A 72,089-nucleotide genomic window follows, 5' to 3' on the forward strand; every position below is an offset into this window, starting at 1 on the left:
AAAGACATAAGGAACAGGCTCCCATAGAGTCTCCAGAGGGAACACCACCATGTCCAGGCCTTCATTATAGCCCAGTGATAATGATTTTGGACGTTTGGCCTCCAGAACTGTGAGAGAATGCACTTCTGTTCTTTTTAATCACAAAATTTGTGGTAATTTGTTACAGCAACCATAGGAAATTAATGTAATTATTATGTCCATAGAAGCCACCTGTGTTTCCCTACTCACTTGCAAACCCTTTTCTTTATCCCCTGGAGGTAACTAGGACCTTGAATTTGGTGTTATTTATTTTTTAAAGTATATTTTATTCATTATGCTATTATAGTTGTCCCAATTTTTTTCCTCCCTTTATCCCCCTCCTCCTTGCACTGCTCCCCTCACTCTCCAGCATTGCCCACCCCCACACACAGTTCATGTCCATGAGTTGTACATATAAGTTCTTTGGCTATTACATTACCTGTACTATTTGTAACTTCCTTCCGTCTATTTTGTGCTTACCTATTCTTCTTCTTATTCCCTGTACCATTTCTCCCATCCCCACCTCCTCCTCCCCACTGATAACCCTCCATGTGATCCCCATTTCTGTGATTCTGTTCCTGTTCTAGTTGTTTGCTTAGTTTTTGTTTTTTTAGGTTCCATTGTTGATAGTTGTGTTTATTGTCACTTTACTGTTCATAGTTTTTGATTTTTTATTTCTTAGATAAGTTCTTTTAACATTTCATATAATAAGGGTTTGTTGATGGTGAACTCCTTTAACTTGACCTTATCTGGGAGTCACTATATCTGGCCTTCCATTCTAAATGATAACTTTGCTGAGTAGAGCAATCTTGGATGCAGGTCCTTGCCCTTCATGACTCCAAATACTTCTTTCCAGCCCCTTTTTGCCTGCAAGGTTTATTTAGAGAAATCAGCTGATAGTCTTATGGGAACTCCTTTGCAGGTAACTGTCTCCTTTCTCCTTGCTGCTTTTAAGATTCTCTCCTTGAATCTTTAATCTTGGGTAACTTAATTATGATATGTCTTGATGTGCACCTCCTTGGGTCCAAATTCTTTGGAACTCTCTGGGCTTCCTGGACTTCCTGGAGGTCTAGTTCCTTTGCCAGATTGGGGAAGTTTTCCTTCATTATTTGTTCAAATAAGTTTTCATGGCACTCTGATGATTCAGCTGTTGGAACACTTAAAGTTGTCCCAGACCCTAAGCCTCTCCTCATTATTTTACATTCTTGTTTCGTCATTCTGTTCCAGTTGGATGCTTATTTCTTCTTTTTGTTCCAAAGTGATTTGAGTCCCAATTTCCTTCCCTTCACTGTTGGTTCCCTGTATATTTTGCTTTATTTCATTTTGGGTAGCCTTCATTTCTTCCTTCATTTTGCAACTGAGTTCAATTAGTTCTGTGAGCATCTGATTACCAGTGCTTTGAACTCTGCATAAGATAGGCTGTCTATCTCCTTGTCACTTAGCTCTTTTTCTGGAGTTTTGATGTGTTCTTTCATTTGGGTCGTATTTCTTTGTCTTGATGCACCTATTACTTTGTAAGGGGCAGAGCCTTAGGCATTCTCCAGCACAGAGCAACTGTCTTTTATGCATTGTGGTGCTGTCTGTGGGGAAGGGGTCAGAGAAGGAACAACGTTGCTTGCTTGGCTCTTGTCCCACTTTTCTCCCATTTTCTGTCACTTTCCTCACTTCCCACTAGTGGATTGTGCCCTTTCACATGCTAATTTGCAGGTGGATGGGTTTGTGTACATTTTAGGACTCTGTGGGTCTCTCCAACAAATTCTCCCATGAGGCTGGGAGTTTCTCCTGCCAACACAACCCCCACAGATTTTTTTTACAGCTTGGGGTTTTGAATGTTTAGTTTCCTGATCTGAAACCTTGGCTTTTGCAGTCTATCTCACTCCTCCGTTGTTCCTCCTGGCTTGTCTGTGCGCAAATCTGGGATCACCTGTGAGGTCTGCCAGTTGTGCCTTGCCAGCCTGGTCCTCCAGGAGCTGCCTTGCAGCTCCTGCACCTCCAAGTGCAGTCCTCTCTGCCCAGCTGCCCATCTCCACCTCTCCTACTGACTGGGTGAATGTTTCTTTACCTGTTTGGTTATTGGACTTTCATGCAAATATTTTTCTGGCAGTTCTGGTTGTTCTTTGTTTTCAAATTGGTTGTTATCCTTTTTTTGGTTGTGCAGAGCAGTGAAGCATTTTTGCCTATGCCTTCATCTTCTTGTTATTTATTTTCTGAACATCATCATACTTTCATTAAATATATATTATTTTGAAATATGCCATTCTAGATATAGTGTCATATTGTATCCTTCTGCATATTGCTTTCATACTTGTGTATATTTTAATTTATATATATATATGTTGACACATATAGCTCTAGTTTATTTTCACTGTTACATAGTATTGTAGTGTATATGTGTGTGTACACAATTTTAAAATCATTTCTTCTGTTGATGGACATTTAGGTTGTTTATAGCATCTTGACCTTTTAGACAGAGATACAACAAACATTTTTGCACATTATCTCCTTGTGCTCATATGCAAGAGTGCTTCTAGGATCCTTACCAGAGAATAGAATTACTAGATTAAAGGAGTGTCATCCTCATCTCTGCCAGATTTTGTCAAATTTGTCTGTGAAAGTATTGAAGTACATTTTCTGGGTTGAATTTTGACAGATGGAAATTTCAATAAAAGTAATGATGTGTACCAAAGGTGCAGAGATGGAAGACACAGAGAGTGTTAAGTAGTTGTTAGTTCTCTTTGACAATGCAGTGGTTCTCAGTTGAGGCATGAAAGTGAATATGGCTTGCTTAGGGGAATTTTTTGCAATCTATGTGTTCTCTTGCCTGCTCTCTCATGTTTTGGTTGAGAATCAGTAGATTGCTGCCTGAGAAGGACAGAAGGAGAAGAGGCTGGAAAGCCAGGCTGGGAGGGACACTGAGAGGACTGAGATGGCAGGCAGGAGAGTACATGTCAATCAGGGGGCATCAAAAATGACTGAGCAATATCTGAGCACTTACCTTTCTGTAGGTATCCAGAGGCATCATTAGGACTTTAACACCCTTAGGTTAAGAGATATGGAACAAAGGTTTACATAATTGACCATGTGTATCAAAGCTCTGACAGCACTTGTCTCAAGTTTCCTTCTAACTTGCTCATGGACAGCCATTTTATAAGTCAATCAGCTATTATTCCCTGGGTCACCGGATCATTGAAATTGCTGAAGAGTTAGCTTAAGGTTGGCATTTTTATATTTTAATTATAATTATCAACCTATGAAAATTAAGGAGAATTAAATATAATACTTCCAATGCATTCATTTGAATATAACATACTGTATTAGTAAAATATGTGTATTGTATGGAAAAACATATATATCCAAGTAATGTATAGTATAAAAAAGACATATATATTGATTTAAAAACAGAGCGATGTATGTATGTGTGTACTTAATAAAGATTAGAAGGTGGCACAAAACAATGCAAAGTGTTTTTTTAAGTGTATGGCTTATTTTTCCTATAAATGTAGACATACTCTCTCCTTTTTAGGAAAAATTATACTTTATTAAATACAAAATTATAGAACTATAAGTGTTTGACCTGAAAGAGACCCTAGAGGTACCTCATCTATTTTGACTCTTTCAATGATGACATGCAGGTGAGGGGATAGGCCTGGAGGGGAAAAAATCTACTGCAGTAAGAAGCTAACTAGCCCAGGACTGGAAGAGTTCCAGATCCCATTTAAGTGCATTTTCCACTACAGTTCCTCTCTGCATTACCAACAGTTCACATTACCTTTTTCTGCTGGAAAACATTAGATAATGCCTTTTTTAAAAGATTTGGTTTATTTATTTTTAGAGAGGGGGAAAAGGAGGGAGAAAGAGAGAGAAAGAAACATGGTTGTGTGAGAGAAACATCGAACATTGATCAGTTGCCTCTTACATGCCCCATGTTGGGGACCTGACCAGCAACCCAGGCATGTGCCCTGACACAGACTCAAACTGGCAACCTTTTGGTCTGCAGGCAGGCACTCAATCCACTGAGCCGCACCAGCCAGGGATAGGTGTATTTTGATTTCATATTTGGTATTTATTTAAAATACTGATTTTAGCATTAAAGTTGAACACATTTAACAAGTATTAAATTCTTTTCTTTTGAAAAATTAGATTTATTGGGATAACATGGATTAAAACATTTTATTTTATTTTATGTTATATTTTAAAAATTATTTTATTGTTCTTCAATTATAGTTGTCTGCATTTACCCACCACCACTGCCCCCAACTTCAGCCATCCCCACCTTCCTCCTTGTTGCCACACCCCTTGGTTTTGTCCATGTGTCCTTTATAATTGTTCCTGAAAACCCTTCCCACCTTCCACGCATTATCCCTTCCCACCTCCCACTAATTACTGTCAGATTGTTCTTAATTTCAATGTCTTTGGTTATATTTTGCTTGTTTGTTTGTTTTGCTATTTCAGTTCCTGTTAAAGGTGAGATCATATGGTATTTGTCTCTTTCCACCTGGCTTATTTCGCTTAGCATAATGCTTTACAGTTCCATCCATGCCGTAGCAAAGGGTAGAAACTCCTTCTTTCTTTCTGCTGCATAGAACTCCATTGTGTAAATGTACCACAGTTTTTTGATCCATTCATTTACTGATGGGCACTTAGGTTGCTTCCAGCACTTGGCTCTTGTAAATTGTGCTGCAATGAACATTGGGGTGCATAGGTTCTTTTGGATTGGTGTTTTCAGGGTTCTTAGGGTACAATCCCAGCAGCAGAATTGCTGGGTCATAAGGCAGTTCCAGTTTTAGTTTTCCGAGGAAATTCCATACTGTTTTCCACAGTGGCTGTACCTGTCTGCATTCCCACCAATAGTGCACTAGGGTTCCCTTTTCTCCACATCTTCTCCAACACTTACTTGTTGATTTGTTTATGTTGGCCATTCTCACTGGTGTGAGGTGGTATCTCATTATGGTTTTAATTTGCATCGCCCTGATGGCTAGTGATGCTGAGCATCTTTTCATATGTCTCTGGGCCCTCTGTATGTTCTTGGAGAAATGTCTGGTCAAGGCTTTTGCCCATTTTTTTAATTGGGTTGTTTGTCTTCCTGGAGTTGAGTCATGTGAGTTCTTTGTATATTTTGAAGATCAAACCCTTGTCTGAGGTATCATCGGCAAATATGTTTTCCCATACAGTTGGCTCTCTTTTCATTTTAGTGCTATTTTCTTTAGCCATGCAGAAGCTTTTTAATTTGATGAGGTCCCATTTATTTATTCTTTCCTTTATGTCCCTTGCTTTATGGGACATATATGTGAAGATGTTACTGCGTGGGGTGTCTGAGGTTTTCCTGGTGATATTTTCCTCTATGATTTTTATGGTGTCACAACTTATATTTAAGTCTTTTATCCACCTTGAATTTATTTTTGTGTGTGGTGTAAGTTGGTGGTCGAGTTTCATTTTTTGCATGTAGCTGCCCAGATCTCCCAACACCATTTGCTGAAGATGATAATTTTACTCCATTTTATGATTCTTCCCCCTTTGTCAAATATTAATTAACCACAGAGTCTTGGGTTTATTTCTGGGCTCTCTGTTCTGTTCCATTGGTCTATGTGCCTGTTTTTATGCCAGTACCATGCTGTTTTGATTACAGTGTCCTTGTAATACAGTTTGATATCAGGTATTGGGATCCCTCCTACTTTGTTCTTCTTTCTCAAAATTGCTGCAGCTATTCAGGGTCATTTATAGTTCCATATGAATTTTTGAAGTGTTTGTTCTATATCTGTGAAATATGTCATGGGTACTTTAATAGGGATTGTGTTGAATCTATAAATTGCTTTGGGTAGTATAGACATTTTGATGATGTTAATTCTTCCAATCCATGAGCATGGTATATGCTTCCATTTGTTTCTGTCTTCCTTAATTTCTTTCCTCAGTGTTGTATAGTTTTCTGAGTACAGGTCTTTTACCTTTTTGGTTAGGTTTATTCCTAGGTACTTTATTTTTCTTGTTGCTATATCAAATGGGATTTTTCCCTGGTTTCTTTTTTTTTTTTTTACGTTTCATTGTTGGTGTACAAAAGCGCCTTTGATTTCTGAGTATTGACTTTGTATCTGGCTGTTTTGCCAATTTAATTTTTTTGGTCAAGTAGTTTTTTAGTGGAGGATATAGGATTTTCTCTGTACACTATCAAGCCATGTGCAAACAGTGACAGTTTTGTTTCCCCTTTCCAATTTGGATGCCTTTTATTTCTTTCTCTTATCTGGTTGCCATGGCTAGGACTTCCAGCACTATGTTGAAAAGGAGTTGTGAAGGTAGACATCCTTGTCTTGTACCTGACCTTACTGGAAAAGCTTTTAGTTTTTGCCCATAGAGTATGATGCTGGCTGTAAGTCTCTTGTATTTGGCCTCTATTATGTTGAGGAATGCTCCCTCTATTCCCATCTTTCTGAGTGTTTTAATCATAAGTGGGTGCTGTGCCTTATTAAATGCTTACCCTGCATCTATTGATATGATCATGTGATTTTTTCTTTCCTTTTGCTTATGTGATATATTACGTTTATTGATATGTGAATATTGTACCACCCTAGCATCCCTGGGATGAATTCCACTTCATCATGGTGTATGATCTTTTTTAACGTATTGCCAAATGCCGTTTGCCAATATTTTGTTGACGATTTTAGCATCTATGTTCATCAGTGATATTGGCCTCAAGTGTTCTTACTTTGTATGTCTTTATCTGGTTTTGTGATTAGGATGATGCTGGCTTCACAAAAAATGTTTGGGACTTTTCAGTTTTCTTGGATATTTTGGAATAATCTGTGAAGGATAAGGGTTTGCTCATCCTTAAATAGTTTGTAAAATTCTCCTGTGAATCCATCTGGTCCAGGGCTTTTGTGTGTCATGGGTTTTTTGATTACTGCTTCAATTTTGTCAGTTGTTATTGGTCTGTTCAGGCTTCTGCTTCTTCATTCAGTTTTGGAAGATTAGATTTTTCTAGAAATTTGTCCACTTCACCTAGGTTTTCAAATTTCTTGGCATATAGTTTTTTGTAGTAATTTCTTACAGTCCTTTGTATTTTTGTAGTATGAGTTGTAATCTCTCCTCTTTCACTTCTGATTGTGTTTATTTGGGTCCTCTCTCTTTTTTCCTTGATCATTCCTCTTAAAGGTTTGTCAGTTTGTTTATCTTTTCAAAGAACAAGCTCCTGGATTCATTGATGATAGAATTGTGCTTTTAGTCTCTCTGTCATTTAATTCTTCTCTGATCTTGGTTATTTCCTTCCTCCTATTTGCTCTGGGCTGTCTTTGTTGTTGATCCACAAATTCTTGTAGGTGTAACATAAGTTTGTTTATTTGAAATGTTTCTATCTTTTTTAGGTAGGCCTATATCACTATGAGCTTCCCTCTCAGAACTGGCTTCACTGTGTCTCATAGGTTTGGGTTATTATGAGTTCACTTTCATTTGTTTCCAGAAACTTTTTGATTTCTTCCCTAATTTCATTCTTGACCCATTCATTGTTTAATAGCATGCTATTCAGTCTCCATGAGTTGGAGTGTTTTTCAGTTTTTTCCTTGAGGTTAGTTTCTAGTTTCAGTCCCTTGTGGTGAGAGAAAATGTTTGATGTGATTTCAGTTTTCTTGAATTTGTTGAGGCTTGCTGTTCTATTGTGTGGTCTATGTTTGGAAATGTTCCATGTGCATTTGAAAAGAATGTGTATTTTGCTTCTTTTGGATGAAAGGCTCTAGATATATAAGTTAAGTCTATTTGATATAGGACATTGTTCAACACCACAATATCTTGGTTGATATTTTGTTAGGAACATCTGTCTATTTTTGACAGTGGGGTGTTAAAATTTCCTACTATAATCATGTTGCTGTCAACACCTTTCTTGAAGTCCTCCAAGATTTCTTTATGTACTTGGGTGCTCCTGTGTTGGGTGCATATATGTTTATAATGTTTCTGTCTTCTTGATGGATTATTCCCTTGAGTATTATGAAGTGACCTTCTGGGGCTCTTTTTATGGCCCTTTTTTTGAAGTCTATTTTGTCTGATATGAGTATTGCTACCCCAGCTTTTTCCTTTTTCTGTCTATTTCTTGGAATATTTGTTTCCAGCCTTTTGCTTTCAGTCTGTGTAGATCTTTTATTATGAGGTGGGTCTCTTGTAGGCAGCATATGTGTGGGTCATGCTTTCTTATCCATTCAGCTATTCTATGTCTTTGTATTGGAGCATTTAATCCATTTATGTTTAAGGTTATTATTGATAGGTACTTATTCATTGCCATTTTTTTGCGCCTGTGTTCCTCTCTCTCTCACTCTTTTCCCCCCTTTTAAAGCAGTCACTTTAGCATCTCTTGCAGAGCTTGTATGGAGGAGGTGTATTCTTTGAGGCTTCTTTTGTCTGGAAAGCTCCTTATTTGGCCTCCCATTTTAATTGAGAGCCTTGCTGGATAGAGTAGTCTTGGTTGTAGGTCTTTGTTTTTCATTACTTTGAATATTCCTTGCCATTCTCCTCCGGCTTGGAGCATTTCCTTTGAGAAGTCAACAGCTAGTCTTATTGGGGCTCCCTTGTATGATACTTCCTGTTTCTCCCTTGCTTCCTTTAAGATTCTCTCTTTGTCTTGGAATTTTGCCATTTAAATTATTTTGTGCCTTGCAGGGGGCCTCTTTGGGTTCTTCTTGATTGGGACTCTCTGTGTTTCCTGGATTTGTGTGACTTTTTCTCTCATCAAATTAGGGAAGTTTTCCATCATTACTTTTTCAAACAAGTTTTCTCTCCCTTGCCCCTCTTTTTCTCCCTCTGGTATGCCTATTACACGGATATTATTACGTTTCATGTTGTCCTGCAGTTCTCTTAACACGTCTTGGTTCTTTCTGGGTCTCTGTTCCTTTTCCTGCTCTTTCTGGGTGTTTTTCCTACCTTGTCCTCCAGCCTACTGATTCAATCCTCTGCTTCATGTAGCCTGCTTTTGATTTCTTCTACAGTGTTCTTCAGTTCAGAAACTGTGTTCTTCGTTTCCTCTTGGCCCTTGTAGATAGCTTCTATTTCTTTTTTCATGTTGATATAATTTGCAATGAGTTCATTGTAGTTTCCCTTTAGTTTTTGGTAATTCTCTGTGAGCTCATTGAGCTCTTTGTAACCTTTTCTTTGAACTCAATATCTGTTTGTTGACTTGCCTCTCTTTCATTTAGCATTCTTTCTGAGTCTTCCTCCTTTCCTCTCAGTTGGGGTTTGTGTCTTTGTCTTCCCTTCTTTTGTGAGACTCCTCTTGTTAGCCTCAGCTTCTTAAATTGATCCTGGCTCCCTGGGTTTATGGTGTGAACTTCTGTGGTAGTATTTCTGTGAGATTCAGTAGTGCAGTCTCCTCAATTTCCTGCACTTGCTGCTCTTGGGCTGTCATTTATGTTGGCTCTTTGGATGTCTTTGGGTTTTGATTGTTCTTGGGTCTTTCTTCAGTGGTTCCTTCCCTCCAGCTGGTTAACTGAGGGTCACCCTGCCCAGCATGTCTTGTATTCTGTTGTGCAGGTGCAGACAGGTAATATTGAAGCTGGTTCTTGTGTCTGTCCCAGGTTTTGAGGTTTCTTTCTCACTGTTGTTCAGTTGTTTGTTCTGGGTTATTTCTCCACTGTTTAGTTGTAATTCTAGATTGGTCCTGGGTGGGGATTAGTGCAGCTTTCATTCACTCCTTCATCTTCTTCCATTTTTATCTGTTGGTGCTTCCTTTGTTGGTGGGTTCTCTCTTCCAGCAGGTATACTGATGTTCACAGCTCCCACCTACTCTTTTATGTGATCATTTGGAGCGAGAAGGCAAAATGGATTAAGACAGTGGAAGTGTATTCTATGGGACTTAAAGGACCAACTTGTAGAGAAGAGATAGGAGATCCTTGGGATAAGTGTAGTATTAACTGCGATATTTCACTGAAATAGGCACTTTTTATACAGGGTAGAAAAAAGATAAGACTCTCGTTAGGAGAGGGGAAGGTTTGTGAGTTGGATCCAGAAAACAGTGAGCCTGTGGGAGGTTAAATTATAAGATATAATGAGAATAAAGGATAGAAATTAGGCATAGTGTGTGAGAAACTAGAAATAACCACAGCTGTAATAAAGTTCCCGAAGACAGTGAAGTGAGGTAAAACCTGGAAGGGGTGTCGAGTAGTTTTTACAATTGTATGGAACAACAATTATTTACAATAGTAATGGAGCAACACTCACATGACAGGGTCTATGTGATCTGAATAACAAGAATAGGAAGTAAAGGACCTAGAGTAGTGTGCTATTGGAACACAAGTTTAGTGAAAGAAGGAAAATTAAAAATATACTAAGAAAGAGAAAACAAGGAAAACCAATGGAATTAAACAAACAAAACAAAAAAAAACTAGACAGAAAGAAATTAAAATATACTAATAAAATGAAAGAAGTAAAAGTCATGAAAAAATAAAAATAATACAAATAAACAATAACTTGCAAGTTCTCTGGAATAGCGAAGTGAAATTTGTCTCAGTTTCTCATTTGTTGGGATAACCTCTCTTTGGGTGTGACTCTAGTCCTTTCACAACTCCAGGTCTTATTGTCTCACATGTAAGACAAAAAAAGAGAGAGAAAAAAATAGAAAGAAAGAAAAAAAAGGCTCCTGCTGGCTTTAAACCATCAAAATGAGTTTGCTGGACCTCCTGGCTGGTTGGGTTTTGCTTTTCTCCCTTCCTGTGGTTTTGTGCAGATGGGGTTGGGGTCTGAGTCTCACTCTTTGCAGTTGCCCAGTCTCCAGCCCAGTTCCTCCATTTGCTGTTGGGCCCCCAGAGCCCTTCTGCCCAAGCCTACACTTTCAGTCCAGCAGTCATGCTGTCCTTGAGGTGTTCCAATTAGGGACAACTCACAAACCATCTTCTCGCTCTTTGCTGTCCTAGATTCTAGGACCTCTCAAAGTCTCTTCAGGGTAGTTCAGCTCTCCCACTGAGTTAAGTTTTTCTGGGGACTGCTGACTCCCTTAGCTCTGCTGCTCTCCTCTGTGGAGGGAACCTCCACCTTCCTCTTAGCAAGCCAATCTGGCCTGGAGGGCAGGGTTAGGGGCATGGGCAAATGCCTCCGGGTCAGGTGTGCACAGGGCTTCCTCTGCTGCTGCAGAGTATGCACTGCTTGGGCTGCTGGCATGGGTGCATGGCCTCTGCTGCTGTGGTGGCGTGGGTTGAGTGTGTGCTGCTGGGGCTGTCCCAGGCATGGGCAGGCACCCTCCACCACTGTAGCTGGGGTGAAGGAAAGGGTGTGGCCAAGGCTGCAGACTCTGCAGGGGTGCAGCCAGTGGAGGCAGGGGCATCTGCTAGGGAATATGCCCTAAACAGCCACTGAGAGCCCCCCCCTTTTTTTTTAATTCCTCCTGTTCAAGCTTGTTGCTCCAAACAAGTGCCTGGCCCCTCACACAGCCCAACTTTCCAACCAGCCTGGAGACTATCTGGGTCAGGGTACATCATGGCCCAATTCTTCTCACTTCTCCAGGTGTCACCCAGCTCCCCAATTTCTCTGGTAATGACCCAGCTGATGTCCACAGTCTCAGCGGGAGTGCATTGCCCCTGCGTGTTTGCCATTTCTTCTTTATTACCCTCAATGACCTCAAGCATCCAGGTCAATCCTTGAGCCATTGACTTGGCTCTCTTCCAAGAATCCTGTGGCAGACCTGGCAGGTGCCAGGCCTGGGACTGCAACCACCCTTCAATGGTCCTCACACTGGTCCCAGGGACCTTATCATCCCAAAGCAATCTCCTTACCATCTGATTTTTCAATGTCTTCTACAATTTTGGCCTCCAACCTTTATGTATGCTGGGATACCATTGGCTATTCATTCTGTTCCTCAGAAGATTGGCTAGGCATTCCATCAGTGTGTAGAGGGAAGTAGACTCTGCTCCCACCTATCTTGCTGCTATCTTAAGTATTAAAATGTTCATATAATTTTTCATAATTTTTAAGGTGAGTGGTCTTTTTTGGAAATCATTTATAAAAGAATACAATGTTTAGACAACTATGAGGATAAAAATGTTCTATATTACTTGATATCTCCCTTCATATCTTCTAGAAGTGTATGGAGGACTTTGCTGGTAGTAAAGATGGCTTTAATAACACATGTTATATTTATAAATCAAGACATCATCTCAGCTGGATTAGGAGTGTGGTGGGGTGGTAGAATAATTCAGAAAGGCCTTGATGTCACAAAGCAAGCCTCAACAAATTAAAAAAAATTGAAATCATGTCAAGCATTTTCTCTGACCACAAGGGACTGAAACTAGAAACCAACCTCAAGGTAAAAACTCAAAAACACTCAAATTCATAGAGATTAAATACTATACTATTAAACAATGCATGGGTCAAGGATGAGATCAAGGAAGAAATCAAAAAGTTTCTGGAAACAAATAAAAATGAACTCAAAACAACCCAAAAATTATGGGACATGGTGAAGGAAGTCTTGAGAGGGAAGTTCATAGCAATACAGGCCCACCTAAAGAAAATAGAAACATTTCAAATAAACGATTTAACCCTATGCCTACAAGAACTGGAGGAATGACATCAAAGACAACCCAGAGTAAATAGAAGGGAGGAAATGGCCAAGATCAGAGAAGAATTAAATGACATAGAGACTAAAAGCACAATTCTATGATCAATGAATCCAGAAGCTGTTTCTTTGAAAAGGTAAACAAAATTGACAAACCTTTAAGGAGGCTGATCAAGGAAAAAAGAGAGAGGACCCAAGTAAACACAATCAGAAGTGAAAGAGGAGAGATTACAACTCATACCACAGAAATACAAAGGATTGTAAGAAATTACTACAAAGAACTATATGCCAAGAAATTTGAAAACCTAGGTGAAGTGGACAAATTTCTAGAAAAATCTAATCTTCCAAAACTGAATGAAGAAGCAGAAGCCTGAACAGACCAATAACAACTGACAAAATTGAAGCAGTAATCAAAAAACCCATGACACACAAAAGCCCTGGACCAGATGGATTCACAGGAGAGTTTTAAAAAACATTTAAGGATGAGTTAACCCCTATCCTTCAAGAACTATTCCAAAAAATCCAAGAAGGTGGAAGCTTCCAAGCTCTTTTATGAAGCCAGCATCATCCTAATCACAAAACCAGATAAAGACATACAAAGTAAGAACACTTGAGGCCAGTATTGCTGATGAACATAGATGTTAAATTCCTCAACAAAATATTGCAAAACCACATCCAGCAATAAGTTTAAAAGATCATATACCATGATCAAGTGGGATTAATCTCAGGGATGCAAGGATGGTATCATATTCACAAATCAATAAATGTAATACATCACATAAACAAAAGGAAAGACAGAAATTACATGATCATATCATATATGTGGAAAAAGGACTTAATATAGGATCCATTTATGATAAAAACTCTCAACAAAGTAGGAATAGAGGGAGTATTCCTCAACATAATAGAGGCCAAATACAAGAGACTTACAGCCAGCATCATACTCTATGGGCAAAAACTAAAAGCTTTTCCAGTAAGGTCAGGTACAAGACAAGGATGTCAACCTTCACAACTCCTTTTCAACATAGTGCTGGAAGTCCTAGCCATGGCAACCAGATAAGAGAAAGAAATAAAAGGCATCCAAATTGGAAAGGGGAAACAAAACTGTCACTGTTTGCACATGGCTTGATAGTGTACAGAGAAAATCCTATATCCTCCACTAAAAAACTACTTGACCAAAAAAATTAAATTGGCAAAACAGCCAGATACAAAGTCAATACTCAGAAATCAAAGGCGCTTTTGTACACCAACAATGAAACGTAAAAAAAAAAAAAGAAACCAGGGAAAAATCCCATTTGATATAGCAACAAGAAAAATAAAGTACCTAGGAATAAACCTAACCAAAAAGGTAAAAGACCTGTACTCAGAAAACTATACAACACTGAGGAAAGAAATTAAGGAAGACAGAAACAAATGGAAGCATATACCATGCTCATGGATTGGAAGAATTAACATCATCAAAATGTCTATACTACCCAAAGCAATTTATAGATTCAACACAATCCCTATTAAAGTACCCATGACATATTTCACAGATATAGAACAAACACTTCAAAAATTCATATGGAACTATAAATGACCCTGAATAGCTGCAGCAATTTTGAGAAAGAAGAACAAAGTAGGAGGGATCCCAATACCTGATATCAAACTGTATTACAAGGACACTGTAATCAAAACAGCATGGTACTGGCATAAAAACAGGCACATAGACCAATGGAACAGAACAGAGAGCCCAGAAATAAACCCAAGACTCTGTGGTTAATTAATATTTGACAAAGGGGGAAGAATCATAAAATGGAGTAAAATTATCATCTTCAGCAAATGGTGTTGGGAGATCTGGGCAGCTACATGCAAAAAATGAAACTCGACCACCAACTTACACCACACACAAAAATAAATTCAAGGTGGATAAAAGACTTAAATATAAGCCGTAACACCATAAAAGTCCTGGAGGAAAACATAGGCAGGAAAACCTCAGACATTCCACATAGCAATATTTTCACCAATATGGAGAAAGGGACGTAAAGAGACCTCAGCAAATTAAAAAGCTTCTGCATGGCTAAAGAAAACAGCATTAAATTAAAAAAGAACCAACTGTAGGGGAAAACATATTTGCCAGTGATACCTTGGACAAGGGTTTGATGTCCAAAATATATAAATAACTCACATGACTCCACTCCAGGAAGACAAGCAACCGAATTAAAAAATGGGTAAAGTTCTTGTACAGAGACAGCAAAATTAAGAACAAACCGATAGTAACCAGAGGGGAGGTGGGAGGTGATAATGGCGCGGGGGAGGGAAAGAGTTTAGGAACATATATAGAGGATATGTGGACAAAACCAAAGGGAGGTAGGAACAAGGGTAGGGTATGGGGATGTCTGGGGTGGAGGGGGAGTGGTGGGGAGTAAAATGGAGACAACTATACTCAAACAACAATAAAATAAATAAATAAATGAAATGTAGGACTTCAGCATCACCAAGTCCTTATTGTACGAAATGTTAAAGGGGCTTATCTAAGAAAAAAGATGAAAAATATTAACAGTAAAATGACAATAAACTCACAGCTAACAGCAACTGACCTAAAAAAACAAAAACAAAACAAACTAAGCAAACAACTAGAACAGGAACAGAATCACCGAAATGGAGATCACATGGAGGGTTATGAGGGGGAGGTGGAGGCGGGTAACGAGGCAAGGTACAGGGAATAAGAAGCGTAAATGTTACAAAATAAATGGGGAGGTTAAGAATAGTCTAAGAAGAGATTAAGAATAGTGTAGAAAATGTAATAGACAAAGAACTTATATCTGTGACCCATGGACATGAACTAAGGGGGCTGGAATGTGGGTGGGAAGTGGTTGCAGGGTGGAGTGGAATAAGGGGGAAAATGGGACAACTGTAAAAGCATAATCAATAATATATATTTAAAAAGACTATGATGAACATTTGTACCTACATTGTCTCTTTCATCTTGATTACATAAAATAATCTTTGTTTAATATTGTTATTATTAGTCTTAAACTCCTCATCTGAGGATATATCCATTGATTATTTTTTTAGAGAGAAAGGAAGGAAGGGAAAGAGAGAAACATTAATTGGTTGCTTCCGTATGTGTCTGGATTGGGGATCCAATCCACAACCTCAGTATGTGCTCTGATGGGAAATTTAATCTGCAGTTTTTTGGTGTATAGGACTATACTCCAATCAACTGAGCCATCTGGCCAGAGTGATAGTCTTTAAATTACATGGAGATTGAATTCTCTAAGCATCTTTGGTCTCTTTGTTTAAAAAGTGTGCTTGCTAGAGGCTTACATGTAGTTAGTTATGGGCAAAATAATAGGATGTGATAACTGGGATTTGCTTCAAAACACTCGAGAAAAAAACCTGGGGGTAGTGGATGATAGTTAAGGCAAGGCTGGTGAAATGTTGATGGCTGATGGAACTGCAGATGGGTACAGGGGGATTTATCAAGTACTACTGTCTTTATTTTGTGCGTTTCTTCCCACTTTTCTTCTTTTCCTCTCCCTTCTGGATTTTTTGTTGTTTCCCCGTGTGTCTTTTAGATATTTGTTGCCCCATGCTGCCCTCTAGATCCCCCCCTTTTATTCTTAGAATCAGTCATCCCTGATACCTGCTTTATAGTTTTCTTTATCAAAAACTCTAAGCCTATCCTTCTATCCACCCATTCAGAAATTATTCACATAAAAAATTTGAGCCTCTGTTTTGGGCAAGATACCAAAACAGGTGCAAAAGTTAGTCACTTTCATTGTTTTAGGTGTTACCAGACAGCTGTTAAGAATAATGCAATCATAACTTATTTTGTACCACAAGATAAGAGATAGATAACATCTTAATGCTCTTGGGAAGAACTGTATTTTAGAAGAGGAGCCAAGTGCTCTCTGGTGGGGTGAGCAGGGTGATAAAACACAAGGGCACAGTGGCAGGCAGAGCTGGAAAAAGAGGGTCTTCTTCAATACCTGCCTCCTCTGTGCCACCTTTTTGCCCAGTGTTTTTCAGCCTTTAAGAATTTCAAACTCAGAGCTACATTTTGAGATCGTATTTATTTAGTAAAATGAAAACTTACATATTAAGATCCTTGGAATTTTTGTAACCTTTAATATAAAGCATTAAAGAGTCTCAAGTGCTTAAGGAAATTAATATTTTATATTCATGTTGAAAAAGCACAAATCAAATCAAATGGCTTAAATTTCTATTCATTTCTTAAAGCATTAGTATATTGTAAATGTTATGTGAGCTAAATGAAATTGCAGTCTTTCTGATTTTGAAAGTCACAATATTAAAAAAAGAAAAAAACCTCAAGGTGGTTCTTGACTCCCTGAAGTTGGACACCTGGAGGTGTGACTGTACAATCTCACGGGTGCCTGTGTCTTGCAGGGTTTGAGACTTTCTTGGACCTCCCATGGCTTCTTCACAGGCCTCTACCTTTGCATTCTTTAGCTTGGATTCTATTTTATTTTAACTTGCCAGTCTCCCTCACTGGTCTGTGAACCTTCGTAGGAGGACAGGGGTTCTGTGCTTTTCAATGCCTGGAATGTAGCTGGGCCTTAGTTAAATATCAGTTGAATAAAAGACTCTCTCACCCTCCCCAAATTTTTCTTTAAAAAATTCTCATAGATCTCCCTGATAGATTCTCTTCATTCTTGTGCAGACTCCAAGATGGTCTCATTCTTCAGCCTGATTCTGAAGACCTCCTGATGACAAAGTAAATGCTTCAAGGAGACTGCCTGCCAGAAACTCAAAAACACTGAATGATTCCTCTGCAAAGGACTGCCTAATACAGAAGGGGACACCCACCAAGTCATTGAGAATATGCCTTTGCCACCAGCTTTCTCTTTCCAGAAACGGGGTGGTTAACCTTTAAATGTAAACTGTTTAGTGCTTAGTTTTTTCAACATAACTGATTAAATATTTCCTAATAATTAAAAACCCACAAATGATTCAATTCGAAATTTACTGTGAGCACAGCAAGTCAGCAAAAGTTTATTGTTAGGCATACCAGGTAACAGAGTAGTGTATGGCTAAGTGCTTGGGCCAACTTTCCTTGAGTTCTCCTCCACTGGCTTCTGCTGTCAAATTTCCCTTCTGTATTTGGAATGGTTTGTCTTGGTGGATTGGTTTGTTGTTACAAGAGGAGGGATAGAATTGGGAAAAGGCAAAGCAGAAGAGGGAACATGGGGTGAATGCAGCCTTCATTTTGGGCCTGTTACAGGAACTTGGGGCAGTTCACCTGATCTGTGATGGTCATTTTCTTGATGTCAATGTTATTAGAGGTCAGAATATCTTTTAGATAGGTCACTGTTTCTGGAGGAAGATAAGGGTTTCTTCCCAAGATCCAAACATGATCTACGTGGAAGAGCCAGATGATTGTGGTACAGGAGTACATGAGGGCATAGTTCTCGTAGTCGGTGGCCAGGACCCAATACGGAGCTGAAGGCATCACTGAGAACCAGACAGAGGAGGACAGTATTAAGAGGGACCAGAGCAAGAGCAACCTTCATCTTCAGAACCTAGAAGTCACATTCTGGGGTCCTGGTTCTTCTAGATCAGTGGTTCTTAATTCTGGCTTCATGTGGAAACTGTTTGGGTGCTTTGCAAAATATCAGTCCCACCCCACCAGTAATTCTAATACGCAGCCAGAATTCAGAGCTAACATTCTGGATCTTCCCTGATAGGATCTGGTAGCAGGTTGGTCTTGGGAAGCCCATAGTAACTGAGGGGTTTGGCTGGATCCCCTAGACTGCCAGGTTGCACTTAGCACTAGTGTATATGAAAGCATGACTTAGCTAAGCACTGTACAGAATGTAAGGTCAGGGGCCTCAGGCTTTGTAAGTCAATACCAGCCAGCTTCCTCTAGAACTTGACCAAGGGAGGAGGCAGGGGCTAATGTTAGTTTGTGTGTTTTTCTTCCTGCCTGCTCTTTGAAAATCTTCCTATTCTTAAAAATATGGTAAATCAGGTGGCAACAGGTTATAAGCTCTTCCTTACAAAAAGTCTTATAAGGATTCATTGATTGATACCTGTATAGCATTGAAAGCCCAAAATTAAAAGGGTCCATAAGAGGAGAGGTGGGGGATTTACCCTCTTTATCTAAATCCAGAAACTTCCTCTGTGAATTTGACTGCCACGGTCAAGCTTCAAGACAAGGGAAACTCCTAACATAGCTTGTTAAATTTAAGTGGAAGACCAACCCACATGGGAGAGAGATGTGTGCTGACCTCATAAGAACAAAAGACTTGGACACATGCAGTACTGGAAGATTTGCTTTCCCGGGTTTTAAGCATACCACCCCCTCCACTCAAAAATAATCTCACTGTTGCCCAGTCAAACCAGAGCTAAGCCACTGGACAAAGAAGGCAGTATGAGTGTGGTTAGAGTGTAGCTGGGGGTCAAGGACCCTTAGAATGTGGTGATGATCAGGATCCAGGAGGCTTAGTTTAGATGACCACCCACTAAAGCACCTCCTACCTCTGACTCTCTATCTGTTTGTAAATATAAAAACAGAAGGACACTTGGAGGATGTCTGAATGGAAGCCTGGACAAGGCTGCAGGAGTTAAACTCAGTATTGTTTTTAACTTACATTTCTATCACTGTTGGTGCTGCCTTCCTGACTCACTCATGAGAGCATATATTCACCATGTATCTGCTACCATTGAATTTCAACTGCTTTGTGTGTTCCCCACTGGACTGAGAGCTATTCATCCCTGAGTGATATGTCAGCAGCAGCACTGTGCCCCACTTTGCACACATATTCAGGCACACACATTCTGTCTTCCACCCTATAGGATGTAGCACTGAAGCATAAATTTACCTAGATATTTTCCTTTAGTAAAGAAAACATCTATGTCTATTAGAAAACTTTGACAGTCTCTTATTTTTCAGTCTCTTAATACTGTTAGAGAGTTAGAAGAACTCTCTAACATGGCCTTGGGGACCTGCCTCACCTCCACCCCATCTTGTTTCCCACTTCATAGACCTTTCAGGCCTTTTCTGATGCCATTCTTTCCACGTGGAACATCCTTTCCCATAATCTTCCATATACCCTGCAAAACCCAATGTGAACATCTGATCTCTTCAACCACAATAAATCTCTTCCTCCTCTGCTTCCCCAGCCACTCTTGCCTCTTTTAGTTCCTATTGAAAGCTTCCTTATGAAGGCTGTACACATACCTTTTGACCTTCACACCCATCCCCATCTCTCAATTGAGAGTTTGGATACCTAGGTTGTAGTCCCAACTCAGTCTCTAAGTAGTCCAGTGACCATGCCTATATCACCTAGCTTTTCTTTACCTCACTTTCTTACTTGTAGAAATCACAAGAGAAACTGACCTGTAGAAAGCCCTTTACAGCTTACAGAGCATGTGCTATCTAAGTTATTTTCACAACTGTAAGGGTAGATGTAGAGTTGCCCATGGTCATATGTGTGGGAGAGACTGTTCTCTCCTCTCAGCATTCCTATCTTGGTCTATAGAATAAGAACTTCTTCTCTGCCCTACTCTAGGCCCTTCACCTATGTCGGGGGGCTGGGGGATGAATGAATCTTCTTGCATCTGGTGACTTCCGTGTCTGCCCCAAGTCCTTTTGGCATTAGAAAACCTCACAGTTCTGAGCTGAATCCTCCAGTGTATCTATATCAGCAACAAAACTAATATATGATGCTTACTCTGTTGTCTATGGGTATTCCTCAGTTAGCCCAGAATTCAGAGGGCAAATGCCTGTGATTAAATATCTCTCAGGGATCCCAACAACTACATTCACTTTTGTCAGTCTTTTGTCTCCAAGCTTTTGTACATGTTAGCTGTTCTGCTAATAATTATTAATTTTTCAGGCTTTAGTTTCCATTAGGGAACAAGACTGCATTGGATCTCTTACTGCTTTGATCTGTGCTTCCTCTGTTCAAACACTCACTGTAGTTTTATAGTAAACTGCCTGGGACAAGGGTCAGCCCTGTCTTCCTCATCATTGCATCTCCAGCAACTTGCCCAGTACCTGGCATAGAGTAAGTGCTCAATAAATAATTATACATTGAGTCATTATGGATGACACCCAGGTGTGACACAAGTACTCTGGCCCAGGGCTCTAGTCCTCAGTGTGCCCATCTATTCCCTGAAGCCTTCTGAGGGAAGTGAGTACTTACACCAGAAATACTTCACTTCCAACTTGGCGGGCTCTGTGAGGTTAACCAGGGAGGCTTCACCTTCAATTTGATTCACACTTCCATCAGATCTGCAATGAGTTAAAAAATAACCTGAACTCACCAAAAGCCAACAATCAATGACAGGCAATAATTGTTGCACTAGGAACCATAGTGGCCAACATTATGATTTCTGGTTACAGAGGATCTCAAAGGAAGGTTAGACTCTCGTTTCATTCTGTCCCTTTTACTTTGTGACTGTCTCTAAGACCAAGCAGAGGAATACAGACTTGGGGCGATGAAACGCGGTGATTGCATCGATCTAGGACTTGACGCTATGTTAGGCCCTTGCACTTTGACACTGTCTTTTGGACTGTGTGAAATGCTCTGAGGCCCCTTCTAGTTCAGCAAGCTTCTGATTACATGTGGGAAGTTTTGATGTAGGCCAGGTAAAAGCAGTTGGTGAGCAAACATTGACCTTATTTCAGTGATTCTGAGGTATATTCAGGTCTCAGAGACATTAAATATGAAGAAATGTGCATCTTACAATTAATAGCATCCTATACTTAAAATTGGCAGTGTCATTTCTTTCTTAGTGGTACAAGATAAAATGGTATATATATAAAAGTCATGGTCTTAGGTTGTATGAAAAATTTTCGCTGTTTTGAAGGGAGCTGACCCCATTTCTGGATAACTCCTGGTAACCCCATGGATGCACGGCAGAGGAGAAAGGCTTGGGGATGGAGGCAGCACACAGGGTGGGTGCTCAGACATTAAGGGGTTCTTCCTAGGAAGACAGGAGAGGAGCTGCTTGTTCATCAGTCCTCGAGGGGACAAACTAAAATTGGAGCAACAGTATGTGTCAGAAAGTTAGCAGGTGATGGTTAGTGGTGATGCATGTCCTGGGAACCATCCTGTAAGAACCAGGTAAGGGAGGGTGGGACATGTAGTGTGATGGTCCTAGATGCACTCTCTGTTTGTCATTGAATAGGGCCAGAGAAAGCCCTGGCCTCTGACCTGGAACTCAGCTGTTGGGAAGATGGTCCATTTCTATCTGCACACAGTTGCTTAGCAACAAATCAATCTCTTCCCATCAGGCTTTTCCTCTTTTCACTATTATTTGTGTTCTGCTCCAGAACACTTTTTAAAATACCAGTCTCTGACCAGAAGCTCACTTATTCATGGGAAAATGCATGGGTATTTTCAAGGGTAGCAGCAGATTAAAAATATTAGGGAGTATTTATTAAATGATTACTATATGCCAAATACTGGTCTAAGTGCTTCACACATGTTGACTCGTTCTTGCTCACAAAGCCTTCTGTGGGAGGTACTATGATTATTGCCATTTTACTTAGGTGAAAAGGGAAGCCTAGAGATAACCTACAGATAACAGATAACCTAACATCAGGTCATTAGTAAGTGGCAGAAGCAGGATTTGAGGCTGGATTTCAGCCTTTCTCAAAAGCCTGAGCGCTTCAGCTCCCATCCCTGTGCCAGATGCTTTGTCCTTCAAATTTTGTGATACTGACTAGTGTTTTGCTCAGACTCCCTGCTGTGGCTTCCACTTACTCTGCAGTACTCCTAGAAGGAGAATCTACAACTAGCAAACCTTTCTTCATATCCCTTTGTACCTTATGATCCTAGAGGCAGAGCAATCTAACACTCAGGATTCTTGCCAACTCTGAAGGAGAGGTAGGGGATCGCATGGATGTTGGGATCTGTGTCATTGTCTGATTCTTGGTCTTCAAATGGGATAAAAGATTTGAAATAATGTCATTGCAGCTTCAAGGCCTGCAAAATTCCTGTGATATTCTGGGAGTCTACATCTCAATTCCTGTAGCCCTTCCTGGGCTCCGAAATGAGCTGAACTTCTCCCTAGAGGCCCTCAGAGTCCTTTGTTTCTTTGGTTCATGGAGGGCCAGAGAGTCAACGCATTGTGCTTTGGCTCACTGGAAAGCTCAGTGAATAATAGGGTGGCCTCAGAAAGTCCCTCTGAGCCTAAGTAATTTCCAGACTGGGTTGTACTTGTTTTCTTGGAGTTGAACACAATTTTCAGATTCCCTAAGGAACAGGAAGGACGGCCTTACATTCCCACCTTTTCTTTTATTTGTGTTTGGTTCTCTTCCCCTGGGTTGGAATCTCAGCTTCGTCACTTATAAGCTATTTGACACTTTGGCAAATTACTTTATTCTCTGTACCTCAGATTCTTTATACATAAAAATGGGGTTAGCGACAGCATTACTTCAGGATTGTTATGGTATTAAATCAATATACAGGGTGGAGAAAACTTGGGTTTACACTTGTGAGTATGTGAAACACAGAGTTTATTCTTGTGTTATTATTTATTAATTATTGCATTATTTTCCATACCAACAACTGTAAACCTGCTTTTGCCCACCCTATATACACACACACCCATACATATAGGTGCATACACATGTATATATACATATATACACAGAATGGTGCCTTGCCCATAGGAAATGATTAACAACTGTTAGTTATTGTTTTTATTGTTGTTCTTATTTTTGTTGATAGAGGATGGGTAGGAGTTTTTCTGAGGCTTTTTAAAGTTTATGGCTGCTTTTCAAAGTGTGAATTTGAGGATCAAACATCAATCTGTAAGAATCATTCAGTAATAGAAAAGTACAATTCTATAGGATATCCTGTTCACATAACCTAGAGTGCATCTATTTGTGTATTTGGTCCTTGCTTAATAAGAAAAGGAATTTTCTAAAAGCCAAAGCTGTCTGGAGATTGGATAAATTATCATGGATGATGATGAGTACCCAGTTTCCTGGAGGCTTCAAGCAAAGCTTGATGCCCTCTGTCAGTAGGTGATATAGAAAGGGCTTCTCTCTTGGTTTGGAGGTAAGACAAGATGGTCCCTGATGTCCTTTGCTAGTAGAGTCTTCATTTGCAGTGAGAACAGGAACCTGCAGTTTGGGTTACCCTTGAGTCCCTAGTGCCTCTCACAGGATCCAGTGCCCAATAGGTAGTTGGCAAGTGGTCATGGAAATGAGCAAATGACTTCTAAGTCCCACCATACTGCCTGCCAAAAGCTGTCCTCTCAAGGTCTGTTGTAAGCAGGCAGTCCAGACCTAGCAATGATCAAATCTTCCGTTAACTAGACTGCAAGGGCACCCAGTCACCTGAGGACAGCTCTCTGCAGGGTTGGCTCCAGGATGTGCAATGCCTTTGAAACCACAGCCACTCACCTCAGCTCCTGGTTTACCACTTTGATGTTTCCATTTTCCATTAGTGAGTAGTTGGCTTGGATGCACCTTCCCTTCTCAAAGCTCACTGGGATCTTCTCAATTTCATACCATCTTCCAAGATACTGCAGAGACAACAAGTAGAGCAAAGCCTTGAGCCTCTCTGGGGACCGACAAACTCTTCTCCTTTGTTATCTTTCAGAGCAGAGCCCTTTCCTGGGGAAACCAGGAAAAATGGGCTGCATTGTTTCCACTGGTAACTGAGCAAGATACTGATTTAAAGGAGGATAAGTGAATTAGATGTGTGGGCACTGGTTGAATGTCACATTCTGTCCCTAAAGTGCTCTTTATTTAGATACACTCTGTGTCCTCTTCAGCCAAAATCTACGTGAAATTTAAAGCTCTGTCAAAGGAAGAGATTCATTTAGATCGATGACCTTCAAACGTGAGCAAGAATTTTTAAAACATAAAATACCTTATTATTTATTCAGGGCCACAGACCTCTTTTCCTGTAGATTGTCAAATAAAAATATGAAAACAGACAACACAACAGTAGCTGTCTGACGTGAATGAATCAAAATGATACCTATTTTTGTCAGATCAGCAAGAAAATATTTTTTTTGGTGTGCCACAGAATTTTGGTTGTTAGTTTATGTGTGCCATGAGATTAAAAAAGTTGAAAATCGCTGGTCTGGTTGATGTAAGGTACCATCTCAAATGTTATATGATTCTTCAAGACACCTTTGAATTTTGTACCAAGTCAGATATATTCACTGTGGGATTCTAGAGGTGATTGAATTCACCTCATATCACTCCTCATATCACCCCATCTTTGTGAGTTGGCCATTAAAGGCCTTTGGAAAATGATCAGGATTTTTTTTTATCCTCGCCAGAGGAATTTTTTTTTTCATTTATTTTAGAGAGAGAAGAAGGGAGAGAGAAACATCCACATGAGAGAGAGGCATTGATTGGTTGCCTTCCCTATACACTCAGACCAAGATCATAAGCGTCTGCACCTTAGCAGATATGTAAACCCACAGCCTAGGTATGTGCCCTGACCAGAAATTGAACCTGCAACCTTTTGTTTATAGGATGATGCTCCAACCAATGGAGCCATACCAAACAAGGCAGATGATTAGGATTTAGATAACGTGTATCATTCTTCCACTGGAAACTTGCTCTCAGTTCATAACTCTGGTGTACACAGTCACCTTTAAAGTAAGTACACAACTGTGTGGGTGAGGGCAGACACCCTCATGTATTCATACATTGCTTTGCATAGAGATTAAATCAATTTACAACCTTCATGGAGGGTGACTTGGCAATATATAGCAAAACTGAATATGCATACACCCCTTGTCCCAGCCAATTTCACATCTAGGAATGTATCCTCTGATAATTAGAAATGATGTGTGTGTAAGATTATTTGTTGCAGTACAACTTGTACTAATAAAAGAGATGAAAGAGTTTCAGTGAGCATTAGTAGGGGGATGAGTAAATAAATGATATTTATACAGTGGAATGTTATACATCTTTTTTTAAAAGAGTAATGTGCAATTATCTCCAAGACAGAGTAAATAAAAAGACCAGTAGTATATATACTAAGCTACATTTTGTGTAACAATTGGGAAAGAGTTATTAGTTTTTTATTGCTCTTGTAATAAATTGCCATAAACTTAAAATAACACAAATTCACTTTCTCATAGTTCCATAGGTAAAAAGTCTGACACGGGTCTCCCTGGTGTAAAATTGAGATGTTGTCAAGGCTGTTTCTTCCAGAGGCTCTAGAAGAGAATCTGTTTTCTTGCTTTTTTCAGGTTCTAGAGTCTCAATTTCTATATTTACATAGGAAAATGCAATGTTTAAAAAGAATCCTAGGAAGAAAGAAGTATAACTATCTCTATTTGCAGATTACATAATTTTGTACACAAAAATCCTAATGAAACCATAAACTACAAAACTATTAGAACTAATAAAAGAGTTCATTAAAATTAAAGGATAGAAGATCAATATAGAGAAATCAAATACATTTTTACATTTACAATGTGCAATCTGCAACTAAAATTAAGAAAATTCCATTTACAAAAACATCAAAAGAATAATACTTAGAAGTAAGTTTAAGCAAAGAAACATAAAACTTGTACTCTGAAAACTACATTGTTGAAAAAAATGAAAGAAGAGCTAAATAAATGTAAAGATATCTTATGTTCATGAGTTGGAAGACTTAAATTTGTTAAGATAGCAATTGATAGACACACAGATTTAATGTACAGTGATCTCTATTAAAACTCCCAACAGATTTCTTTGCAGAAATTAACAAACTAACCCTAAAATTCATATGGAAATGCAAAGGACCCAAAATAGCCAAAGGAACAAAGTTGGAAGATGCATACAGTCCAATTTCAAAACCTAACTACACAACTACAGCAATCAAGGCTGTATTGTACTGGCATAAGGATAACTATACAGATGAACAGAATAGAATTGAGAGTCAAAGTAAACCCTTACATATATGGCCAATTGATTTTTGACAAGAATGCCAAGACTATTCAATGAGGAAAGAACAGTCTTCTCAACCAATAGTTCTGGGACAACTAAATATCCACATGTGAAAGAAAAAGTTGGCCCCTATATCACACTGTATATAAAACTTGACTTCAAATGGATCACAGACTTAGATCTAAAAATCTTGAGAAGAAAATATAGTAGTAAATCTCTCTAACCTGGATTACACAATGGCTTTTTAAATATGATGTCAAAAGCACAAGCAACAAAAGAAAAAAGTAGATAAGCTAGACTTCATTAATATTAAAAATTCATCTGTATCAATAAAATAAAAAGACAATCCATGGAATGAGAGAAAAAATTACAAATCATGTATTTGATAGGAATTTGTATCTAAAAGATATAAAACATATCTCAATAATTAAAAGATAAATAATAAAAGATAAAAGATAAATAACTCAATTGAGAAATGGGCAAAGGACTTAAATAGACACATCTCTAATAAGCACATGGAAAGATGCTCAACTCAAAACTACTATGAGATAACACTTCATATCCAGTAAAAGGCCTATACTCAGAAAGATGACAATAAAAAGTGTGGACAAAGATATGGAAAAGTTAGAATTATACATTTTTGGTGGGAATGTAAAATGGTGCAGGTCTTTTGGAAAAGAGTCTGACGGTTGCTCAAAAGGTTAAACACAGAGTTACCATATGACCTAACAATTCTATTCATAGGTAAATACCCAGGAAAACTGAGAATACCTGTCCACAAAAATAAACAAGCAAACAAAAAATCTTGGATATAAATGCTCATAGCAGCATCTTTCCTGAGAGTCAAAAAATGTAAACAGCACAAATGATGAACAGATGGATAAAATGTGGTATAAGCCATTCAGTAGAATATTTTTGGCAATGGAAAGAAATGAAGTACTGATACACACTACAACATGGATGAACCTTGAACACATTATGTTTGTAAAAGAAGTCAGTCACAAAAGATCTATTATATGATTCCATTTCTATGAAATTGTCCAGAAGAGGCACATTCATACATAGAGAAAGTAGATTATTGATTGCCTGGGGCAGAGAATGGTGCAGGGATACAGGGAATAACTGTTAATAGGTAAGGAGTTTTTGAGATGATGAAAATGTTCTAAAATTGATTATATTGACGGTTTCATAACTGTGGATATACTAAAAACCACTGACAGTAAAACCACTCTAAACAGGTAAATTGTATATAGTACATGGATTATGTCTCAGTTAAATGTCTTGCTTTATCTCTCAAAGAATTTTTGTAAATATAGATCAATTATAATTTTCAAAATATCTTGGGATTTTTACCCCAAAATTGAAATGTAACTCAAATTCCCTGGATTTTTTTCTGTAAAGCCTCATATACCTGAATAAAGAAATTAGCCCTTAATAATGAACGGAGAAAGCCAATGTAGACTTTGGTGTACTGTATCTCCCCCCCCCCCCCCCAGCCATTTTCAGGCTTTGAGCCGTCTTCCTTTATTCTGTACTTAATCCATGCCCTGAGAGGTCTCAGTACTCATTCATACTGAGGTGTGAGTGACTGATAACAATGTTAATGTTACTTACAACAAGTAAATTTTTTCTTAAAATAGAACCAAATTTCTACTAAGGAGAATATGTCTTTTTTTAATATTTTATTTTTAGAGAGGGAAGGGAGGGAGAAAGAGAGAGAGAAACATCAATGTGCGGTTGCTGGGGGTCATGGCTTGCAACCCCGTCATGTACCCTGTCTGGGAATCGAACCTGCAACACTTTGGTTCACAGCCCACACTCAATCCACTGAGCTACGCCAGCCAGGGCTGAGAATATGTCTTAACAGGGAGATTCTAGGCATGAGTTAGCAACAATGAGAGACTCTAAGCCATGTCATCCAGTAGCTGCTTCTTTCTGCTGCTCTATCCCCCTAGCCACATAGATATTCAGTAAGGCTGGGCCTAATTCGAGGAGGAAAAGCCATACATTGGGGAGCTGCTTATATTGATATATCATTAGTGTGGGTAACAAAAAAAAGTCCCTTGGGGAGTTCTGTCCTCTCCTGGGCCCTGTTTGGAGTAACACATGGGTGTTCTGTACTCTGGGAAGCCTGTTTTGAATCCCAGTCTGCATTCATTGGCTGTGCCACTGGGTAGGTTATAAGCTCTCCAACATTCAACTTCTTCATCTGTAGAATGGGGACAATGGCACTGCAGCAGCTCCTGTTGATGCCTGATCCCATGTCCTCTCCGCTCACCTTTGGGTTTACCATCTTGGACAATTCCCACACATACTGCTCCTCTGTCTTCTTCTCTGCCAGGCACCTTTGCCATGTGAACTCCCAGGGCCCACTTGCATCCCTCTGTGGGACACTCTGAGGTGCATTCCACACATTTCATCAGAGAATCCCCAGCAAGATTGAGCCCCATTGTTCACAGAGTTAACATCCTCCTGAATGTACCCTTTATTGCTTTTCTGTCCTCTCTGTCTCACTTTCCCTACATACTCACTGGTGCTTCCTGAGATCATTTTACAAAACTCCTGGCTCCTGGTCTCAGAGAATCTGCTTTGGTGAGAGCCACAAGTAAGGTAAGTACCTACCATAGCTTTGCTGTGTCCATCAAAGCAGAATCATAAAGCTGAGCCTTGTAGGGTGCTTGTTTATACAGGAGACAACAAAACAAGTGGGAAGTTAGCCTTTTACTAACACCACAACTTAAAGTTTACCACACCTTATTCACATCAAAATTCTCCTGCACAGGAGGGGTCGGGCACTTCCCAAGATGGAATGCTTGTCCCTCTGCTGCACCAAAGAGTCCAGCCAGTGCCGAAAACTGCAGCAGCAGCAGCGCCGTCACCATCTTGGGTCTGGTGGCTGGGATTGGAACCTGAAATTGAAGTAAACAAAGCAGCTGGCGTCTTCTCTGCTATCACAGAAAAAAGGTTTCTTGGCTGCCAGGTCCCCTCTGCGGGCAATCCTTCCCCTTGGCCCGTCTGAACCCCTCATCCTCCAGGGCCGCCTGAACTGTCAGCACTGCTGTGTGGTCCTGGCCCCCTGCGAACCTCTCTCTAGGTCCTTTGCCCCTGCATTAGAGTACATTCTGTGTGGAGCTGGAGTTTGTTGGATTTACTTTGCATCCTCTCCCCCTCACCTAACTGGTCATTTTTCAAGGGTGGACACTGTGTCTGATTCTTCCTGGACTTTCCCACAGAACCTTGTAGTGTCAGTCATGGTAGATACTTGAGTGAACAGAAACGATGTTGGGGCAGGTGGACAGGCAAAGGGAGAGATATTGAAGCTGTCAAGTTAACCATGAGAGAGAAAAAAATTAAAACAAACCACACATAACATTTAGTATCTTATGAGATTCATACAGAAATACCTCCCTGACCCTAGCTCCCACCCGCCTGCCCCAGTCTCACTGGGCTGTTTACCAACTCAGGAGGGGGTGCATTCCACACATTCCCCCCCCAGAATCCTGCTGCTCCTGACCTGACTGGGTTTTTAAATTTTGGCTTTACACATACGAAGTACTACAATGTCCAATTTATGCTTTAGTTTCCTGGTCTATTTATTAGGTGGAAATAGTAATCATACCCAGCTCATGAAGTTTTGTGGTAATTAAATGAGAAAATCAAGAAAGCATATTTAGAGCAGCATCTGACAGAGAAAATACTCAATAAATGCTGGTTACTGTTACTATGAAAAGCAGAAACAAATGATTGTTTCCTGAATTCATTTATTTATTTATTACATTTTATTGGGGATATATTTCATAGACCTGTATTTAACTTGAGAAGAACTGGTAGCTTGCATGCAACTTTGTAACAAGCATTTCTGCCCAAAGTGCCCTTCCAGCAGCGGAAGCTGCTCTGGGTAGGGGCGGTAGGCAGGGGTGGGGGGCTGCAGGGCTGTGGGCAGGGTCTCAGCTCCCAGTTGTTCCCTGCTTCTCTCACTGACTTGCTTTCAGTCTGCTCTCTTCCATGTGACTCCTTGCCTGTCGCTGTATGACAGCTACATCTAGCACTTTGTCTTTCTCCCTGTGAGGAGGAGGACTGAATCAATGTGAGCAAAATGTTCTCAGATCTGAGCATTTAAAAGGATGTGTCAAAATAAGAATAATTATAACCACTTTCTTATGAGTCTCCAAACCTTCAAATAACACTTAATGATCAATAACTTTTCTTCTGGAGGTTTTTTGGCTAGTTTTCAAAAGAAAAATTATACATGAGTAGAAGCTGACAGAGGCGGGTGGTGAGAGACGGGTGGTCACTGAGCCTCCCTTGAGCAAGTCTGCAGGGAAAGGGATAAAGCCACCTTTATCTCTCCTTCAGTCTCCGAGGTTCCATTTCCCATTAGCCCTACCACAATGTAAGAAACACCTTTCTTGATGGATTTGCAGAAACCCAGACTAAACCTACAAAAATTTGCATCCTTTTCCAAGAGACTCTCAGAACCACTGGAGCTCTACTCTTGACCCCCATTGGGGGACACATTCAACACCTTCCCCAAAAGATCTAACCTCAAAGGAGGGCCACACATTCTATACATTCTACAGGGTCTTCAAAACTGGACAGGACCTTAGAGGACATTTACCCAACCCTTCCCTCCAGGTGTACAGATGGGGAAGCTGGGGCTCAGAAGGGCAGAGAGATAGGACTCAGTCCCCATCTCCAGCTGTCCATTCTGCAGCTCCCCTGGGCCACACTTCCTACGCATACCTCCTTTAACCTGATGAGACTTGCTTCATTACATGACAGATACACCAAAAGTCAGTTCTATGTCTTACTCTGACAACTATCTTATTGATACAGGGTGCAACCAGGGGGTCCCCAAATAGGGATTTGTAATAGGGTCCAGAATGCAGTGTGTCCAGGAAATATTAAATATATATATATGTATAGGATGTCCTCACCCCAACAAGTCTGAACTGGGGGAAGGGACATATGGAGCAGGGCCATTGAGAGCTGTTTTGCATAGCGACAGTTTTGCAGCTAACCTCTGGCCTGGTCATTTAACATATCATTTAACTTTTAACTGGTTTCATGGATATGTTACATAGCTATGGCCATGCTTTGAGTCAGGGAGATGGGAGTGACTTCAACTCAGGATGTAACTGGGAAGCAACTCCCTCTGGTTACTGGGCCTGCATATCTCTCTGGACACTGAGAGAGAAAAGAAGGAAGTTTGGAACTCACACAACATTGGAGTAAGTTGGGGCCCACATGACTTTGGTGAAAGTTGGGACCACACAGCTTTGGTGAAAGGTGGAGGGACCACATGGCTTTGGCGAGAGTCAGGACCACACAGCTTTGGGTTGCGCCCTTTTGTCACATGGCTTAGGAAGCAGAAGAGACCTTGCTGGGAAGGAAAGGGGTGAAAGGACTCTTGCTGGTGCGCCATGAGAAGGTGCCTCGTGGTTTTGGATTAACTGAAGATCTCACCGTCATGGTGCTGGGAGCTGAGGGGCTTTTTGAGCCATAGACTTCTACTTCTTTTCCTGAGATATGGTACCCCGGACTGGGTAGAGGGAGAAGGAAGGACTGCGTGCATTTGTGGGTATTCTACAGGACTTTAGTATTTTAATGAGAACATTAAGTCATTACTCTAAGCCTGTATAACTTTTTAAATAAATAATTCTTTTCCTTTTTACCAATCTCTGGCATTGAAAGACATCTTTTCCTGGCAGTGGGCAAGGCGAACATAGTATGGGGAGGGGACACCTGTAGCACAAGGGGGGGTTCCATTCAGTAATAGCATATCCTTCACCAGTCGGCGCCCCCCGCCCCCCCAGTTCTGTTCTGTAACTTTATTACAAAATGTTCTATTGTGGGTTGATACTTTTTTTTAAAGTTCTGTAGGAGGATTTCAGAGCAAGGCTAATTTGCCTTGATTGTATCTGTTCTAAAGATGCCTGTTTAGTGCAGTAATTTTCTTCCAATAAGTAAAACTTTTTTTTTTGTGAAAGGGTTGTTAGCATCCATAATTTTTTATGGTTGCCCCTTCCATTCTAATTCACCCAACACTAACTGATTGCCACTGAGGGTAAATCTATTGTTAACATGTACCTATGAACTTGGGAATGTAAGATATTTTTTCATTTTCTAATTAATATCAGTGAGAAGATTGGACTAATGATGAAAGTTTAAATACTTTTTAAAATAAATGTAATTTTAAAATTATTTTAACTGAATAGTAAATAACTTCAAACTAATTCTACTAAGGTACATCTACTGGGTCAGCACTGACTCTGAGACTCACTGCCCATACTCATTGACCTTCCCCACCCAGAAGCCCTGGCCTCAGTATTTTTCATGTTCCAGGCATCGAATTTCCATAACATCCTGTCTGGAAGGGTCCTGCCCTGACCTCTTTGTACTCAGTGAGGTTAATTTGCCCAGGTTACTTCCTTATGCCAACAGATATCCTAAGACTCTGCACTCCTAACATTTGCGTGTTAGCGCAGACCTAGTCTCTGATCTCAAGAAGCTGCAGAACATAAAGGATTAGATTTTTAGATTTCACATAATAAAATACAATACATTTCCACAAGTAAATGGATCTTGAAAACCCATTTAGCTATTGAACCTAACAAGAAAATATATTATCTTCTGAAGAACATATTTTTGTGCCATGTTTTTAAAAAAGTATTTTATTTATTTATTTTTTAGAGAGAGGGGAAGAAAGGGAGAGAAACATTGATTGGTTGTCTCTCACATGCCCCCAATCAGAGACCTGAGCTGCACAGGGTCCCTGACCAGGAATCTAACCGGTGACCTTTAGATTTGTAGGACAACACCCATCCACTGAGCCATACCAGTCAGAGCTGTGTACCATATTGTTAAGTGCATTTTATATCAACAGAATGAATTCCAGTTCATTTTTCAGTATTTTACTGTAATGCACATTTGGATAACAAGTGTCTGAGAATTCATCTAGTACAGTATTAGTGTATGAAAAGTCCTCTCATTGATTCATATAATATGGAGAGAGTGCATTGTGCAGGCAGAAGATTTTGAGGGGAGTCAACATTGGGTTGGCACCCAGCTCTGGCATCTGGTGGAGGTCTTGCCTTATGCCAATTGTATAAATTATCTACTCCTCAGTTTCCTCATATGAAAAATGGCACTAATAATATCTACATATTTTTATGTGCATAATGCACACTTTTTTGTCCAAATTTTTGAGGGAAAAATACGAATGTGCTTTATACATTGGTATAATGATTACATACCATGGGTATAATAATGGGCACAATAATCCCATGTATAATGTGCACAAAAATGTGGGTATGCATTATACATGGCAAAATGCAGTACCTTGTAAGTTTTTCAGAGGAAAAATGAAGCCAAGTTTGCAAAGCTACTGGCACCAACTCTCAGTCGTGTTAGTTAATTGGCCTTCTTGGTGCAGTGGGCAGTGCATTGGTCTCATAATCATGTTAGTTATAATTGTTAGCTGAAAAGGAGCAATTGAAAGTCAAGACTGTCTCTATTTTAAGCAATATTTATCCTAAATAAAAATTAAAAGTATAGTACATACCTTTTTATCGAGATGAAGGCAATTTCCACGTGCAAAATCATCCAATTTGAGATGCCTTGTGTTGGTAACTGGCTTCTCCCAAGTTGTTTTATAAGCTCCACCGGGTCATTGCTATTTAATTTTAATGCATGTCAAACCCCCTAGAGTTCAGAAAGGCTGGACTAAAAGCTTAGCTCTGTGTAAACACAAAGATGTAATGTTTTGTTCTTTTCCCTCCCCCAATTTCCTTCACAGCTGCTCCCTGAAGAAGACACAATGAGATATTGTTTGTGTGTATATGAAAGACAAAGTACATTTCTTTTCCTTTTTATTGAATTGATTGGGGTGACACTGGTTAACAAAATTCTATAGAGACAAACTGCATGTCATTCAAAACATCTTTTTTTGCTATGTAGATTTTCTAATTTAATTTTCTCAATCAGATTGCACTTTTAAGTTCCAGTAAGTTGCAATATATTTTCAAACATCTGGTATTTATTTTTCATTTTTGTGTAAATGAAAAATCAACAATCCTATTTCCTGAAATGGAGCATGAATTCCACCCCATGTGGTCCCTGGCCTGGAATGTGGCTCAGGCAACAGAATGAAGGTTAGGAATTGGAGTCAACTTTCTATGTGATTTTGGGCATGCCACTCGCTTCATTGAGCCTCAATCTCCCCACTGTGAGATACAGACAGTCATTTCTGTCTCTATCAGTGCTGGGAGTATAGAGTAGATATCAGTTTTGCAACAGGGCTAAAAGCTGAGAATGCAGCTCTTCTCTCTGTACCTTTGATCACCCTCCCAGATAAATATTCTAGACAATCTGTTACTTCGATTGGGGTTATGAGGTAAGGGTGAAGATTTTAGTCCAAGGGCACTTCTGGTTGGGCCTAATCTCTCTCTGTGGAATGAACAGCTTAGACTCTTATGAGGTGGATTCTATGTTTCTGTGATAGGTGGAAGGTATTTTTAGAGGCATATATATGACAGTACCTTTGTAGTAGACTTGTAACAGGGTGTAGAGCAGGGGTCTCCTGAAAATAGCAGAGCGTATCCCCCATGACCCTTGATTGGAGGAAAGGGGAAATAAATGATACAATGTTAAAGATACTCTGCATAACAATGGCAAGTTAATAGCTGTGCCTTTCCTGATGGGAACAGGACTGCTGCCAGGTGAAAGGTGTACCTGACTTGACTTTAAGAGCATATAGTTGTCACAGGTGGGCACAGGTAACCAGGTTCTTAGTGATCGGGACAAAGAATTGAACCGAACACCCAGAGTTCATAGAAGAGAACATGGGAGCAGGCCAACTCCAAGCAGAGGTTGACCTCATGGGCAGGAGGGACTCTATTCTTATAGGGAGGATCCTTCTTGGCTAGTTTTGGTGGGCTTTTACTGAGTATATACAAGTAGTTGCATTACTTTAAAGCTACCACGCATGTGGATTCCCATGATCCTCCCTGATTGGCCACCAGGGAAGAGGGTCCCACAATGCTACGGAATTGATCCCCGTTTCTCCTGGGGTCCCCCTGTACTAGGTTCACCTTTCCCTAAGCCAGAGAATTAGAGCTCTCCATACTAGAGATTGGTGAAAAAGAAAAGAGTTATTTATTCAGGTTATACAGACTTAAGAGTAATGACTTAATGTCTTTGTTAAAATCCCCAAGTCCCTTAAAACACCCACAAACACACACAGTCCTTCCTTCCCCACTTTGCCCAGTCTGGGGTACCATATCTCAGGAAAAGAAATAGAAGTCTGTGGCTTAGGCAGCTCTCGGTTTTTCCTAGTAATCTGTGCTCAGCTGGCAGGCCTTCCTTAGTTCCCAGCACCATTGGTTGTGTTGCCAGGATCTCCAGCTAAAGCCTCATGGTGATTCTTCTCATGGCTGCGGGGGTGGGGGGGTGATCCCCCTTTCTGGGAGAGCAATGGCAGCAGCAGCAGCACTGAGAGGGCTAGCGAGGAGGACATCATGTCCTGGCCAGAGCAGGTGGTTGTAAGGTTGGCCGAGCCCATGCAGTGAGAGTGCGGGCGCAGCGTGCGGAGGCCTGGCAGTGGCTGCGGCGGCCGGGCAGTGACCCAGTGCTCCCCAGTCACTTACTGGTGGCTCCTTCTCACGGCCACGGCTGCAGAGCCGGCTGGAGCTCAGAGCCGGGCGGTAGAGGAGCCGTAGGCGGCTGCATCACGGACGGTGTCTGCACAGCTGCGGGAGTCCCCACTCTGCTAAAGCCGCATGGTTCTTTTTTTCAATGCCTGCTGCACCTGAGTTTAAATCCCGTGCCAATCTTCCTCTGCAGCCCCATTTCCGACTTCTCCCACACTCGGCCTCACATGCCAGAACTCTCAAAGCCTTCTAGCTTTAGTGGACTGCCATTGTGGGTCTGGGCAGGTGCGGCCCCACGTCATGGAGCCAGTCTTCTCTGAGCTCCCACACAGGTGCTGTAACTCAGGGGACCTGCCCCCCAGTTACATCTTGGTGGGGAAGTTACTTCCATTCCCCTGGCTCAGAGCTGGTCACAGCTATTTAACATATCTATGCAACCAGTTAAAGGTTATAGATATGCTAAATGACCATGCCAGAGGGTAGCTGCAAGGCTATTGCTATGCGAAACAGCTCTCAATGGCCCTGCTTCATTTGTCCCTTCCCCCAACCCACACCTGGGGGGTGGGGGTGAGGACATTCTCTATATTTTTTTAATATTTCCTGGACATCTTGAGTTCTGAACCCCATTACAGATCCTTCTTTTGGGGACCCTTTGGCTGCACCCTCCTACATAGTGACTCATGACACAGCCGGGGAGGTGGACACTCACCCCTGATGCCCCTGTTTCGCTGGGAACTCTTATCCTGACTAAAGACAGCAGTGGAAAGAAGGTAAACAAGACAAGGGGAACCTGGCAACAATAGCAGACACTAACATATTATAGGAGGAGCCAGACTTGAGGTCACATAGGAAGTTACAGGCTAAGCTTCTAAATGAGGGTGGGCTGAAGGAGAATGGAGCCCACCATGAGGTCAGGCATCTAAGGGGGAAGCCACCCAGTTTGGAATAAGAACATGCCATAAGATCTAGAGTTAGAAAGAGGAGGCCTGCTGGGCAGCCTGCCTGAAGATGGCGGAAGAGCTGATGGAGCTGCGTGGGGACCTGACAAGTCAAGCATGGATTCTTGAGGGATGCTAGGGGCTGAACTGTGACCAGTAACACTCAGTTGCAGATTTCTGCTTTTCTGAAAGAGGGGCCTTCGAGTGGCATATTCTGAAACCAGCCTGGGTTGGTAAAGAGAGGCAGGATTATGTGTTTTTTGGGTGCTTTAAAAGGAGTAGAATTTAACGGCAGAAATCTGCCATTATGTAACTGGAAAAGACACTGGCATTTGGCCTATCTGTCACTACCAAATCCAATAAGCAATGACAGTGATTGAATCTTTTATGGGCGCTTTATTCAGATGACCGGCGATCTGAGAAGATGGTGGGTTCATACCCTAACAAACCATCTTCCCTTCTCTTTCCTGGCCAGATCTTTTATAAGCGGGGTGGGGGAGGACAAGCAGGGTGCGATGAAGGCTTTGAGATTCAGAAGCTGCAACATTTCTGTCTTGGGCAGTTAGCTGTTTCTAAGGGGGAGGGGTGGTCGCCTGCTCTTCCTGGAACAAAGGTTCAGATGTCCCAAGGAGGTAATCCTCTGTCAGTGCCCCAGGAGGTTGGCTGCTTTTCTCAGGAGCTAGGATGGGCCTTATCTATAGTTTCTGAAACAAAAGCTTAACGTACACATTACTTGCTAGACATACAGCTTTTTACCTTAAGCTAATATTTTCCAAGTTTTGAGTCCCCTATCAATTATTCTAAAATTGTATAACCTTTAAATAAACAACTCCTTTTCTTTTTAACCAAACTCTTATAATCAGAGTCATTCTGATAGGGGACTCAAAACTTGGAAAATTTTAGCTTAAGGTAAAAAGCTGTAAATCTAGCAAGTAACGTGTATGTTAAGCTTTTGTTTCAGAAACTATAGATAAGCAGCGGACCTCCTGGGGCACTGGCTAGATTTAACCGCCTGGGGACGAGTTGGAGGCATCAGGGCCTTTTGTGTGACCACCTCCCCCCGCCTTGGGAACAACTAACTGCTGAGAACAGGAAGGCTGCAGCTTCACTCACCTAATCCTCCCTGAATTTCAAAGCCCTCACCACACCTTGCTTGTCTTCCCCCACCCCCTTATAAAAGATCTGGCCAGGAAAGAGAAGGCAAGATGGTTTGTTAGGGGATGAACCCGCTATCTTCTCGGATCGCCGGCCATCTGAATAAAACGCCCATAAAAGATTCAATCGCTGTCATTGCTTGTTGGATTTGGTAGTGACAGGCAGCCCGAACGCTGGTGTCTTCCAGTTACATATTTTGGTGGCTCCATGCCAGGACAGACTTTGGGACTCTCCGGTAAGTCTGGGTATTTGGCGGGGAGTCCCACTGGTTGCTTGGACTGAGGGGCCCTGGGGCTTGGAGTCAGAGAATCCCAAGCAGCTGCCAAGTGATTTCACTTGGGGATTCTCACCCCTTGCTCCCAGTACCTCTCGTGGTGCATCACACTGGATTGAATCGTGCTTTCTGGTTCAGGTTGAAATCCCGGGTCACAACTTAGGTCATCTACTCTGTTTGGGTACCGTCTGTTTGGAGCTCCGTCTGGTCCGAAAGTGTCACAAGTGTGCACAGGTAACCAGGTTCTTAGTGATCGAGGACAAAGAATTGAACTGAGCACACAAAGTTTATAGCATAAAGAAAAAGGGAAGATTTATTAAGCGATAGTACACTCCATAGAACATGGGAGTGGGCCAACTCTGAGCAGAGATAGAACATGTGGGCTGGGGGGATTCTATTCTTATAGAGCCGAAGCTCCCTGGCTAGTCTTTGGTGGGCTTTTCCTGCACAGGTACAAGTTGGATTTCAAAGCTCCTGCGCATGTGTAGTTTCCCATGGTTTTCTTGATTGGCTACTGGAGAAGGGAGTCCCACAGTGTTAATTCATTGATATTATAATGAATCAGGGGTAGTGTGCAGGCACATTCCATGATTCAGAGTTATCCCAGAAAACAGGAACAACCAGTCTTAGGGGGTCTTTGTCATGTATGGATGTTTTTACCTCAGCCCTGCGGGGTCTCTGGAGTTTCCTTCCTATCTCCTGCCTCAAAAGGGCATGTTCTGGTCCGAAAGGACTTCTGTTTGGATCTCCGTCTGGTCCCAAAGGGCATCTGTTCTGGTCTGAAAGGACTTCTGTTTGGAGCTCTGTGGAGTTCCGTCTGGTAGAATGGGAGAAAAGCCTCCATTCCTCGAAACAGCCTTTTGGGCCAGTTCTAATTCGTCAACTGAAGAGCGTATATCGAAAGTGTATGTTGTTTTGTTGTAGTACTGTTCTGTTTGTGTCCTGTATAACTTAGACTCAGGAGAGCACTGGTCACTGAATAGGTCTTTAAATTATTGTATTATACTGTAACTAGAGTTGTTTTGTCAAAAATCAGGGAAGTGGGATAAATTGCTTTATCTAGAAGTTTTTGGGTTTACATGATAAAGATGCCCTGGGGAAAATAAGTTAATGGCTCAGAGAAAAGAGAATTTACATATGAAAGATAGAAGGTCAGAGGAGAGGGGCCTGGAAGATCTAGATATTATGACCGCCGCAAGCTGGAACTCTGGGAATGCAGCCCCAGGGAATCCACTCCTATGAGTGAAATGGGAAAAGTGTGCCTGAACTGGCATCGCTGTCTTGAATCGGTCAAAGGACCAGATTCAGTGGAGGAAAAGCCCCTACCAGGGCAGGGCAATATCCTTTTTGGAGACTTTCAGTGGGATTTAGGCCAGAAGGCCAGTCTGCTAGATGTTATCTGGCACATACTCTGTTTTCTACATTGGATCTGTTAAACTGGAAAAGCTCGAACCCTTCTTATGGATATAACCCTGCTAAAATGATTGATTTGGATGCGTCAGTTTTTGCCACTTATCATCTGAATTGGGCAGACATAGGAGCCTTATTGAATTCTTTGCTTCAGTAAGGGGGATGAGCAGAGGCTGGTGTTGGATAAGGCAAATGAAGAGGCCCAGAGGTTACACCAAGAAAATCCAGATGGGGCTCTGGGCCTTCCCAAGGCAGTACCTGTAACTGAGCCCAACTGGGACCCTAAAGGGGATGGCCTTTCTCTCTTAGAGCATTATAAGAGATGCCTCCTTGAGGGAATGAGGACAGGAATCTCTGAGCAGAAAAGTCTGAGTATGGTGCAGGCCGTGTGACAAAAGTCCACAGAGGACCCCTCCCAACACCAGGAAACAGTTAAGGAGATTCCTGGGGATGGCAAGTCACTGCTACATTTGAATTCCAAGCTTTGGGCTCACTGCTAATCCACTGTATGAGGCTCTGAAGGGACCGGAACATAGACCTTTAGAATGGACAAAGGAGTGCACTCAGGCTTTTGAGTCCCTGAAAGTGCACCTGGCTTCAGCACTAGCCTTGGGGCTTTCAAACCTACTGAAGCCCTTTCAATGATGTGTGTGAGAAACAGGGCGTTGCCCTAGAATTCTTCACCCAAATGCTTAGTGACATTTGCAGTCCATCACATAATTGTTAAGGAAATTAAATCACACTGTCCAGGGGTGGCCAGCCTGCTTGAGAGTGGCAGCCACCTTCGAGCTCTTGGAGGAAGCTGAGAAAGTTTGCTTTGGGGCAGCCTATGCCAGTTATGTGTCCCAGCAAGTGTTGAGCCTGCTGGAGCAAAAGGGAAATTTGTGGCTGACTGCTGAAAGAATGGGCAGGGACCAAGCCCCTTCTTCTCGACAATCCCAATGTCTCCCTCAAAACTGTAAATAAAGTAATTCCTGCCTTTCTTCTCCCAGACCCTGACTCGGCTGCACTAATACACGACTGTGCTGAAATAACTGATGAAGTGTATTCTAGCAGAATTGATTTACAGGACCATCCTTTAGAAGAGGCAGACTGGACTCTCTGTACAGATGGAAGCAGTTATATGGACAAAGAAAGCAGAGAGGCTGGATATGCAGTTGTGACTCTTCAAGGAGTAGTGGAGGCCAAGGCCCTGCCACCAGGAACCTCTGCCCAGAAGGCTGAGCTGATCAAATTGACGAGGGCACTGGAATTGTCACAGGAAAAAAAGAGTAAATGTGTACACTGACTCAAGGTATTCCTTTTTGATTTTGCATGCACATGGTTTGATCTGGAAAGAAAGAGGACACTAAAGTGGCTAGAGAAAGTAATCTGGCTGAACAGTCAATAAAAGAGGCTGCTAAAGGAATATTTATAATGCCATTGGTACTCGTTCTGGACTTATCAAAATTTGACCCTGAATATTCTACTGCAGGCTTAGAAAAAGTTAAGGGATGGGGCTTTAATGAAGAAGGTCATGATAGCCAATAGAAAAAGAATAAGAAAGGAGCTATACTGTTTTCCTTAATATTTAGTAGAGTCAGTCATAAAACATTTGCATGAGGCCACACACTGTGGAAAAGACTCATTAACCACCTATGTCAAACTGTGGCTCACAGGTCCTGAAATTTCCAAAGCAATAAGAAAAGTAACTGCTAGATGTGTTGTATGCCAGAAGAACAACCCCAAAACACAATCCCACCAAAAGAAAGAAGGAAAGCAATATCAAGGACACTGCCCCTTTGAGGACTGGCAAATAGACTTTACCTAGATGCCAAGGTTCTGAGGGTGGAAATATTTGTTAACCTTTGTGGACACCTTTTCAGGATGGGTAGAAGCCTATCCCATTAGAACAGAGAAATCTTTAGAAGCAGTTAAAGCAATATTGAAGGAAATAATCCCTAGCTTTGGTCTCCCTAACAGCATTCAGAGCGATAACAGACCTGCTTTTGTTTCAGAAACCAGACAGAAGGTTAGTAAAATCCTAGGAATTAAGTGGAGACTCCACACGGCATGGCTTCTGGGAAAATAGAGAAAATGAACCACACCTTGAAGAAAAACATAGCCAAACTGTGTCAAGAAGCTCATCTTCATTGGGATCAAGCTTTACCTATTGCCCTGCTTAGGATAAGGGTGGCTCCTCAAAGTGAGATTCAGTTGAGTCCCTATGAAATTGTATATGGGTGGCCATTTCAGGCTACTATAATAGGGGTGGGAGATATGTATATAAATCAAGAGATGAAAGTAAAAAAATATGTACAACATTTAAATCATACTTTAGCTGTGATGAATGACCTTGCCTGTGTTAGAGACTTTTCTCCCACAGGTTTGCTGCATTCCTTTGAGCCTGAAGACAAAGTGCTATATAAGATTTGGATGATGGCATTTCCAAAAACCAACTAGGAGGAAAGTGAACTGGACCTTGGGACATATTCCTCACCACCCCACCATGATGAAACTGGTGGAAATAAAACCTTGGCCTCATCACACCAGAATAAAGAAAGCGTTGGAAGAAGATCTGAAAGTCATGTTTGAGAAACAATGACTTATGTTCTTTTCTTTACCTCCTGTTTAAAGCCTTGTTATAGACAACTTATTCCATTCAAACAAGGTGAAAATATTTGGGTATATTTAGCAAAATTGTTCTGAATATTTCTAACTTTTACTTTGCAGGAGGAACTTGTTGAAAAAAGTTACACTTCAGTGTTATAAGTGTCTGTTCTCCTTTGGAAAGCCTTAGAAACTATACTATGTTTGATGATATTGAAAAGAGAATGACCTACTCTTTATAATTGGGGACCGGTGGTAAATGCAAAAGACAGGGAAATGTTTTAATTGAAAGTCGCTAATGTAGCCCCAGCTAGAGAATGTGTAATTTTTGTCAACTGCACTAAAAACTCTTGTGCTCTCAGCAGGTGTAAAAATGAATTGTACCACTACCACTGATGTATCTTATGCTTATATCCATGTTAAGCTGCCAACAGGATGGTTCCTGATTTGTGGAATGACAGTCTATTCTTATGTTTGAGCAAACAGCTCTGGGAAACCGTGCTCTCTGGGAAGACTGACAGTGTTTATGCCTCAGAAGCCCACTTAACCTGGTTTTGACAAGATGTCTCCCTTACACCTGATTGCACCAGTGACTTACACCTTTTAGCCCTGCTGAATATGTGTCCTTAATTATGTTTGTAATGTCAACTGTGGTGACTTATTTAATGTAGAAATGAGCAGATTAGCCTGCACTGTGGCAAAAGCTTTGAATGCCACCTTGTAAGCCATCAGTGCCATTAGTCAAGAACTAAGACAAGTGACAAAAGCAGTACTGGATAATTGTGCAGCTATAGACTGCCTTCTTGTAAGCATAATCATGGATGTGAAAAATTTAAAAGGACTGCTGTTTTAATAGAAATAGTTCACAGCTCATAGAACAAAAGTAAAGCAAATAAATAATGTAATGTCTAATGTGAAACAGAGAGAAAGATTCTTTAGTATTGACTTGTCTAAACTAACCTCCTGGCTGCCTAGTATACCTGGTCTTTGAGAGGCATTTATTGTTTTTATCCTTGTCATTTTCTTCAGTATCATAGCTTGTTGCTTACTAAGTGCCTCCTTATATAGGTCTGCAATTAGGTACATTCCTAACCACCCCCACACCAGACAGTCCAATGCTAAGTTCTGATCTCATAGAAATGAGATAGTTTAACACTAACGCCGGGAATGATAGGGGACTCAAAACTTGGAAAATTTTAGCTTAAGGTAAAAAGCTGTAAGTCTAGCAAGTAATGTGTATGTTAAGCTTTTGTTTCAGAAACAACAGATAAGGCGCATCCTGGCTCCTGAGAAAATCAGCCAACCTCCTGGGGCACTGGCTAGAGATTACCGCCTGGGGACAAGTTGGAGGCATCAGGGCCTTTTGTGTGACCACCCCCCCACCTTGGGAACAGCTAACTGCTGAGAATAGGAAGGCTGCAGTTTTGCTCACCTAATCCTCCCTGAATTTCAAAGTCCTCACCACACCTTGCTTGTCTTCCCCCACCCCCTTATAAAAGATCTGGCCAGGAAAGAGAAGGCAACGTGGTTTACTAGGGTATGAACCGGCCATCTTTCTGGATCGCCGGCCATCTGAATAAAGTGCCCATAAAAGATTCAATCACTGTCATTGCTTATTGGATTTGGTAGTGACAAGCAGCCGGAATGCCGGTGTCTTTTCCGGATACAATTCTTCTTGATGGTGGGCAATCGAACCCCATAGCTGTTGCAGAATAGCACTGGCGGGGTTCTGTAACAGACTTAGAGCCCAAATAAATTTTATGCTCAAATTTGTTAGCAATAGAGAAAAATTTACATCAGCAGGACTTATAAGCATTAAAACAGCAGCAACAAGAGTGAATCCTTAACATACCAAACTTTGAGGGCTCTTTTTTGGGGATTTTTTTTTTATGTTTGAGGAAAAGAAGTGATTCTTATTCCTGTTCAGAGCACTTACTCTAGTCCCCCTGTAACACTTTCCCCTCAGAACTCTGACTGCTCCCTACCCCTATAATCCTGCCCAAATGTCACTTTTTTAAAAAGACCTTCTGATGTTTCAAAAATAGTACTCTTATTACTATTGTAACAGGGTGCAGCCAAGAGGAGGGACCCCAAATAGGGATTTGGAATGGGGCCCAGAACTCAAGGTGTCCAGGAAATATTAGGATGTCCTTGGGGGAAGGGACAAATGGAGCAGCGCCATTGAGAGCTGTTTTGCAAAGCAACAGCTTTGCAGCTAACCTCTAGCCCGATCATTTAACATATCTATAACCTTTAACTGGTTGCATAGATATGTTAAACAGCTGTGACCAGGCTCTGAGTGGAGGGGAATGGAAATGACTTCCCCACCAAGACGTAACTGGGGGTCAGGTTCCGTGGAGTTATAGCGCCTGCGTGGGAGCTTGAAGATGATTGGCTCCATGAAATGGGGCCACGCCTGCCCAGACTCACAATGACAGCCCAGAAAAGCTGGAAAGCAAGGGAGTGCTTGCAAGTGTAGCCAACTGTGGGAGGAGTCGGAAATGGGGATGCAGGGGAAGACTGGCTGGGGGATTTAAACCCAGACGCGGCAGCCATTGGGAGAGAACCACGTGGCTTTGCTAGTGTGTGGACCTCTGCAACTTTAGAAGGGGGGAACAACCACCTGGCTTTAGCAGAGATCCCAGCAACAGAGCTGGTGGTGCCAGGAACCAGGGGAGGCCTACCAACCGAGATGGGTTACTGGAAAGAACCGGGGGCTGCCTGAGCTTCGGACTTTTATTTCTTTTCCTGAGGTATGGTACCCCAGACTGGGTAAAGGGGGGAAGGAAGGACTGTGTGTGCTTGTGGGTGTTTTAAGGGACTTTGGGATTTTGATGAAGACATTAAGTCACTACTTTAAGTTTGTATAGCATTAAGTAAACATTTCCTTTCCTTTTCACGAATCTCTGGCATTGAGAGATACGTTTCTTAATAAGGTGCAGACATAACGAGCCTGGGGGTTCCTTTTGGTAATAGTATACTGCCCTCGGCCCTACCGTGGCCCCTTGTGTTCTGTAACACTATCACTTAACCTGCTTCATTATATCTTTGGTATACTTTACCTAAAATTACATGTATTTTCCCATAAGGAAATTTTTGTATTTCCCCGCTTATTGTCTTTTTCCCACTAGAATATAAGCTCCATGAGTGTGGAGAATTTGTCTCATTGACTTATTGCTGTAACCCACATAAGTGCTCAATAAAAATTTGTAAAATGAATGGAAGGAAATTGACTATTCAAAGAATTTACTGAGCATTCTAATATATGCAAAGGAATGAAAGGTAATATTTAAGAGATTTCTATTTGAATTGTTTTCCTGGTAAAGAGCTAGTATGTAAGTTTCTCTGTCTTCTTTACCTGCATCACATTTGTCACCAAGAATCGCCTGTCATTAAAGAAAATACATACTTAGCCTCTTGTCAACAGAATAAAAAGAATATTTTCTTTTTTAAAATGTATTTTATTGATTATGCTATTACAGTTGTCCCATTTCCCACCTTCATTCCCCTCCACTCAGCACACCCTCTCCCACCCACATTCCCCCCTTTAGTTCATGTCCATGTATCATAAGTTCTTGAGCTTCTAGATTTCCCATACTATTCTTACCCTCCGCCTGTCTATTTTCTCCCTACCGTCTATGCTACTATTCTCTGTACCTCCCCCACCTCACTCCCCTGTTGCTAACCCTCCATGTGTTCTCCATTTCTGTGGGTCTGTTCCTGTTCTAGTTGTTTGCTTAGTTTGTTTTTGTTTTTGTTTTAGGCGTGGTTGTTAATAATTGTGTTTGCTGTCATTTTACTACACTTTTTTAAATCTTTTTCTTAGATAAGTCCCTTTAACATTTCATATAATAAGGGCTTGGTGATGATGATCTCCTTTAACATGACCTTATCTGAGAAGCACTTTATCTGCCCTTCCATTCTAAATGAAAGCTTTGCTGGATAGAGCAATCTGGGATGTAGGCCCTTGCCTTTCATGACTTGGAATACTTTTTTCCAGCCCCTTCCTGCCTGTAAAGTCTCTTTTGAGAAATCAGCTGACAGTCAGATGGGAACTCCTTTGTAGGTAACTGCCTCCTTTTCTCTTGCTGCTTCTAGGATTCTCTCCTTCATTTTTACCTTGGCTAATGTAATTATGATGTGCCTTGGTGTGTTTCTCCTTGGGCCCAACTTCTTTGGGACTCTGAGCTTCCTAGACTTCCTGGAAGTCTATTTCCTTTGCAGAATGGGGAAGTTCTCTTTTATTATTTGTTCATATAACTGTCCCACTTGTTGCTCTTTCTCTTCTCCTTCTGATACCCCTATAATTTAGATGTTGGAACGTTTAAAGATGTCCTGGAGGTTCCTAAGCTTCTCCTCATTTTTTTTTTTTGAATTCTTATTTCTTGATCCTTTTCTGTTTGGTTGTTTCTTTCTTCCTTCTGGTCCACTCCATTGATTTGAGCCCCAGTTTCCTTCCCATCACTATTGGTTCCCTGTGCATTTTCCTTTATTTCACTTAGCACAACTTTCATTTTTTCATCTAATTTGCAGCCAAATTCAACTAATTCTGTGAGCATACTGATTATGACTGTTTTGAACTGTGCATCTGATAGGCTGGCTATTTCTTGTTTGCTTAGTTGTATTTTCTCTGGAGCTTTGATCTGTTCTTCAGTTTGGGCCATTTTTTTATCTTGATGTGCCAATTTTGTTCAAGTGAGGGGCGGAACCTTAGGTGTTCACCAGGGCGGGGCAACCCAGTTGCTGGGTTGTGATGCTGTATGTGGGGGAGGGGTCTGAGAGGGAACAATGGCACTTGCTCTGCACCCTGCTGGATTTTAGTTACTTCTGCCACTTCCCCCAAGCAAACTGGGCCCTTCTGGTGCTGATTCCCATGTGGGTGGATTTGTGTATGTTCTAGGACCCTATGGGTCTCTCCAACAAATTCTCCTATGAGGCTGGGAGTTTCTCCCAGCACCTCAACTCCCACAGGTGTTTTCAACTGCTGTTTTGAGTCTGTATTTTCCTGTGGTGGGACTCTGGGTTGCACAGTCTGTCTCAGTCCCCAGTTTTTCTTGGTTTATCTGTGCACGAATGTGGGACAGCCTGGTCCGCTAGCCACCTTGTGCACTGCACCCCTCCACAATCCACTGCTTCACTGGGGCCACCTGCTGCTGCCATGCATGCCCAGAGTCTGCCAGCCACCGCTTTGCCATGACCCGTCTCTGCCTGGCTGCCCGACTCTGCCCCTCCTACCAGTCTGGATGAATGTGTGTACTTTAACTCCTTACAGTCTTCAGACTTCCATATAGTTCAGTTTTCTGTCAGTACTGGTTGTTTTTGTTTCTAAAGTGTCCTTATTTTGATTGTGCGAGGAGATACAGTGTGTCTAGCTATGCCTCCATCTTGGCTGGAAGTCCCTAGCAAACTTCTTAACAGACAAAGTAGACCAGTTGCTCATTCCTTCCTTCCTTAAAAAAGACCACCTGAAAGCAGAGGAGATGAATGGGACCATTTAGTTTACAATATAATTCTATCATTGGTCAAATTCCAGGAGCTGGGACATCTGCTGCCAATTACCAGTGTCTCAGTCAATTCATTGTGGTTCAGCTTCTCCAGCTGTTTGCTGAGAAACAACTATCCAGTTTTGCAATCCTGTATAAAATGAGGTCAGTTCTTATGAATACATATGAGGAGAGAACACCCCCCCAAAACAGAATTTATTTACAAAGAAATTGTGTATTTATTCTTACAAGTTTAAATTTCAGTCACCTTCAAAGTACTTTCCATTTTATGCAATGCACCTATTGAGACATTTTTTCCACTGCTCAAACAGTTTCTGAACTTATCTATTTTGGTGCCTTTTTTTTCTATTTCCACATTTTTTTTTGTTTCACCTCTTCCACATCGTCAAACTGTTTCCCTTTGAAGGACATTTTTCATCCAGGGAAACAAAGAAATAAAAAATGTCACTGGGGGAGAGATCAGGTGGTTAGGGAGCGTGGAGCAGGAGAGTCATGCCATTTTTGGTCAAAACTGCTGAATACTCATCACAGTGTGGACAGGTTTGCTCTTAAATCACCTATCATGAAATGGGCAAAGGCATTGAAAGAGTCTTCAAAAAAATTCACTGAAGCTGAACACAGCCTCTCACAACAATGCCAGCTAGTACCCTGATACAGATGTGTTCCTAGAATACTCACCTAATGGGGAAAGCTTCTACTTTCCCCATTAGGGGTCCGCCTACAAGGGGCTCGCCTTCCAGAAGAGAATGCTGGTTATTGGGGGGTCTCCCCCTTATATGGCATCAGGGCCTTGTCCATATCTTCTAACAGACAAAATTCAGGATTTTTCCATGTGTAAACAGAAGATTTTTGTTTCGGTTTTCTTAGTTTTCTAAATAATAAACAAATTGGTAGAAAGAGTCCAGGTTCAGGAATAGTATGATGGGGTTCTTGCTCTGGTTCTCTCACTTCTTAGCTGAGAGTTTCCCAGGCTTTTCAGTGAGGAATTCAGGTATAAGATAGAATCCAGGAAACTCCATGGGATGTTGACAGAATTGTATTACAGTATAACTGAATTCCTTTGTTACCCTAGGTCTTTTATTTTATGCCTTTATGGACATTTTTGCCAACCTGCTGAAGGAAAGTAGAGAAAAATATAGCACAAAAGGGTAGGGTTCACAGCACAAAAAAAGGTAGGAAGCTGACAGAGGATCTCTGGAGTCCTTGCTTGAATTGACATAATTCTATTATTAACATAACTTCTGGGAACTACATTGTAACAAAGTCCAACTGAATGTGGAGGAGTGAAGGGAAGCTTCCAAATGCTGGTCAGAGAGGTTAATAAATAAAAGGTGATGGAGCAGCACATATAGGTTGGGCCCAAGGCAGTTGAGGCAGAGATGTGCACTGCACTATCGACACATTGATGTGCATTTAGGGACCACCCTGAAATGGCAGGAGCAGCCTGAAGTCTGAAATGTCTTGGCTGCCTCAAGGGAGAAGAGAAAGTGGCAGCAGGAGGAGAACCACAACCTGGCTCTGGCCTGTCCTTCTACCTTCTGTGTTATTTCCACTCCTGTGACACAGTTTCTGATGATAAAGCCTAATGTTCAATAAATTCTGGTTATAAGAGTTATCAGTGACTGATTAGCCAGCTATTGGATACTGGGCCCTTGTTAATGTTGGGCACTCTGTGAATGTTCTCCTTTAAGTCAAGAGCAACCATGTAAGATAACTACAATTATAGCCATTTCATAGAGGAGAGAACAGGTTCACAGAGGATACATATGCCCAACATGGGGCAGCAAGTGGCTAAACTGGGGTTAATACCCACTGCTACATTTACCTTCTTGTGAATGGGAGCTATTGGCCAGTCTGTCAGTCTAATGCACAGTAGTCCTTTCTCTTTCAGACTAGAACATGATTTCTATGTCTTCATCCAGTTATTTATGAAAATTACCAAGTTTGATTTATTGGTTCATTATTTACTTTGTGAAAACTACTGTTGTTGTACTGTGTCCAGAGTTTTGCGTTAGCCCTGGAAGCCTGCTGTAAGGTTTCTGAAATTAGTGTTTACAAGTAGGTCCTCATCAGAGCGATGAAGAGAGTAGTACTGGACTGGAGAACCACAGTACACTCCATTAAGAATGGCAAGCGATTTTTCATGGGCTACATCTGCTGGAAGGGCAAGCCGGTGGCCAGTGGAGTGAGTGTGGGGGACAGGAGGTGATTGAGAACCACAGATTTCATTGATTTCCAGATTTTGGTGGGGGCTGTATAGTAGATCTATTACAGACTCAAGGATAGAGCAGTGTATTCCTTGATCTTGCACACTTTGCAGAGAATCAAAGAGCCGATGTTTCATAATTATTGATAGAGTGAGCTATTACAGTACTTTTTGGCTTTTCCAAACATTTTGGAAAAGAAACATTTTGTTTGGAAAACACAAATGTTTGGAAAAGAAATGTTTTCCAAACATTTTCCCAAGCATTTTGGTGACTTCCTTAGAGTAATGGCATTTAACTCTAGTTACATATACCTGGGGTACTTTTAAGACTGATTCTTGGGCCCTGCCTCCAATGATTCTGACTTTGTAGATCCGTGTGATGCCTGGGCATCAGTAATTATTAAAAGCTCTGCTGATGGTTTCACTGTACAGCCAGGGTGAGAACTACAACACCATGATCTTCAAACTAGAATGAATTTAAATAATAGCTCCTAACTATTGAACACTACACATGAGGTCCTGTATAGGTGCTCTGGACATCTCACTTGCTGTTCCCTTACCCGGAAGACCTCCCTGCCCTCTTCACACAACCAATTCATTCTTGTCCTTCAGGAAGTCTTCTCTGAACCCCTGGCTGGGCTCTCTGAGCCTCCTCTGTGCTCCTAGAGATGCTTGTACTAACACAAGTAACACACGACACAGCAACCCTATCTTTGGTTTGTCTGTCTTCCCTACAAGGTTGTCTATGAGAAGGGATGTGGCCTTATTATTGTTTCTGATGCTGCAGCTTCCAGAGGAGTTCCTGATGCAAGACAGGAGCTTGGTCAATGTTTGTTGAATAAATGAGAGGATGAAAATATTTGAGGGAGAAAGAATCATAAAAGAGGCCAGACCTGCATCTAATCCTTCTCTGTTTGCTGAGGGACCTGAAGAAATCCCAGGAGAGCTCAATATGAATGTCTTTGGGGAGGTGTGAGGCTGAATGTGAACCTGATATTTGGAAACACATGCATTCAATTTCTAAGATCTTTCACATGTTGTCACAATGTATATCATGACACAACAAGTTTTGAAATCTCAAGCTTTGTGCAGCCATCACCTGGCCCATAATGTCTACTCAGGTTGAGTCAGGCTGCTTTTTCTTCCCTCACAGAGATGTGGGTTCTGTCTCAAAGGAACAAAGAAAACATTCTGACTGTGAGAGAAGGGTTTTCCTGGTTTTCCTGATGTAGCCCCGGAGAAAAGACACTTTTATTTCTATTTGTTCAGTGAGGGCCACCAGAGGCAGGGTGTTTCCATGGCTTTCAGTCATAGGATTCTAATAAAGACAGCAGCGCAGAGCCTCCTTGGGGTGGGCACTTTGAAGTTTTCAGATAGGATAGTCATATCTTTAATGAAAATGGAGAGGGACAGGTGGAGGAGAAAAGTTGCTTTTCTTAAGAATCTACCCAATGGCCCTCAAGTACTATTTCAGGGACTCTGTATGTTAGTTAATTCATCTACTTCTTACAGCACCCATGTGAACTAGATATTGTCTCCATATTATTTTCATCTTTGAGTCACATTTCTTCAACATCTACATACTTTCAGCCTCAAAATTCTGTCCATCCATCCTCCTAAATTTCTATTTCATCCCTTCTCTTTCCCCAGTGACAATACTTTAGCTCAGGCCACCATCTATTTTGTCATGAGAAGGTTCAAGTGTCAAACCATACCATATGTTACAACCTTACTGGGAGTTGCATTTGAACCTTGGTCTTGGATTAAAGGACTTTCTCTGTTGAGACAATTATTCTGAAATTTACTATGATTCCCATAGTAAATTTCAAATTAATTAAGTCTGATTAATCCCCTTAGATTTCCTTCTGTTTTCCTTACCTCTGAGCTTAAATCTTTGACCAGGCCTCATAAACCAATCATTTATTAATTTAACAATTGTTTACTGAGTACTTCCTAAGGACCAGGCATTTTGCTAGGCACCAAGAAAGATTTGATATATAAGATAAAATCCTTGCTTTTATGGTGTTTGCTATTTTAGATCTTTTCCCCTCTGAATAGCTAAAGATCACTTGCCTTCAGCCTTTCTCACCTAGAGCAGTGGCCTTTACAGCAAAAGTTGGACCTGGCAATTAACAAGGCAAACTCCCCAAAATGTAGGAACTCTGCATCCTATCATGAAGGATCCAGAGCGACACCATTCTGCCCACCCAACATTGGTTTGCAACTGGTCTTTTATCTCTCCATTCCCAAACTACCTCCATGTAAGAGAAGGACAAAGGTTAGGGGCCCTCAGAATCTCAGGTGTCTAGTTCAGCCATGCAGTTAGCACTCTGGATACTCTGAGCACAGGAGGACCCTGGTATTCAGGGCAAAAAGTCTAGTGACCTGAGGTGGGCCAGGAATTCTTTTATCTTTGGTATCATGAACTCTCAAGTCAACACAACTTACATATATTTTGCCTTCAATGATTAAATGTCTGTTTTCCTGGTATATTCTGTGTCTTTGAACTGAGACTCTTTAATGTAGTAAAAATAACAAAAATTTAGGAAAATAAACTTTTAAAAGAAAAATATGTGAGAGAAAGATTTGGCACATTAAAATTGCTTCAAATAGAGAAATTTTAATCATGAATAGAAGGCCTGTGTTTTTACTATAACGGCCAAGGAGGGGCTTATCTGAAGACAGACTCCTGGGCCTAATGAGGTTTCTATCTCACAACCTTAACAGATGAATGCACAACTGCTTTCTTTCTCTGTCTTTACTGTTTGGCCTGAGATTATCTTCATGTTCTTATAGTAATGACCCCAGGTTGAGAACTTGCAGCTCACAGTAGCAAGTCACTTCCTCTTCCCAGATCAAAGTTTCATCCTTTTACTTGCCACTTTAAGTTCCATGACTGATTTGGTACCTCATATGAAAAAAAGACAGAACCTAAGGAATGTCAAGGGAGTCAGATATGGAAGTTAAGGGAGAGTCATATTAGCTTCAGAACCATTAAAACCCTTGGATTGTTACACAACTCTGTACATAGCTTTATTTTTTATTGTATTTTAAAATATATTTTATTGATTATGCTATTATTTTTATTTTAAATTATTTTATTGTTCAATTACAGTTGTCTGCATTTACCCCCCCACCACGCCCTCCCCACCCCAGACAAACCCACCTTCCTCCCCTGCTTCCACCCCCACCTTGGCTTTGTCCATGTGTCCTTTATAGTTGTTCCTGAAAACGCTTCCCTCCTTTATCTCCTCCAACCTCCCCTCGGGTTACTGTCAGATTGTTCTTAATTTCAATGTGTCTAGTTATATTTTGCTTGATATTTTCTTTTTTTGATTAGGTTCTTGTTAAAGGTGAGATCGTATGATAATTTGTCCCTCACCGCCTGGTTTATTTTACTTAGCATAGTGCTCTCCAGTTCCATCCATGCTGTAGCAAAGGGTAGGAGCTCATTATTTCTGCTGAGTAGTATTCCATTGTGTAAATGTACCATAGTTTTTTGATCCATTCATTTACTGATGGGCACTTAGGTTGCTTCCAGCACTTGGGTCTTGTAAATTGTGCTGCTATGAACATTGGGGTGCATAGGTTCATTTGGATTGGTGTTTCAGGGTTCTTAGGGTATAATCCCAGCAGTGGAATTGCTGGATCAAAGGACAGTTCCATTTTTAGTTTTCTGAGGTAATTTCATACTATTTACCACAGTGGCTGCACCAGCCTGCATTCCCACCAACAGTGCACTAGAGTACCCTTTCTTCCACATCCTCTCCAGCACTTGTTTGTTGCTTTATGATGGTCATTCTCACCAATGTGAAGTGGTAACTAATTGTGGTTTTAATTTGCATCTCTCTGATAGCTAGTGATGCTGAGCATCTTTTCATATGTCTCTGGGCCCTCTATATGTCCTCTTTGGAGAAGTGTCTGCTTAAGCCTTTTTGCCCATTTTTAAATTGGGTTGTTTGTCTTCCTGGAGTGGAATCATGTGAGTTCTTTATATCTTTTGGAGATCAAACCCTTGTCCGAAGTGTTATTGACTAATATGTTTTCTTATAGAGTTGGGTTTTTTTTTTTTTTTCATTTTAATACTGTTTTCTTTAGCCATGTGGAAGCTTTTTAATTTAATGAGGTCCCATTTGTTTATTCTTTCCTTTATGTCCCTTGCTTTTGGGGACATATCAGTGAAGATAATGCTGTGCAGAACGTCAGAGATTTTCCTGCCAATGTTTTGTTTTATGGTGTCATGACTTACATTTAAGTCTATTATCCACATTGAACTTATTTTTGTGTATGGTGTAAGTTGGGAATCCATTTCATTTTTTGCATGTAGCTGTCCAGATCTCCCAACACCATTTGTAGAACAGGCTATTTTTGCTCCATTTTATGCTTCTGCTTCCTTTGTCAAATATTAGTTGACTATAGAGACTTGGGTGTATTTCTGGGCTCTCTATTCTGTTCTATTGGTCTATGTGTCTGTTCTTATGCCAGTACCAGGCTGTTTTGATTACAATGGCTTTGTAATACAGCTTGATACAGGTATTGGGATACACCCTACTTTGTTCTTCTTTCTCATAATTGCTGCAGCTATTTGGTCTGGTTAATGGTTCCATATAAATTTCTGAAATGTTTGTTCTATATCTGTGAAATATGTCGTTGGTACTTTAATAGGGATTGTGTTGAATCTGTAAGTTGCTTTGGGTAGTATAGACATTTTGATGATGTTAATTCTTCCAATCCATGAATGTGGTATATGTTATCATTTCTTTGTGTCTTCCTTAATTTCTTTCTTCAGTGTTGTGTAGTTTTCTGAGTACAGGTCTTTTACCTCCTTGGTTAGGTTTATTTCTAGGTACTTTATTTTTCCTGTTGCTATATCAAATGGGATTTTTTTCCTGACTTCTCTTTCTGATATTTCAGTGCTGGTATATAAAAATGCTTTCATTTTCTGAATATTGACTTTGTATCCTGCTATTTTGCCAAATTCACTGATTAGATCAAATAGTTTTTTGGTGGAGTCTATAGAATTTTCTATGTACACTATCATGTCATCTGCAAATAATGACAGTTTTGCATCTTCCTTTCTAATTTTGGATGCCTTTTATTTCTTTTTCTTGTCTGATGGCTGTGACTAGGACTTCCAATACTACGTTGAATAGGAGTGGTGAAAGTTGACATCCTTGTCTTGTCCTGTTCTTAGTGGTAAAGACCTAAGTTTTTGCACATTGAGTATGAAGTTGGCTGTAGGTCTTTCATATATGGCCTTTATTATGTTGAGGAATGCTCCCTGTATTCCCACTTTGCAAGTATTATTATCATTAATGTGTGCTGTACCTTATTAAGTGCTTTCCCTGCATCTATTGATATGATCATATCATTTTTGTATTTCCTTTTGTTTATATGATGTATTATGTTTATCGATTTGTGAATATTGTACCATTCTTGCATCCTTGGGATGAATCCCACTTGATCATGGTATATGACATTTTTAACATATTGCTGGATGTGGTTTGCCAATATTGTGTTGACGGTTTTAGCTTCTATGTTCATCAGTGATATTGGGCTGAACTTTTGTTTCTTTATTATGTCTTTATCTGGTTTTGTGATTAGGATGATTCTGGATTTATAAAAAGAGTTTGTGAGTCTTCCATCTTCCTGGATTTTTTGGAATCATCTGTGAAGAATAGGGGTTAGCTCATACTTAAGTGGTTTGCAAAGTTCCCCTGTGGAACTGTCTGGTCCAGGGCTTTTGCAAGTCAGGAGTTTTTTGATTACCACTTCAATTTCATTAGCTGTTATATGTCTGTCTAGGCTTTCTGCCTCTTCTTCATTCAGATTTGGAAGATTATATTTTTTTAGAAATTTGTCCACTTCACCTAGGTTATCAAATTTCTTGGCATATAGTTCTTTGTAGTAATTTCTTACAATCCTTTGTATTTCTGTGGTGTCAGTTGTAATCCCTCCTCTTTCATTTCTGATTGTGCTTATTTGGGTCCTCTCTCTTTATTCCTTGATCAGTTTCCTTAAAGGCTTGTCAATTTTGTTTATCTTTTCAAAGAATAAGCTCCTGAATTTATTGATCCCAGAATTGTGCTTTTAGTCTCAATGTCATTTAATTCTTCTCTGATCTTGGTTATTTCCTTCCTCCTATTTGCTCTGGGCTGTCTTTGTTGTTGATCCACAAATTCTTGTAGGTGTAACATAAGTTTGTTTATTTGAAATGTTTCTATCTTTTTTAGGTAGGCCCGTATCACTATGAGCTTCCCTCTCATAATATAAGATATCTTATCTCACAATAAGGTAAACATAAGAGATATCATAAGAGATATCTTAAACATAAGAGATATCTTAAACATAAGAGATAACATAAGATATGTTATGAGATATCTTATGTTATCTCATAAGATAAACAAACACGTTTGTTTATTTGAAACACTGGCTTCACTGTTGTTGTGAGTTCATTTTCATTTGTTTCCAGGATCTTTTTGATTTCTTCCCTAATTTCGTTCTTGACCCATTCATTGTTTAATAGCATGCTATTCAATCTCCATGAGTTTGAGTGTTTTTGAGTTTTTCCTTAAGGTGGTTTCTGGTTTCAGTCCCTTGTGGTCAGAGGAAATGCTTGATATTGTTACAGGGTGCAGCCAAGAGGGGGGACCCCAAATGGGCATTTGAAATGGGGTCCAGAACTTAAGGTGTCCAGGAGATTTTAAGATGTCTTCACCCCCATTCCCCAGATGTGGGCTGGGGGAAGGGACACGTGGAGCAGGGCCTTTGAAAGCTGTTTCTCATAGCAACAGCCTTGCAGCTAACCTCTTGCGTGGTCATTTAACATATCTATAGCCTTTGGCTGGTCGCTTAGATATGTTAAATAGTTGTGGCAATGCTCTGAGCCAAGGGAATGGAAGTAACTTCCCCACCAAGATGTAACTGGGGGGCAGGTCCCCTGAGCTACAGCTCCTGTTTGGGAGCTTGGAGAAGATTGGCTCCAGGACATGGGGATACACCTGCCCAGACTCATGAAGTCCAGTAAAGCTGGAAGGATATGAGTTCTGGCATGTGAAGGCGAGAGTGGGAGGAGTCAGAAGTGGGGCTGCAGAGGAAGATTGGCGCGGGGATTTAAACCCAGGTGCAGCAGCCATTAAGGGAGAACCCTGCGCAGCCCTGAGAGAGAGAGAACCATGTGGCTGTGGAAGTGCAGAGAAGATCACAGCTATTGAGCAGAGAGAACCACACAGCTTTAGCAGAGTAAAGACTCCCGTGGCCCTGAGAGGGAGAACCATGCGTCTGTGGAAGTGCAGAGAGGATCACAGCTATTGAGGAGGGAGAACCACACAGCTTTAGCATAGTGAAGACTCCCGCAGCCCTGAGAGGGAGAACCATGTGGCTGTGGAAGTGCAGGGAAGATCACAGCTATTGAGGAGGGAGAACCATGTGCAGCCCTGAGGGGGAGAACCATGCAGCTGTGGAAGTGCAGAGAGGATCACAGCCATTGGAGAGAGAGAACCACAGAGCTTTAGCAGAGTGAAGACTCCGCAGCCCTGTGAGGGAGAACCACGTGGCTCTGGCAGAGTGGGGACTCCTGTGGCCCAGGGAGAGAGGACCACGTGCCTTTGCTAGAGTGGGGACCCCTGTAGCTTTAGAAGAGGGAACCACCACCTGGTTTTAGCAGAGATCCTGGCGACTCAGTGGAGGGTGCCGGGAACCCAGGGAGGTCTCCCAGTCGAGATGGAGTACTAACTGGGAAGAACCAGAGGACTGCCTGAGCCATGGACTTCTATTTCCTTCTATTTCCTGAGATATGGTACTCTGGACTGGGCAAAGGGGGAAGGAAGGAAGGAGTGTGTCTGTTTGTGGGTGTTTTAAAAGGGACTTTGGGATTTTTGATAAAGACATTAGGTCACTACTTTAAGTTTGTATAGCATTATATAAACATTTCCTTTCCTTTTCACGAATCTCTGGCATTGAGAGACGTCTTTCCTCTGGCGATGGACATAATGGACCTGGGGGCTTCTTTCAGTAATAGTATATCATCCCAGGCCCCCCTTGTTGTGCTCTGTAACAATATGATTTCAATTTTCTTGAATTCGTTGAGGCTTGTTTTGTGTCCTATCATGTGTTCTATTTTTGAAAATGTTCCATGTACATTTGAAAAGAATGTGTATTTTGCTTCTTTGGGTTGATAGGGTCTATATATATCGGTTAAGTCCTTTTGATATAGGACATTGTTCAATGCCACAATATCTTTGTTCCTTTTTGTTCACAAGATCTATCCATTTTTGGCAGTGGGGTGTTAAAATCCCCCACTATAATTGTGTTACTGTCAATATGTTTCTTGAAGTCCTCCAAAATTTTCTTTATGTATTTGGGTGCTCCTATGTTGGGTGCATATATATTTACAATGTTTCTGTCTTCATGATGGATTCTTTCCTTGAATATTATGAAGTGACCTTCTGGGCCTCTTTTTATGGTCCTTTTTTTTTTGAAGTCTGTTTTGTCTGATATGAGTATTGCTACCCCAGCTTTTTTTCCCTGTCCATTTTCTTGGAATATTTGTTTCCAGCCCTTCACTTCTAGTCTGTGTAGATATTTTGTTCTGAGGTGGGTCTCTGGTAGGTAGCACAGGTGTGTGTCATGATTTCTTATCCATTCTCCTATTCTATGACTCTTGATTGGAGCGTTTAATCCATTTACATTTAAGGTTATTATTATTATTTTTAATATATTGATTATGCTATTACAGTTGTCCCATTTCCCCCCTTCTCTCCCCTCCACCCTGTACACCCTCTCCCACCCACGTTTCCCCCCTTTAGTTCATGTCCATGTGTCATACTTATAAGTTCCTTAGCTTCTACATTTCTTGTACTATTCTTGCCCTACCCCTATCTATTTTCAACCTACATTCTATGCTACTTATTCTCTATACCTTTTCCCCCTCTCCTCCTCCCACCCCCCTGCTGCTATCCCTCCATGTGCCCTCCATTTCTGTGGTTCTGTTCCTGTTCTAATTGTTTACTTAGTTTCTTTTGGTTCTGCTTTAGGTGTGGTTGTTAATATTTGTGAGTTTGCTGTCCTTTTACTATACATGCCTTTTCTTTATCTTCTTTTCTTAGATAAGTCCCTTTAGTGTTTCATAAAATAAGGGCTTGGTGATGATGAACTCCTTTAACTTGACCTTATCTGAGAAGCACTTTATCTGCCCTTCCATTCTAAATGAGAGCTTTGCTGGATAGAGCAATCTGGGATGTAGGTCCTTGTCTTTCATGACTTGGAATATTTCTTTCCAGCCCCTTCTTGCCTGTAAGGTCTCTTTGGAGAAATCAGCTGACAGTCTGATGGGAACTCCTTTGTAGGTTACTGTCCCCTTATCTCTTACTGCTTCTAGGATTCTCTCCTTCATTTTTACCTTGGCTAATGTAATTATGATGTGCCTTGGTGTGTTTCTTCTTGGGTCCAACTTCTTTGGGGCTCTCTGAGCTTCTTGGATTTCTTGGAAGACTGTTCCCTTTGCCAGATTGGGGAAGTTCTCCTTTATTATTTGTTCAAATACGTGCTCAATTTGTTGCTCTTCCCCTTCCGATTCTGGTACCCCTATAATTCGGATATTGGAACGTTTAAAGGTGTCTTGGATGCTCTTAAGGTTTTCCTCGATTTTTTGAATTCTTATTTCATCATGCTTTCCTGCTTGGTTGATTCTATCTTCCTTCTGGTCCACTGTATTGTTTTGAGACTCAGATTCCTTCCTTTCACTATTGGTTCTCCTCCGCATATCTTCCTGCATCTCTTTTATGGTAACCTGCATGTAAATTGCGCCCAAAATCAACCAATTCCGTGAGCTTTGTGATCACCATTGTTTTGAACTGCGCATCTGATAGATTGGCTATTTCTTGGTAGCTCAAAAGGATGAGTCCTGGGGGACTGATCTGCTCTGTTGAAAACATGTTTTTCCCCTGTCTCTCCTTTTTTTTTTTTTTTTTTTTTTCAGTCTGGTTGCTCTTGTTACAGTGGGGGGCGAACCCTTAGGTGTCCACCAGGGCTGGGCACCCCAGTCGCTAGATTGTGACGTTATATGTGGGGGCGGGAGCGGGGCCGGGGCCGGGGCCGGGAGAAAACAATGGCGGTAGTTCCGTTCTCCTGGGTTCAGACCCTTCTCTGGGCTCCCAGGCTGCGAGCTCTGCCCTGGTCCACAATTGCTACCCCTCTGGGTCTGCCAGCCGCAGGTTGTGTACTCAGGGATCACTGCTGCGTTCTTTCGCCCCGGATGGCTGTTGCGCCGATTTCGCGCCAAACTTTCCCCGACCTCCGCGCGCTGCCGATCTGTGCCAGCCCCGTGCCTGCCCGGCTCGTCTTCTCCTACCAGTCCGGATGAACGCGTCTACTTCAACTTCTTGGCTGCCCAACTTCCATTCAGATAAATCCTCTGCCGGATCTGGGCGTTATTCTATCTGTAAATTATTGTTGTTTTAGGTTGTGCGAGGAGGTACGGTGTGTCCACCTATTCCTCCATCTTGCAGGAAGTCCCATTTAAGGTTATTATTGATAGGTACTTATTCATTGCCATTTTTCATACCTATGTTCCTCTCTCACTGTCACTCTTTTCCTTCCTGTTCTTAAAGCAGTCCCTTTAGCATCCCTTGCAGAGCTGGTTTGTGGGGCATATTCTTTTAGACTTCTTTTGTCTGGGAAGCTCCTTATTTGACTTTCCATTTTAATTGAGAACCTTGGTGGATAAAGCAGTCTTGCTTGCAGGTTTCTGGTTTTCATTATTTGGAATATTTCTTGTCATTCCCTTCTGGCTTGGAATGTTTCTATTGAGAAGTCATTTGCTAGCCTTATTGGGGCTCCCTTGTATGTTACTTCATGTTTCTCCCTTGCTGCCTTCAAGATTCTCTGTTTGTCTTGGAATTTTCCATTTTAATTATGATGTGTCTTATAGTGGGCCTCTTTGGTTTCCTGTTGATTGGGACTCTCTGTGCTTCCTTGATTTGTGTGACTTTTTATCTCATCAATTAGCGAAGTTTTCCATCATTACATTTTTGAACAGGTTTTCTCTCTCTTGTAATTCTTCTTCTTCTGGTATCTTTATTATATGGATATTATTACATTTCATGTTGTCTCAGAGCTCCATTACCACCTGTTCATTCTTTCTGAGTCTCTTTTCCTTTTCTTGCCCTATCTGGGTGTTTTTTCTACCTTGTCCTCCAGATAGCTGATTTGATTGTCTGCCTCATCCAGCCTCCTTGTTATTCCTGCCAATGTATTTTTTTTATTTCCAGGATGTTATTGTTCATTTCTTCCTAGTTTTTGTTTATAGGTTTCATTTCCTTTTTTATGTTGATGTAGTTCTCACGCTGTCACTTGTAGTTGTCTGTGAGTTCCTTGAGCATCTTTATAACCATTATTTTGAATTGTATATCTGATAGTTTGTTTACCTCCATTTTGTTTAGCTATTTTGTGTGGGCATTCTTCTATTCCTTTTGATTGTATGTTATTTTTTTTGTCTCCCCATTTTAGGTGACTCTTTTTTTCCCCCTACACTTCCTGATGTTTCATTTTGCTAGCTGTCTTTATAGGGTGATCTTCTATGGTAGGAATTCTATGTGGTTCAGAGGTGTGGTCTCTTTGATATCCTCGTCTGGAAGCTCTGGGTTTGCATTTTCTTCTGTGTGTGTGGGCTCTCTTATTGTACTTTAAAAAAAAATCTTTTGGTGGTTCCTTCATTGGTGGTTTCTCTCCTCCAGCAGATATCCTGATGTTCCCAGTTCCCACCTATTTTTGTATGTGATCAGTGGCAGGGGATTGGCAAAATGGATTAAGACAGTGGAAGAGTGTTTTATGGGATTTAAAGTACCAGAAAGTAGAGAAGGGATAGGCGATTGTTTGGATAAGTATAGCATTAACTGTGATATTCCATCCAAGTAGCCACTTTTTGTAAAAGGTGAATGAGAGATAAGACTCTTGTTAGAGGAGAGGAGGATTGTGAGCTGAATCCAGAAAACAGAGCACTTGTGCAAGGTTACATGATGAGATATAGTGAAAGTAAAGGATAGAAGGCAGGCATAGTGTGAGAGAGAAGGGAGCTCGTTAGCACAATAATAATGCTCAGGAATCAGTGAAGTGGGCTAATATCAGGGAGGGTTGCTGTGCACTATGTACAACTGTATTGGAGAATAATTATTTACAATAGTACTGGAACAACAGTAACATGACAGGATATATATGATTTGGATAACCAGAATAGAAAGTACCTGATCAAGTGTAGTGTGTTATTAGTACAGGAGTCAAGTAAAAGGAGGAAAATTAAAATACAAAAGAAGGAGAATAATGAAAACCAGTCAAATAACGCACTTAAATGGATGAAGAAATTGAGGAAAACTAAACATAAGGAAGAGAAATAAAAAAATAGTAATGTTCAGTGCAATACCTATTAAAGTACCAATGGTATATTTCACAGATATAGAACAATCACTTCAAAAATTTATATGGAACCATAAACGACCCTGAATAGCTGCTGCAATTTTGAGAAAGAACAAAGTAGGAGGGATTTCAACACCTGATATCAAACTGTATTACAAGGCCACTCTAATCAAAATGGCCTGGTATTGGCATAAAAACAGGCACATAGACTAATGGAACAGAATAGAGGGCTCAGAAATAATCCCAAGTCTCTACAGTAAATGAACATTTGACAAAGGGGGTAACAGCATAAAATGGAGTAAAAATAGCCTGTTCAACAAATGGTGTTGGGAGATCTGGACAGCTACATGCAAAAAATGAAACTCTATCACCAACTTACATCTTACACAAAGGTAAATTCAAGGTGGATAAAAGATTTAAATGAGTCATGACACCATAAAAATCCTGTAGGAGAACATAGGCAGAAAAATCTCAGATACTTCACACAGCAATATTTTCACTGATATGTGCCCTAGAGCAATGGACATAAAAAAAAGAATAAATAAATAGGGTCTCATCAAAATAAAAAGCTTCTGCATGGCTAAAGAAAACTATTAAAATGAAAAAAAATAACCAATCATGGGAAAACATATTTGCCAATGGTACCTCAGACAAGGGTTTGATCTTCAAAATATATAAAGAGCTCACATGACTCCAGTCAAAGAACACAAACAACCCAGTTAAAAAATGGGCAAAGGACTTGGACAGACAACTCTCCAAGGAGGACATACAGAGGGTCCACAGATATATGAAGAGATGCTCAATATCGCTAGCTATCAGGGAGATGCAAATTAAAACCACAATGAAATACCATGTCACACTGGTCAGAATAGCTATTATAAATGAAGCAACAAACAACAAGTCTTGCAGAGGCTGAGGACAAAAGGGAACCCTAGTGCACTGTTGGTAGGATTGCAGCCTGGTGGAACCACTACGAAAAACATTATGGAATTTCCTCAAAAAACTGAAAATGTATCTGCCTTTTGACCCAGCAATTCCACTGCTAGGATTATTTCCTAAGAACCCTGAAACACCAATCCAAAAGAACCTATGCACCCCAATGTTCATAGCAGCACAATTTACAATAGCGAAGTGCTAGAAGGAACCTAGATACCTATCAGTAAATGAATGGATCAAAAAACTATGGTATATTTATACAATGGAATTCTATGCAGCAGAAAGAAAGAAGGAGCTCCTACTCTTTGCGACAGCATTGATGGAACTGGAGAACATTATGCCAAGTGGGATAAGCCAGGCGGTGAAAGGCAAATAGCACATAATTTCACCTATATGTGGAACCCAATCAACAAAACAAACAGGCAAGCAAAATATAAGCAAGGACAGTGAAAGTGTGAACAGGCTGACAGTGACCAGATGGGAGAGGGGAGGGGATTTTAGGGGGAAAGGGTGAAGGGTTTGCAGGCACAATTATAAAGGACACAGGGAGAATAATAAAGTGGGGTGGAGACAGGGGAAGGAGGTGGAGATGGGGAAGGCAGAAAACTGTTCTTGAAGAATAATAAAAAATACTAATAAAATAAATGTGATAAAAATAATGAAAATATAATACACATAAACAATAAAATGCCAGCTCTATGGGATAGCAAAGTGACATTTGTCTCAGGTTCTCACTTTGGGGGGTTAGCCTTGTGCTCCCTCTTTTGATCTGTCTCTGTAGCCTTCATATTCCACATCTTATTGTGTCACTTGGGGAAAGAAAAAAATGGGGAAAAAAACGGGGTCCAAAAAGAGAGAAATAATAATAATAAGGCTCCTGCTGACTTTAATCTTGTTCAGCAAGTTTTGCTGGTCCTCCTAGATTCCACAGGAAGAGGAGGGGCTTGGCTTTGCTTTTCTCCCTTCCTGTGGTTTTGAGAAGATGAGGACCAGGTGTGGGTTGCAATATTCAGTCTCCTGTTGTCTGGTCCAGCTTCTCTGTGAGCTTTCAGGCTCAAATAAGCCACTCAGCTGCTACAGCATGAGTCAATCTCAGGTGCGCTGTTTCAATCCGACACCCAGCCTCTGGGTGCTCAGTGAGAGACAAGCAGGGCACATGGTTCCACTAGGCCACCCAGTCTCTGGAGGTACACAGCCTAGATCACCCTTGGGGTGAGGCAGCCACTGCTGGAGAGTTCCTTACAAAGCAGCTGCCCATAGTTCTTAACAAGTGCATGGCTTTTCACATAGCCCAACTTTCCAAGCAGTCCAGAGACTATCCAAGTCAGGGTCCAACAAGGCCCAACTCCTCCCTTCTCCAGGTGTCACCCAGCACCTCAATTTTTTTGGTGCCAGCATACACAGTCCCAGCAGATGTATACCTCTGTGTGTCTCCTACTTTGTCTCTATTCCCCCCAGTGACTTCCAGCATCCAGGTCCCTCCTGGCACTGGGAAGCCCTTCTTGCTCTAGCAGGGGAGGGAGCTGGTGATCTAACTCTTCTCCTGGTCTTCTGAGGCAGGCACTGGGCTGGGGTGCAGTAGCCTTGATCCCTGCACAGATCCCAGGGACCTTACCATCCCAGGGCAATCTCTTCGCCATCTGTTTTTCAATGTGCTCTGCAATTTTTGGCCTCCAAACTTCATATAAGCTGGGATTCCATTGCCTATTCACTCTGTTCTTCAGAAAATCAGCTAGGTGTTCCTGCTGGGCACAGGGAGAACTGGGCTGCACTGCCACCTAACTCGCTGCCATCTTCCAGCCAGCTGTCTTCCCATTTTTTTTGTAAGACTCTTCTTGTTAGCCTCTGCTTCTTAAATTGATCTGCTCCAGCTTCCTGGGTTTATGATGTAAACCTCTTTGGTAGGAGACCTGTGAGATTCAGTGGTGTAGTCTCCTTGATCTTCTGAACTTGCTGATCTTGGGCTGTTGTTTATGTTGGCTCTCTGTATGCTTTGGGTTTTGATTGTCGGATCTTCCTTTGGTGTGTCTTTCCCTCCAGCTGGTTAACTGAGGGTCACTCTGTCCACCACATCTTGTATTCTGTTGTGTGGGTGTGGAAATGTTCTGTTGAAGCTGGTTCTTCTGTCTATGAGGTTTTGAGGCTTCTCTCTCACTAATGCTCAGTTGTTTGTTCTGGGTAATTTCTCCAAAGTTTAGTTGTATTTCCAGATTGGTCCTAGGTGGAGGTTAGTGTGGCTTTCTCTCACTCCTTCACCTTCTTCCATTATTATCTGTTGGTGGTTCCTTTGTCGGTGGGTTTCCTCTTCTAGCAGGTATACTGGTGTTCACAATTCCCACCTACACTTTATGTGATCAGTTGGAGGGAGGAGGCAAAATGGATTAAGACAGTGGGAGTATATACTATAGTATTTCAAGTACCAACCTGTAGAGAAGAGATGGGAGATCCTTTGGACATATGTAGTGTTAACCGTGGTATTTCACCCAACTAGTCAATTTTTAGAAAGGGTGTAAGAAAGATAAGACTCGTGTGTGTGTGTGTGGGGGGGGAAGAATTGTGAGTTGGATCTAGAAAGCAGTGAGCTTGTGGGAGGTCAGATTATGAGATATAGTGAGAGTAAAAGATAGAAAATAAGTGTAGTATGTGAGAGAATAGAGTTAACCACAACATTAATAAAGTTCCAGAAACAGTGAAGTGAGCTAAGATCTGGGAGTGGTGCTGTGTAGTATTCACAGTTGTATGAAACAGCAATTATTTACAACAGTAGTGGAGGAACAATCATATGACAGAATCAATGTGATCTGAATAACAAGAATAGGAAGTACAGGACCTAGAGTAGTGTGCTATTGGAACACAAGTGAAGTGAAAGAAGGAAAATTAAAAATACACTATGAAAGAGACAACAAGGAAATCTAGTCAAACAATGTAATTTATCAATTTATTTATCTCCAGATAAATAAAAGTACTATTTTTATTTAAGATAAACAAAAAATACTATGAAAATAAAAGGTGTAAAAGTAATGAAAAAATAATACGGATACAAATAAACAATAACCTGCAAGTTCTCTGGAATAGCAAAGTGAAATTTGTCTCAGTTTCTTATTTGTTGAGATGACCCCTCTTTAGGTCTAACTCCGGTCCTTTTACAGCTGCAGGTTTTATTGTCTCTGTTGTGGGGAAAGAAATAAAAGGAAGGAAGGAAGGGAGGGAGGGACGGAGGGACAGAGGGAAGGGAAGGGAGAAAGGAAGAGAAGGAATAATAATAATAATAATTTTAAAAAGCCTCCTTATGGCTTTAAATCAGCCAAGCCAGTTCTGCTGCTTTTCCTGGCTGCAGGAGGTTGAGGGGGGATTGGTTTTGCTTTTCTACTTTCCTATGGTTTTGAGGGTATGGGGGCCAGGTCTGAGCCACATTCTTTGCAGTTAGTTGCCCAGCCTCCAGCCCAGTTCCTCGGTTTGCTGCTTGCCCTCAGCGCCCTTCTGTGCTTGGTCTATATTTTCAGTCCAACAGCTGTGCTGCCCTTGAGGTGCACCAATCAGGGGCAACTCACATACCATCTTCTTGCTCTTTGCTGTCCTAGTTGGTAGGGACTCTCCGAGTCTCTTCCCGGTAGTTTGGCTCCCCCACTGAGTTAAGTCTTTCTGGAGACTGCTGATTCCTTAAGCCCTGCTGTTCTCTGTGGGGGGCATCTGCGCCTTCCTTTTAGCAAGCCAGTCTGGCCCCCGCAGAGTAGGAGTTGAATGCCAGAATGCACCTACTCTTTTGCTGTGCCTGGGGCGGTGGGGTCCAGCACACTTGCCTCTGGGTAGGCCCACTCCACCCCCAGAGTGGTGGGCTTGAATGCTTGTACTTCGCTGCTGTAGTGGGATGGACAGCTGCTGCCCTGTGGTGTTGGGGGTGGGGGGGAATGCCACCTCGGGGCTTCTGGTGTCAGTGTGTGGCTTTCGGAGCTGCTGCTGCAGCAGGTCGGGGTGGTGGACTCAGGTCCGCTCCATCCCCAGGGCAGTGGGCACGAGTTCTAGGCCTCTGCTGTTCTAATAGGAGAGCAGTCGCTAGGTGGCAGTGTCAGGCACACGCTGGCCACCACTGCTGTGGCAGGAGCCACAGCAAGGTGGGGGACGGCTGGGTCGGTGGCACTGGGGTCACGTGTGCAGTTGGGTGCCCTCCTCTGCTGCAGCCAGGGGTAGGGGCGCAGCCGTGGTCCTGCCCGCAGAGGTGGGCCCACAGCTGAGGATTCTGAGGCTGCACAGGTGTAGCCAGGGGAGGCAAGGGTGGCTGCTGCAGGAGAATTCCCTGAACAGCCACCCAGTGCCTCTTCTTTTTAAAAAGTTTCTTCTATGCAGCCTGCTGCTGCAAACAAACCCCCTGGCCTCTCACACACCCGAACTCTCCAACCAGATCAGGGACTATCTGGGTCAGGGTCCATCAGGGCCCAACTCTCCCAGCCAGCCTCCACAGTCTCAGTGGGTGCACACAGATCCTGTGTTTGCTACTTTGTCCTTATGCCCCCCCACCCCCGACCCCTCAGGGACTTCAAACATTCAGGTCCATCTTGGTGCTGATGAAACTTCCTTGTTTGGCAGGGGAGGGAGCCATTGACCTGACTCTCTCCCAAGAATCCTGCGGCAGACTTGGTGGGTGCTGGGCTTGGGGCTGTAGTGGCCCTGGTCCCTGTGCTGGTCCCAGGGAGTTATTGTCCTGAAGAACTCTTCTTACCATCTGATTTTTCCATGTCCTCTACAGTTTTGGCATCCAACCCTCATATATGCTGGGATACCGTTGGCTGTTCACTGTGTTCCTCAGAAGATTGGGTAGGTGTTCCACCTGTACTCAGGGGGAAGCAGACTCCACTCCCACCTATCTTGCTGCCATCTTCCTATGCTATTATTTTTAATTTTATTTTATTAGTTATGCTATTACAGTTGTCCTGATTTTTCTCCCTTTGCCCTACTCCACCCAGCAGACTCTGCTCCTTCAGGCAATCCCCACACCTTGTTCATGTCCATGGGTCTTGCATGTAAGTTCTTTGGCTACTCCATTTCCTATACTGTATTTTACATCTCCATGGCTATTCTGCAACTACCAATTTGTACTTCTTCACCTATTCACCCATTCCCCCAAGTCCCTTCCCATCTGGCAACCACTAAAACGCTCCCCATATCCATGATTCTGTCTTTGTTTTTCTTGTTTGTTTTTTAGATTCAGTTTTTGATAGATATGTATTTTTGCCATTTTGTTATTCATCATTTTGATCTGGTCTTAAATAAGTCCCTTTATATTTCATAAAACAATGGTTTGGTGATGATAAACTTCTTTAACTTGTCTAGAAGCTCTTTATCTGCCCTCCATTCTAAATGATAGCTTTTCTGGATAGCTATCTTGCCTGTAGGTTTGCCTGCTTTTCATGACTTTCAATATTTCTTGTAAATCTCTTCTAACCTTCAAAGTTTCTTTTAAGAAATCAGCTGATGGTCTTATGGGAATTCCCCTGTTTTACTCTTGCTGCTTTTAAGATTCTCTCTTTACCTTTAATCTTTGGCATTTTAATTAGGATGTGTCTTTTCATGGACCTCTTTGCATCCATTTTGTTTGGGACTCTCTGTGCTTCCTGGACTTGCATGTCTATTCACCAAATTAGGGAAATTTACTTCCATTATTTTTTAAAAAGATATGTAATTTCTTGCTCTTTCTCTTTTCCTTCTCACACTCTTATCATGCAAATGTTGAACCTCTTGAAATTGTCCCAGAGGCTACTTATACTATCTCATTTTTTAATATTCTTTTTTCTTTTTGCTGTTCTCATTGATTATTTTCTGCTTCCTTATGTTGCAAATAATTGCTTCTTAGCTTTGTCCACTCTACTGTTGTTTCTCTGTAAATTGTCCTTTATTTTAATTAGTGTACCATTTGTTTCTTACTGGATCTTTTCTATGTTGCTGATGTCCTCACTAATTTCTTTGAGCACCTTTATAACCAGTGTTTTGATCTTTGCATCTAATAGATTGCTCATCTTCATTTTGTTTAGTTCATTTTCTGGAGTTCTGATCTGTTATTTCATTTGGGCCATGTTTCTTTGCTCATTTTCACAGCCTAGGGAGGATGTATTTGTTTCTTTGTATTAGGTAGAGCTGCTATTACTCCATGTCTCGTTAGCATGGCCTAATGTAGTAGGTGTCCTCTAGGGTCCAGTGGCACAGACCCTACATCACAAAAGGTGGGTAATCAAGGTGCATTCTTCATGTGGTGAGTAAACCATCCTCTTGTAGTTGAACCTTGATTGATGTTGGCAGATCAATGGGAGGGATTTACAGAGGCCAGTCAGCTGAAAGGATTGACTCTGATCACCAATCACCAACCTCCTCTCCCTGTGGAGGATCAGCTGTGCAGCGATAGGGCGGTGGTGCTCCAACATGCTCTGTAGCTGTCCACTGGGTATGCTGGCCCTGGGCATTTCGAGGAGGTGCAGGTCAAGGTCAGCCAAGATCTGTGTTTGCCTGGAGCCAACTTGTATGAGCTATATAGCAATCTGAGATGGCTGCTAATTGTGCTTGGCTTGAAGATTCCTATGTGAAGCCTAGCTATGAATCTAAGCTAGCTGCTGCTATGCAGGGCCTGGGGGTCACTGAGTCCAGCTGTTGTTTTTTTCAAGAGGATTTAGGAAGTTGTGCAGAATGAGACAAGACCAGCCATTCAAATGGAAAAGCAGCTTGGATGAGCCAGTAAGAATATGAAACTGAGAACTGTGAGAATAAAGTGGTGGAACTGGAAACCCTGAGAACAAGGGGGAAGCAACTTTGAATCCCAAGAAGAGGGGGATGGAACTCAGATCCCCCCCCCCCAAAAAAAAGTGGATACAACTGAAAATTTGCACAAGAAAGGGGAAGGATGTAGAAACCCCAAGAACAAGGGGATGGAACTTGAAACACCTCCAAAAGGTGTGGAACTTAGAACCTCAAGAAAAAGGGAATGGAACTCAAAACTATAAGAGTAAGGGGATGAACTTCAAAAACCCAAGAAGACAGGGAAGGAACTTGGAATCTGGAGAATAAGGCGATAAAATTCAGATTGCTGAGAAAAATGGGATGGAACACCTAACACCAAGAATAGGGGTAAGGAAATTGTAATACTCACCACAAAGGGATTGAACTCACAAGTATGAAATAAAGGGATGGAACACAGACCCTGAGAACAATGGGATGGACTCTCAACTCCAACAACAAGGGGATAGAACTCAAAGCCATGAGAACAAGGAGATGAAACTAGGAATCCTGAGAAGAAGAGGATGGAACTTGGAATGCCAAGAAGAAGGGGATGAAACTCATCACGTGGAGGACAAAGGGATAGAACTCTCAACTCCAAAAACAAGGTGATAGAATTTAAAACCCTGAGATAGAAGATGGAACTCAGAATCACAAGAAGAAGAGGAAGGAACTCAGAATCCTGAGAAAAAGGTGAAAAAATAAAAATACCAAGAATGAAGGGAGGAACTTGGAATCCTTACAACAAAAACATGGTACTCAGAAAGCCCAGGTCAAGGTAATGGAAGAGGAAACTCTAAGTAGAAAGTGAGGAATCTCAGAATCCCAAGAACAAGGGGAAGCAACTTGGAATCCCAAGAAAAGAGGGAGGAAATCCGAATGCTAAGGAAAAGGGGATGGAACTCAGAACTCTCTGAACAAGGGGATGCAATTTGGCATCTTAGAACAAGGGGAAGTATCTTGGAATCCTGAAAACAAGGGAATGAAACTATAAACCCTGAGAAGATGTGGATGGAACTCGAAATCCTCAAAATAAGGGTATGGAACCTGGAATCCTAAGAACCAGGGATGGTATTTGGTATTTGGAGAACAGGGTGTTGGAATATAAAACCCTGAGAAGAAGGGGATAGAACTGAAAAACCTAAGAACAAGGGAATGGAACAAAGAACCCTGAGAACAAAAAGATGGAACTCTCAACTCCAATAAGAAGGGGATAGAATTCAAAACCCTGAGAAAGAGGATGGAACTCAGATCACAAGAAGAAGAGGAAGGAACTTGGAATCCTGAGAAAATGAGAATAAAACTTGGAACCATGAGCATAAGGGGATGAAATTCAAAACACCAAACATGAAGGGAAGGGATTTCCCTACATGCAAGGGCCTGGAACTTAGAAAATGCAGAACAAGATAATGAAACACTGAACCCTAAGTAAAAGGGAATCCCAAGAAGAAGAGGTAGAAAATTAGAATGCCAACAGAAAGGTGAAGGAACTAGACACCCTAGACAAAAGGGAAGGAACTCAGAATCTCAAGAACAAGTGGATGAAACCTGAAATGCCAAGGGAAAGGGGATGGAATTCAGAATACTGAGAAGACAGGTATGGAATCTGGAATCCTAAGAACAAATGGATGGTATTTGGTATCTGGAGAACAAGGTGATGGAATATTGACTTGAGAACATGGGGATAGAACTAAAAACCCTGAGAACAAAGGGATGAAACACAGAATGCTGAGAATAACATGATGGAATTAGGAACCTTGAGAACAGTGTTATGAAATGTGGAACCACTGCAACAAAAAGATGGAACTCGAAATCTGGAGAGAAAGGAGATGGAACCTTCAACTTCTATAACAAATGGAAA

General features: G+C 41.3%; 1 protein-coding gene across 3 annotated transcripts; it reads right to left on the reverse strand.

Moving 5' to 3' along the window:
• Positions 1-16,571: 16,571 nt before the first annotated feature.
• APOD (apolipoprotein D) lies at positions 16,572-34,087 on the reverse strand. Of its 3 annotated transcripts, XM_028504947.2 has the most exons (6): positions 33,957-34,079; positions 29,549-29,558; positions 29,150-29,292; positions 23,901-24,022; positions 20,686-20,774; positions 16,572-17,989 (listed from the first exon to the last, which is right to left on the reverse strand). In XM_028504947.2, the coding sequence occupies exons 1-6, from the start codon at positions 33,999-34,001 to the stop codon at positions 17,754-17,756; spliced, it is 645 nt and encodes a 214-aa protein (XP_028360748.1). In that variant the 5' UTR covers positions 34,002-34,079; the 3' UTR covers positions 16,572-17,753. The 3 variants fall into 3 exon arrangements, with proteins under 3 accessions (XP_028360748.1, XP_028360749.1, XP_035874229.1); XM_028504948.2 differs by lacking the exon at positions 29,549-29,558 and having other exon boundaries at positions 29,150-29,305; positions 33,961-34,076; XM_036018336.1 differs by lacking the exon at positions 29,549-29,558 and having other exon boundaries at positions 16,575-17,989; positions 29,150-29,311; positions 33,961-34,087.
• Positions 34,088-72,089: the final 38,002 nt, after the last annotated feature.

This window comes from Phyllostomus discolor, chromosome 2, assembly GCF_004126475.2.
Source record: "Phyllostomus discolor isolate MPI-MPIP mPhyDis1 chromosome 2, mPhyDis1.pri.v3, whole genome shotgun sequence".
Lineage (NCBI taxonomy): Eukaryota > Metazoa > Chordata > Mammalia > Chiroptera > Phyllostomidae > Phyllostomus > Phyllostomus discolor.

Excerpts from the sequence above, each read along its gene's own strand:
- APOD (XM_028504947.2), bottom strand. The coding sequence starts at position 34,001 with ATGATTTTGCACGTGGAAATTGCCTTCATCTCGATAAAAAGGTAT. Across the intron at positions 24,023-29,149 it reads AGAATTTTGATGTGAATAAG|TATCTTGGAAGATGGTATGA; the intron begins GTGTGGTAAACT and ends TTGTCTCTGCAG. Across the intron at positions 20,775-23,900 it reads GTGGTAAACCAGGAGCTGAG|ATCTGATGGAAGTGTGAATC; the intron begins GTGAGTGGCTGT and ends AACTCATTGCAG.